The sequence below is a fragment of the Chiloscyllium plagiosum genome, chromosome 37, assembly GCF_004010195.1.
Source record: "Chiloscyllium plagiosum isolate BGI_BamShark_2017 chromosome 37, ASM401019v2, whole genome shotgun sequence".
NCBI lineage: Eukaryota > Metazoa > Chordata > Chondrichthyes > Orectolobiformes > Hemiscylliidae > Chiloscyllium > Chiloscyllium plagiosum.
Genome location: NC_057746.1, coordinates 5,244,195 through 5,310,406, shown reverse-complemented (window position 1 = coordinate 5,310,406; position 66,212 = coordinate 5,244,195). Strand labels below are relative to the sequence as shown.

At 44.0% G+C, this 66,212-nt stretch overlaps 1 protein-coding gene and 2 long non-coding RNA genes across 4 annotated transcripts; 2 read left to right on the top strand and 1 right to left on the bottom strand.

Annotated features, from left to right (window-relative positions):
* Positions 1-230: 230 nt before the first annotated feature.
* On the top strand, positions 231-2,497 carry LOC122541658. The gene is made up of 2 exons (XR_006309640.1): positions 231-1,367; positions 1,852-2,497. It is a non-coding gene; the product is annotated as an uncharacterized LOC122541658 (long non-coding RNA).
* Positions 2,498-7,718: 5,221 nt separating this feature from the next.
* LOC122541659 lies at positions 7,719-39,929 on the bottom strand. Its single transcript, XR_006309641.1, has 3 exons — positions 39,860-39,929; positions 38,356-38,477; positions 7,719-8,517 (listed from the first exon to the last, which is right to left on the bottom strand). It is a non-coding gene; the product is annotated as an uncharacterized LOC122541659 (long non-coding RNA).
* An 18,946-nt stretch (positions 39,930-58,875) lies between these two features.
* LOC122541614 (zinc finger protein 271-like) lies at positions 58,876-61,113 on the top strand. Of its 2 annotated transcripts, none has more exons than XM_043678507.1 (2): positions 58,876-59,198; positions 59,283-61,113. In XM_043678507.1, exons 1-2 carry the CDS (start codon positions 58,974-58,976, stop codon positions 60,087-60,089), a joined length of 1,032 nt encoding a protein of 343 aa, XP_043534442.1. In that variant the 5' UTR covers positions 58,876-58,973; the 3' UTR covers positions 60,090-61,113. The 2 variants fall into 2 exon arrangements, with proteins under 2 accessions (XP_043534442.1, XP_043534441.1); XM_043678506.1 differs by having other exon boundaries at positions 58,876-59,204; positions 59,289-61,113.
* Positions 61,114-66,212: the final 5,099 nt, after the last annotated feature.

Genomic DNA, 66,212 nt, shown 5'->3' with positions numbered 1-66,212 from the left:
TCCCAGGGCAGAAATTGTTAACATGAGGGGTCATAGTTTTAAGCTGTTTGGGGAAAGTATAGAGGGGATGTCAGAGGCGGGTTCTTCACGCAGAGAGTTGTGAGAGCATGGAATGCGTTGCCAGCAGCAGTTGTGGAAGCGAAGTCATTGGGGATATTTAAGAGACTGCTGGACATGCATATGGTCACAGAAATTTGAGGGTTCGTACATTAGATTTACCTTACCTGAGGATCAATGGTCGGCACAGGCTGAAGGGCCTGTTATGTGCTGTACTGTTCCATGTTCTAACTTAAGAACCAGATGCAGGAGTACGCCATCTGGCCCTTTGAGCCCACTCCACAATTCAATAAGATCATGGCTGATCTTCTCTATATATTTATAATCGATAATAAATCACAATTTTTCATCATCCGTCAGCGTGGTGTGTTCCTATTCATGAATGATTCAGGATCATACGTAACAGTTTTGTACATAATAAATTGGGCAATGTCATTCTGGGCTGGGATACTTTTGCTACTGAGCACTCCACTCGCTGATGTGATCCTTCATCTTATTTCTCAAACTTGGCCAGTAGATCACTTCTCTTACCTTCTTCAGACTAGACTCGATTCCTTGATAGTTTGTGGGGAATATTCTGAAGCATCTTGGTATCAGCAGAGATGTCACAGTTGTCGAAGACTCATCCTTAGGTGTTAAAAGGCTGGCAGATTGGATGGAATATTGAATCTCCACATTGGTGTCAGCTGTGGATGAGAGTACCTTCTCAGGTAGGAGAATTGTTCCACATTTTGGAAGATTTATCCATTGATCTTAATGGAAGAAAGGACCGGAACTTGACTTGTGACAGGTTGCTTAAGGATTTGAGAGTTTTTTGAGAGTAAGGCTAAGACCAATTCTTCTGTATACCTCTGCACAGTTGTTAAGCGAGGCTTGATGATTCTCTTCTGAGAGATTAGAGATGGCATTGTCATCCATATACTGAGATTTCAAAAGCGAGGTTCGAGTCATCTCTGAGTACAGTATATCCAAAAATGTAGTTTTTTTAAGAATGTTCACTGTTGGAAACAGGGCATATGATTTATGCAGAGCAAGCTCCCATTACAGCAATGTAATAATGACCAGACAGTCTGTTTTATGCTGGTGCTTATTGGGCAATTTTAAAAGGACCCTGTAACTTTTAAAAACACTAAATACACAGTTGAACACCCTGCGCCGCATTTGTTCTTTAATCTGCAGATTCTGAGTTTTTACAGGAATCAGTACAATAACAATGAGTCTGGGAAGTGTGTCCCACACTCAGCATCGCAGTGAAGCAGCCTGGAAGGGTGTTCCACAGTCAGCATCGCAGTGAAGCAGCCTGGAAGAGTGTTTGTGGTGAAAGGGTTAAAATTGTGTCCCAATACATGTGTGAATCTAACCGAAAATGAAAGGTGTCGCTTAGTCCCGTGTGAATCTTATTACACACCTTCCCGTGTGAATCTTCTTATCTGTATGTGACCAGAATGGAATGTGTTTTTCAGCCTTGCTCTGCTGTTCACATGAATGTTTAGATCTCGAAAAGAGTATATCAGCTGGAAAAGTCTCCAGTTCGGTAGAGTCTGCTCCGGGGTTGCGTTTAACCGCCGAGCGTGGGTTGTTGGCAACCGCTCTACGAGAACTGACGGCTCCCAGTTCCGGTAACACGTAGAGTGAGTATAAACCAGACCCGTTGTAAGTACGAGACCTGGTTGTGGCGACGCTGCGGGGAATAAAACACTTATATTCTAGCAGACTCGCCTCTTGGCTGTTTGTTCTGTGTCAGACTACTTTCCTGCGAGCCTGGTCCTTGACCTTGAGAATTTTTTAAAACAGTGTTCCACAGTCAGCATCGCAGTGAAGCAGCCTGGGAAAGGTGTCCCACAGTCAACATCGCAGTGAAACAGTTGCAGAGGGATTGAGACTGTCATACAAATGTTCCTTTACAAAGTAAGTCTGAGAAAGTTAGTGGTTTTTGTCAAGGTTCATCCCAAGCAGCTCCGTGGTGAAGGAGTCGACTGTACTGTGTTCCCTGGGCCACACATCAAGACAAACACTGAATGCCTCTGGAAGACCATCAGCTTAGTGAAAGATGCTCGCTGGTCTGCCCAAGCCGTGTTGGTCTTCTCAAATAAGGAATTGACCGCAATCCAGTGTTGCAGATTGGCACGTTCCAAGGTCCAGCATTACAAGCTGAGGGACACACTGAAGTTTGAGGCAGCTGCTGCCAAGGTGCAGTGGTGAAAGACCATTATCTGAAGTATTTCTGCTGAAGAGGGGGCCCTTTCAGTTATCGGGACCTTCTAGTGCCTCAATGCATGTAAATATAATCTTGTTTGTGTAAGAAATGTCCTTTGTTTGTTTGAATAGAGTAAACTACAGTGTTTGTTTCCTTGATATTCTGCTGTACAGAACCGAACTGCATTTGCGACTGTATACGTACACAAAGATATTTTTGTAATAAAGTAAAGTAGTCTGGGAAGAGTCTCTTGTCTGATGGTAAGAAGCACACACCCTGTGAGATCCTAGTGTTGCAGACTGGCACATTCCACTCACAAATAAAAACAGAATTTGCTGGAAAAGCTCAGCATGTCTGGCAGCATCAGTGAAGGGAAATCGGAGTTAACATTTTGGGTCTGGTGACCTTTCCTCAGAGCAGTTTGTTTTTGCCAGGTGTGAACCTAAGCGTACGGAGTACAGTGAGTACAGAGGAAGATTGGGTGAGGAGGAGGCAGAGAAGTTGAGGTGACCCGTGTCACAACAACAATTCTCAATGAACAGATAAGTGAAGGTAAAAGGGAGGGGTCCAGGTCGAGGGGGAAATGTTGGAGCTCAGTGAAAGGGTCTGTAGGATAGGGACAAGACTCTTGTCCAAAGAAATGGGCATGGAGGCAAAGATGACTGAAGAAGAGTTTGATGTCATGTCGTGCCCGAAATTCATTAATGCAGAGGGATAAAGCTGAGAACTTTGCTGAGTACAGAATGTTCAGTGGAAAGTTAGGAGGGATGGTGAATAGTCGACAGGAAATGGGATTGACTGTTCAAAGTCACCTCCATTTCCCAGGTCACTTTACCAAGTCTCAGAAAACTCACTTTGTTCCAGAAATATTTGGATTGGTAGGGTGAGAGGGGAAAGATATAAAAGAGACCTAAGGGGCAACTTGTTCACGCACAAAGTGGTACATGTTATGGAACGAGCTGCCAGAGGCAGTGGTGGAGGCTAGTATAATTGCAAGATTTAAAAGGCATTTGGATGGATATAAGAATAGGAAGGGTTTGGAGGGACATGGGCCGGGTACTGGCAGATGGGTCTAGATTGGGTTGGGAAATCTGGTCGACATGGACAAGTTGGACCAAAAGGTCTGTTTCCATGCTGTACATCTCTCTGATTCTATGATACTATGACTGTGAGATACATGAATCAGAGAGGCCACCCACTCTGCCCATTGTCTCCTATTCCTCTTCCAGAGCTGATTCACTGACTAAAGGGACTGAAAACCAAGTGAGGAGATGGTGAGTGAAGGAGTAGTTTTTATCCAAATTGTATCCCATAATGTCCACACCAATCTTCAGGCAGTCTGACTCTCCTGTGGGCAGTCAGGGGTGGAAATGCCCCTTATGCTGTGTGAGAAGATCCAAGCTTTGTGTTCGATATTGAGTGTAATCTACATGCTGAGTTTTATTGATGGCTTATTCCTGAATGTAAGAAGGTGAGGTGCAATTACCTGGGAAGTGCACTGTCTTACAAATTCAAATTAGAAATTCGATTGGATTTGATTTATTTATTGTCATGTGTTTTGTCACAAAAAAAACTGTATTATGGTCCCACTCTTCAGTGTCACCTTAAAACACAGAAAAATAAACCAAAAATTAGAACATAAAAGCAGAAAAATAAAGAAATACTGTTCAACTTTACAGTCGATCATGCAGAGCCAGAAGATGTGGGTGAGGATTTAAATGAGGATTTTGCTTCAGTGTTCATGTAGAGATGGCCAGTGTAGGTATAGAAATCATGGAAGGGGATCAATCTATTTGAATAAATCGATATCGAACGGGAGGATGTATTACAGTATTAGTTGGTTAAACAATGGATAAATATACAGGCTCAGATGAGACGTATTCTCAGCTGCTATGTAAGGCAAGGGTGAAGATTACAGAGGCTCTGACTTTAATTTTCAAATAAATTCTGGACACAGGAGTGGTGACTGAGGACTGCAGGATAGCTAATATTGTACAATTATTCAAGAGGGGCTGGAGGGATAAATCAGAGATCTCTTGGCCAGTAACATCAATGTTGTGGAAACTACTGGACAAAATGACTGATGGACAGAATTAATTTCCACCTGGAGAAACATGGATTAATCAAGGATGGTCAGTAGGGCTTTGTCAGTGGGGGATTATGACCAAAAACCTTGATTGAACTTGACAAGGAAGTGACTCGGTGTGTTGATGAAGCTAATGCCGTTGATAAATCTTTTTGCAAGGTTTTGCATGGGAGACTTGTTCAGAAGTAATTGCCTCAGTGGCAAGAAACAGAGGATTATGATTCAAAGTTGTTTTTGTGTCTAGAAGCCTGTGTTCACTGCTGGGTCCATTGCTGTTAAATGGAGGAGGTATATCAGTATAACTTCACAGATGACATGAAAATTGCTGACAGGGCAAACAGTGAGGAGGAAAGCTTTAGACCATAAGATGATATAGATGGGCTGAACAGTAGCAAATGGAATCTAATCTTGAAAACTGTTCAGGTGGTGCATTTTGGGAGGAATAAAAAGCCAAGTAGGTACAGGATGAATGATAGGACCCTTGGAAGTGCAGAGAATCAGAGCAACGTTGGTGTGCATCTCCAAAGATCCGTGAAGACAGCAGGACAGGTCAAGAAAGCATGTGCGATATTGGCTTTCATTAGTTGAGGCATTGAATACAAGAACAGGGAAGTTTTGATGGAGCTGTATAAATCATCTGTAAAGCCACAGTTGGAGTACTGGGTGCAGTTCTGGCTTCCCCACTATAGGAAGGGTGTGATTGCACTACAGAGAGTGCAGAAGAGGTTCACCAGGATGTGGGCTTGGTTTGGAGTGTTTCAACTACAAAGACACACTTGATAGGCTGTATTTGTTTTCCTTAGAGCAGAGAAGGTTAAGAGTGCACCTGACTGAGCTGTATGTCATTATGAGGACCATAGAGAGAGTTGATAGAAAGAAACTTAGCAAAGAACTCCATAACCAGGAGGCAGAGATTCAATGTAAGAAGTAGAAGGTTGAGAGAAGATTTGACAGGGAAAAATAAACCCAGAGAGTGGAGCATATGTGAAATTCACTGCCTGAGATGGGAATTTCTAAGTATTTAGATGAACACTTAAAATATTATGGGGTAAGTGCTGGAAAATGTGATTACAGCAGATAAGCCTTTGATGACGAGCACTGAAGGGCTATTTTCCACCTTGTAAATCTCTGACTCGAACAAGATCAGCAGATGAATACTAATACCATCCTGTGGACATTCCCAGAGAAGCCACAGAATATCTTGAGTTGGAACTACTCCATCATTCCTTCACTATCACTGGGGGGAAAGACTGGGACTCCCTTCCTAACAGCCAGTGGGTGTACCTACACCTGTGACTCAGTGAACTGTTGTGTTTCAAGAAGGCAGATCATTACCAAGGGCAATTCGCATTGGGCAATCAATGCTGAGTTAGCCACAGTGTCATAGCCTTCAAGGCTATAGCCAAGTACTGGAAAGTGGGACTAGTATAGATTGAGCATAGTCTTTGGTGGCACAGACTCAGGCCAACGGGTCTCTTCAATACTCCGTGATTCTATGCTTCTATGATTCTCTGAAAGTAAGAATATGAAAGAACTGAGGAGTCAGCCCCTTCATCAAAGAAGGAGAGGGAGTTGGAGGAAATCATCTTTCCTTTTCCTATTTTACAGAAGGATTGCACCACACTGCATCAGAGAATACAGAGAGGATAGATACCGCAGATAGATCCTGACCATCACCGAAGGAACAACTGCACAATTGTGGGAAGACATCCAGTTCCTTAACAACATTGTTCAACACAGAGAAGGTTGTGCTGTGAAACTACTGTCTAGAAGTCAGTTGGGTCACAGAAACTTTGATGTATCAAAAGCCACTGATTCATGTGGCATGGTGGCTCAGTAGTTAGCTTTGCTGCCTCACAATGCCAGGGACCCGGGTTCAATTCCAGCCTCGGGTGGCTGTCTGTGTGGAGTTTGCACATTCTCTGTGTCTTTGTGGGTTTCCTCCCGGTACTCTGGTTACCTCCCACAATCCAAAGATGTGCAGGTTAGGCAAATTGGCCATGCTAAATTGCCCATAATGTTCAGTGATGTGTAGACAAGTGTATTAGTTAGGGGAAATGTAAAATAATAGGGTAGGGGAATGGGTCTGGGTGGGATACTCTTTAGAAGGTCAGTGTGGACATGTTGGGCAAAATGGCCTGTTCCCACACAGTAGGGACTTTGTGAGTCAGTGACTTACAGCTATAGGTGTGAGGCTGTTCAAGTGAGGTCCCCATGTGTTTGCACTTCGCCTGATGAAGGAGCAGTACTCTGAAAGCTTATGACATGAAATAGACTTGTTGGACTATAACCTGGTGTCATGTGACTTCTGACTTCGTCCACTCCAGTCCAACACAGACATCTCCATATCAAATGAGAGGTGTGTGAGGAGGGCTACACAAACACGCAAGGTCTCTGCACAGACAAGGTACATCTGCAGTACAACTGTTAACAGAAAGGCAGATACATGAAAGAGAAACCATTCAAATGTGTGGTGTGTGAACAAGCTTTTGCAAGGTCACCGACACTCACAAATCACCAACATATACAAATTGGGGAGAAACCATTCAAATGGAAGTTATGTAACAAGGGTCTCACAGCTATCAGGCCTGCTGAATCACCAGCCCTTTCATAGAGAGGAAGCACCATTCAGACATGAGATCTGTGCAAAATCTGTTTCACAGTCATCCAGCTTCCTTGTGCACTTCTGCATTCATACAAGGAGAAAAGCCATTCATGTGTGAGGTGAGAGACAAATCATTCTGTCAGAGAATCTTCACATCCGATGCATTCACACAGGGGAGAGACCCTTCACGTATTAGGTGTGAGACAAATAATTCTGACAGTCAGAGCCTCTCCACACCCACTGACGCATTCACACAGGGGAGAAACTATTTAGATTCAAGGTGTATGAAAAATCATTCTTATGGACAGAGAACCTCCTAATAATCAACTCATTCACATGGGGGGAAACTATTCACATGCAAGATATGTAACCAGAGCTTTACACAGTTGTCAGGTCTGGTGCATCATTTTGCATGGGCAAAAATTCATTTATGTCTGATGAGTGTGACAAGTCATTTTTGCAGTCATCAACCCTCCATGAACACCAACATATTCACATTGGGGAAAAACTGTTTATTCACTAAGTCATCAATCCTCCTTGTTCACCAATGTGTTCACACAGGGAGGAAGGATTCATGTATGAGGTGTCTGACAAATCAATCTTGAGATCATGGAGTCTTCTGCTCCATCAGAAAATTCACATGTGGAAGTAACTATTTTAAGTGTGACGTTTATGACGTTTCACACTGACTTAAATGGTTAAAAAAAACACAATTCACACATTGGTGAAACTCTTCAGATGCATTATTTTCCATGGCCAGGGTATGTCTTGGTCCAGGGGAGGAAGCCTATTAGTGTGAGTTCTGTAATAAAATCTTTACACTTCCTAGAACATCAACCGACATTTTTGCCCATCTTGTCCTCAGAGTATGTACACAGTCTCACTGTGCAGATTGTTTAGTGGGACTGGGACACAGAACAAGAAGCAGATTTCACTCCCATCAAACAACCAGTGATGACACCACCAATCAAGAGTGTGGCGCTGGAAAAGCACAGCAGGTCAGGCAACATCCGAGGAGCAGGAATATCGATGTTTCGGGCAAAGGTTCTTCCAAACTGAACATGACCTCACCAGTGCTGAGAGATTACGATGTCAACAATGGAGTGACCCTGCAGTGTGATGTCAGTGAAACACGACTTGGAGTTACCCCCATGCAGTGAGGACAACGTTCCACACTCCTCACTTTGGAACAGCCTCTTACCTCTAGCAATAAGTCAGTGGTTTCTGAGGCTCGATGAATGATTGAAGCTCTCACCACACTTGGAACCCATTCACACTACTTCTCAGCCTCACCCTGACTGCTCACACGCATCCCAATCTTCAGAAAGGCTGGTTTTGATGAAAAGCTCCACACCACTGACTAGTTTCCGTTCTGGTGATATGTCAAAGCTTCCCGGAACTGACCGATTTCCAGATGATGGTTTCTCTGCCTGACATTCTCTGTGTTCAGCAATGATGTGAAGGGACTGAATGTCTTCCTACAGTTTTGCAGCTGTTCCTTGGGTGATGGTCAGGATCCTTCTGCTGTATCAATCCTCTCTGTATTCTCTGGTGCAGTACAATGCAATCCTTCTGTAACACAAGAAAAGGGAACATAATTTCCTCCAACTCTTTCTCCTCCCCTGTCAAAGGACTAATTCCTCAATCAGGGACTGTTCCACAGTGAGTGCCAGTCTGTTACTCCCCTGTTTGGGGGAATCTGATACAAGTCTTTTCTTTTTCCTCACTTGATTGTCACACGCCCTCTGTTTCCAGCAAGGACACTGGATAGTGACTAGGAGCAGACAATTTGGATACTTCCTTTGCTCTGTCTCGTCCCACATCTTTCCAGACACCATGAGGGCAATAGAAAATTGAGTCAGGCAGAGTGTAAAACATGCAATGAATTCAATGTGAGCTTGTATCACTGAATTGTGTCAATCCAGAAAAATCGCAGACTCCTCTGTCACTTCCCTGGGTATATCCTTTCCCAGAATATTAACTCCATGTGGTCTCACGGCTTCAGGTCAAATAAGTTCAATGAAAATATCCACTTAACTCCCGAATGAGGACTTGAGCATGCTAATCATCACCAGGAATTAGACATAGAAGTGAATGGGGCTACATGCAAGTTAAACAAAAGTAGAAGATAGGAAAGAAATTAACAAGCCCTCAACCAACATATCAACAAAACTGTCATCCTACCATACCTTCTTGATAATTCTGGACAACCAGTCCTGTAAAAGATGGCAACTGCATGAACTCATCCATTCACAACAATGTTGAGACCCAGCTCAGGAGAGTGAGGCACAAGGTCAAAGTATCTTCAGACAAAAAATATCAAGTGGATGATCAAACTCAGCCTCCTCCTGAGGAGCTGGAGAACTCCCCTCCCGATCACTTCAATCTCCCCCTCTCTTGGGAAGGCTCAAGTCAGGAGAGTGTTGTGATTGTGAAGTTAAGGACTTTTTAAAAAATGTGTTTATGATTTAAGGTAAAATAGAATGCCTTGGAAGGGAGAAATTTTATGAGGCCAAAATGGATGAGTTAGTCTGGTCAGATAGTGGGACTTGCTAAGCAAGATATAAAATGCAAACACATAACTGGAAGAGGATTTGGGGCTGACAAGACAGAACTTCCTTTTGGCAGAAAAAGAAAGAACGCTAGAAACAGGTCTGAGAGAGAGAGAGAGAGAGACCTAGGACTGTAGCCAGCATTGTCAGCAGAGAGAATAGGATGTACTTTCTATGGGCTACCAGGTAGAACATGGAAAGAAATACAGTCTCTGGTTGAAGAGACACATCTTGAGACAATTTAAAGATTCGAGGAGATTTGTCCTGGCAATTGCGTAAAAGGAATCTCTGGAGAGGGTCTCTGTGTTGGTAGTCATTTCAGAGTTGCTGTAGAAATTCAGAGAAATGGCTTTGATGGTCACTGAAAGTTACAGTTGAGCAAGACAAGGGAGCAGCAAATTAATTGGAAGGTCAGGGTGTCGTGAAACTGATTCCAAGAAAAACTGTGATTCTGCAATTAGCAGGACATAAAGCGTAACATCGATCTAGGGTATTCGATTCTGTTAAAAATTTTAAAATGAGATACATTTTCTCTGGTTTAATGTATTATTTGTCTCCTTGGCAATGTTTAATCAAAGTTGCTTCCAGCTGTTTGATCAGTAAATCTTAAAATGTACAATCTTGTGTGATTCCTTTAATTCTTTATCAAAATGGAGCGTGGGGTGGTTGATTCTGACACTCAGGTCATGAAGCTTAATAAAGGAAATGACAATGGTATGGATGGGGTCAGTTAGGTATGATGGATTGGGATATGTTACCACAAGGAATAACACTGGATAGGCAATGGCAAACATTCAAAGAGAGAATGAGTGAACTACAAAAATTGTTCATTCCTCCCTGAAGTAAGAATGCAAAAAGAAGTGGCCAAACCATGGAATACAAGGGAAGTTAAAGACAGTCTTCGATGCAAAAAACAGGCAAGATAAACAATATGTCTGAGGATTAGGTAAAGTTTAGATGTCAGCAAAGGAGAACAAAGGGATTGGTTAAGAAAGGGAAAGTACAGCATAAGATTAAATTTGCAGAGAACATAAGAACAGACTACAAAGGTTTATGTAGGCATGTAAAGAGAAAAAGACTGGTGGAAACTAATGTCCTTTGTCATCCCATTCCCTCTTCAGTGGAAGCAAAACGCTCAGTATGGCTTTACCTCCTTCATCTTTATTCAGGACCCTGGAGGAAGAGAGAACATAGAACATAGAACAATACAGCGCAGAATAGGCCCTTCGGCCCTCGATATTGCGCCAACCTGTGAACTGTTCTCAGCTCGTCCCCCTACACTAGACCAAGTGCAGACATGAAGGGATTTAAATACAAGGATAAGAATCTTAACATGAGATATTGTCAAGACTGGAGTGACAACAGGTCAGTGAACAGGTCTGAGTGAACACGACTTGGTTAATTTAGGATACATGCGGAAAGATTTGAACACAGTCTCAGCATTGTGTTGTCTAGTTCCTTCTTAGGAGAAAGTGAGGATTGCAGATGCCGGAGACCAGAGTTGAAAAATGTGGTGCTGGAAAAACACAGCAGGCCAGGCAGCATCGACCTCTCCGCCCCCACCCCCTCTCTGGCCTATCACCCTCACCCTCACATCCTTCCACCGATCGTATTCCCAGCGCCCCTCCCCCAAATTCCCTCACCCCCTACCTTTTATCTCAGCCCGCCTGGCACACCAGCCTCATTCCTGAGGAAGGGCTTATGCCCGAAACGTCGATTCTCCTGCTCCTCGGATGCTGCCTGGCCTGCTGTGTAGTTCCTTCTTAAACAAGTTAGACAACTCCAACCAGAATATTATGAATAGACTCAAAGAGTCACAGAGGTGGAAGGTACAGAATCAGACACTTTGGTCCAATGTGTCCATGCCAACCAGATATCCTAACCTAATCTAGTCCCATTTGCCAGTACTTGGCCCATATCCCTCAAAACCCTTTCTATTCAGATACCAATCCAGATGCCTTTTAAATGTAATTCTACTATCCTCCACTACTTCCTCTGGCAGTTCTTACACACACCACCCTCTGCCTGAAAAGGTTGCCCCTTAGGTCCCTTTTAAATTGTTCCCCTCTGACCTTAAACCTATGCCCTCTAATTCTGGACTCCCCAACGCCAGGAAAAAGACCTTGTCTATTTACACCATCCATGCCCCTCATGATTTTATAAACCTCTTTCAGGTCACCCCCTCAGCCTGTGATGCTCCAGGAAAAATGGCCCCAGCCTATTCAGCCTCTCCCAATTGCTCAAATCCTCCAACCCTGTCAACATTCTTGTAAATCTTTTCTGAACCCTTTCAAGTTTCACAACATCCTTTCTATAGGAGGGAGGCCAGAACTGCACACAATATTCCAAAAGTGGACTAACCAATGTCATGTACATCTGCAACATGACCTCCCAACTCCTATACTGAATGCTCTGACCAATAAAAGAAAGCATACCTTCTTCACGACCCTATCGACCTGCGACTCCATTCTCAAGGAGCTACGAATCTGCAGTCCAAGGTCTCTTTGTTCAGCAACTCTCCCCAGGAGCTTAACATTAAGTATATAAGTCCTGCCTTGACTTACCTTTCCAAAATGCAGCACCTCACATTTATCTAAATTAAACTCCATCTGCAACTCCTCAATCCATTGGCCCATCTGATCAAGACCTTGTTGGATTCTGAGATAACCTTCTTCACTGTCCACTACACCCTCAATTTTGGTGTCATCTGCAAACTTACTAACTATACCTCCTAAGTTCACATCCAAATCATTTATATAAATGACGAAAAGCACTGATCCTTGTGGCACACCACTGGTCACAGGCCTCTTGTCTAAAAGGCAACTCTCCAACATCACACTCTGTCTTCTACCTTCAAGCCAATGAATTTGTTCAGGTGTCCCATAATACCAAAGCAGTCAAATCAATGTGAACACAAGCAGGTATCAATGCAAAACAGTCCCAACTTTATTCGGAAAAAAATTAGAATAACCTTTGAGACTAAACATACTATCTCTAATCCTATTTGGCCCCTTAAGCTTACAATACTTCCTGAGAATATTGTAGATTTACACAGTCGCTTCCTCTCTGTCTCTGTCCCTGTCCATGTCTTTCTCTTTGTCTCTGTCTCTGTCCCTGTGGAGTCTTGCTCTCGCTCTCGTTCTTGCTCTCGCTTTCGCTTTCTGGATGGTCAGTGGTTTCCTCAGATGGCTTCCAAGATTCAAGAGAGTGTAGTCTGCAGGTGATTGGATGGTTTTCTGGAATTTTTCTTTCATTCTGGCCAAGCAGGGAGACACACCTAATAGTTTGAAACATTGCCAATCATTTGGATAGCTTGTTACTGATGGTGTCTTTGTGTAGCAGTACCTGGTGCCTTTCTGTCTGGGCCCTCTGTTTGGTGGATAAATTGTTTGGGGCATGTCTGTCCAGGAAAACTGTTGCCTTTTACATTATGCTAATATCATTAGCACCTGGTGGCTGTCTTTGCACTGTGCCTGGTGTTTATTTGGCCAATGTCCCCAGCATCCTTTTCTGTATGGTCAAGTTAACAATCTATCTGTGTTTTAGCAACCAGGAAGCTGCTATATTTTCACTCCTTTGAATGGAACGACAATTATGCAAATGAAGTTGGAGCCTAATTGTAAAAGTTGATGTTTGTTGTCAGGGGGGCCAATGTGTTCTTGTAAAAGATGTTGTGTACGTTGGTCAAGCCCATTGTATAATTATATATATAAAAAGGGGAAACTGATCATTGGGAGCTTTTTATAAAGCTTTCCATGAGCTCATTTTGTGCAGTCAACCTAAGTTATTTGTGTTGACTCTGTCCCTGAGCCCTGCAGTTCTTTAGCAATGCTATGTATTAACTACAAGGAGCATGGTTTCCAGAATTGATTGTACATGTGATTATGCTAAATTCTACGTCATTTGATAGAATTTTAAAAGTGTATATTAATTTATACTTGCAGTGCCTGATTCAAACATCATCTGCATACCTCAAAAACCAGTGTTTGGAAAGAATTGTGTCTAGACCTGGTGTATCTCTGTACTGCCTGGCCTTTGGGTAAAGCTAATATTAAGGTGATAAACTACGGAATAAAAATAAAATTATGGATTAGGAACAATACACTGAAAAAATAGTCGGATATGTCCTCGATCAAGCCAGTTGCTCAGGAGGATTTAAACTAGTAAGGTGGAATGTGGGACCCAGGGAGATAGTGAAGAATGAGATCAATCTGAGACTGGCACAATCGAGAACAGAAGCGAGTCAAACAGTCAGGGCAGGCAGGGACAAAGCAGATAACAAGGTAGGACTGATTAATTAAACTGCATTTACTTCAATGCAGAAGGCCTAACAGGGAAGGCAAATTAACTCAGGGCATGGTTAGGAACATGGGATTGGGAGATCATAGCAATTACAGTAACATGGCTCAGGAATGGACAGGACTGTCAGCTTAATGTCCCAGGATACAAATGCTACTGGAAGGACAGAACGGGAGACAAGAGAGGAGGGGGAGTGGTGCTTTTGATAAGGGATAGCATTACAGCTGGACTGAGGGAGGGTATTCCCGGAAATACATCCAGAGAAGTTATTTGGGTGGAACTGAGAAATAAGAAAGGGATAGTCACCTTATTGGGATTGTATTATAGACCCCCCTAATAGTTAGAGGGAAATTGAAAAACAGATTTGTAAGGAAATCTCAGTTGTCTGAAAGAATAATAGTGTGGTTATGGTAGGGGATTTTAACTTTCCAGACATAGACTGGGACTGCCATAGTGTTAAGGGTTGAGATGGAGAGGAATTTATTAAGTGTGTACAAGCACATTTTCTGATTCAATATGTGGATGTACCTAGTAGAGAAGGTGCACAACTTAACCTACTGTTGGGAAATAAGACAGGGCAAGTGACTACAGTGTAAGTAGGGGAGCACTTTGGGGCCATCGACCATAATTCTCTTAGTTTTAAAATAGTGATGGAAAAGGATAGACCAGATCGAAAAGTTGAAGTTCTAAATTGGAGGAAGGCTAATTTTGATGATATTAGGCAAGAACTTTCAAAAGCTGATTGGGGAAGAGATGTTCGCAGGTAAAGGGACAACTGGAAAATGGGAAGCCTTCAGAAATGAGATAATGAGAATCCAAAGAAAGTAGATTCCTGTTAGGATGAAAGGAAAGGCTGGTAGTTATACAGAATGCTGGATGACGAAAGAAATTGAGGGTTTGGTTAAGAAAAAGGAGGAAGCATATGTCAGTATAGACAGGATAGATCGAGTGAATCCTTAGAAGAGTATAAAGGCAGTAGGAGTATACTTAAGAGGGAAATCAGGAGGACAAAAAGGGGACATGAGATAGCTTTGGCAAATACAGTTAAGGAGAATCCAAAGGATTTTACAAATACGTTTAGGATGAAAGGGTAACTAGCGAGAGAATAGGGCCTCTAAAAGATCAGCAAGGCGGCTTTTGTGTGGAGTTGCAGGAGATGGGGGAGATACTAAATGAGTATTTTGCATCAGTGTTTATTGTGGAAAAGGACATGGAAGACATAGAATGTAGGGAAATAGTTGGTAACATCTTGAAAAACGCCCATATTACAGAGGAGGAAGGACTGGATGTCTTGAATCACATAAAAGTGGATAAAACCCCTGGACCTGATCAGGTGTACCCGAGGGAAGCTAGGGAAGTGATTGCTGGGCCCCTTGCTGAGATATTTGTATCATCGATAGCCACAGGTGAGGTGCCGGATGACTGGACATTTGCTAACGTGGTGCCACTGTTTAAAAAGGTGGTAATAACAAGCCAGGGAACTATAGACTAGTGAGCCTGACGTTGGTGGTGGGCAAGTTGTTGGAGGGAATCCTGAGGGACAGGATGTACATGTATTTGGAAAGGCAAGGACTGATTAGGGATAGTCAACATGGCTTTGTATGTGGAAACTCATGTCTCACAAATTTGATTGAGCTTTTTGAAGAAGCCACAAAGAGGATTGATGAGGGAAGAGCGGTCGATGTGATCTATGTGGACTTCAGTAAGGCCTTCGACAAGGTTCCCCATGGGAGACTGGTTAGCAAGGTTAGATCTCACGGAAAACAGGGAGAACTCGCCATTTGGATACAGAACTGGCTCAAAGGTAGAAGATAGAGAATGGTGGTGGAGGGTTGTTTTTCAGACTGGAGGCCTGTGACCAGTGGAGTGTCACAAGGATCGGTGCTGGGTCCACTATTTTTCATCATTTATATAAATGGTTTGGATGTGAGCATAAGAGATATAAATTAGTAAGTTTGCAGATGACACCAAAATTAGAGGTGTAGTGGACAGCAAAGAAGGTTACCTCAGATTACAATGGGATCTTGATCAGATGGCCAATGGACTGAGAATTGGCAGATGGAGTTTAATTCAGATAAATGTGAGGTGCTGCATTTTGGGAAAGCAAATCTTAGCAGGACTTATATACTTAATGGTAAAGTCCGAGGGAGTGCTGCTGGACAAAGAGACCTTGGAGTGCAGGTTCATAGCTCCTTGAAGGTGGAATCGCAGGTAGATAGGATAGTGAAGAAGGCATTTGGTATGCTTTCCTTTATTGGTTAGAGTATTGTGTACAGGGATTTGGAGGTCATGTTGTGACTGTACAGGTCATTGGTTAGGCCACTGGTGGAGTATTGTGTGAAATTCTGGTCTCTTTCCTATCAGAAAGATGTTGTGAAGCTTGAAAGGGTTCAAAAAAGATTTACAAGGATGTTGTCAGGGTGGAGGATTTGAGCTATAGGGAGAGGTTGAATAGGCTGGGGCTGTTTTCCCTGGATTGTCGGCAGCTGAGGGATGACCTTATAGAGGTTTATAAAATCTTGAGGGGCATGGACAGGATAAATAGACAAAGTCTCTTCCCTGGGGTGGGGATGTCAAGAACTAGAGGGCGTAGGTTTAGGGTAAGAGAAGAAAGATATAAAAGAGACCTAAGGAGCAACTGTTTCATGCAGAGGGTTGAACGTGTACGGAATGAACTGCCAGAGGAAGTGGTGGAAGCTAATACGATTGCAACATTTAGAAGGCTTCTGGATGGGGATATGAATAGGAAGAGTTTGGAGGGATATAGGCTGGGTGCTGGCAGGTGGGATTAGATTCGGTTGGGATATCTGGTCGGCATGGACAAGTTGGACCAAAGGGTCTGTTTCTGTGCTGTACATCTCCATGACTCTGTGACAACAATCCACACAGGATTGAGGTTTATCCACAACATTCAGTAATTAGAACAAATAGAAGTGACAACAGTGATAAGCCTGGGTGATCAATCTAACTTTTAGCCCCTATGTGTGTGTACAATATTATTTATAGTGAGTGTACCAACCTGTTGGGATACATGTCTTTCCCAGCCTGTAATCTCAACCATCAGTATCCTAAGGTATATCAAGGTGAGTGCAATTAGGACCACAGTTCGATGTGAGAGGAACTGAATTCATGGATGACAAGTTACGGGCATATGATGATATGGCCTGTTTGTTTGTTAAAGTGGCACCTATCATTTTACCCTGTCTCTCCTCAGCATACGGGAGAGCGTCATGATAACCTACCCAATACACGTTTTTATCATTCCAATCTTTTCAACTTCCAAGCTCCTCAACTTTGTTACTAGGAAAAATTGACTGCTGGTCTGGGTTTTCCCTCTTATTTTCCTGTCCCTCATTCCACACTCCTGTGGATCAGGGAGGAATACAATCGGTTTAATGGGGAAGGCCACCACTCTGATGACAGTATCACTGATACATCTGTTATGACTGGGATTCATTATATAGTCTATATTTTCGGTATCCCACCATCCTGCACCCGTTTTTGGAGAAATCCCACCAATTGTCTGTGGTCCCCAGACTCATATAACACAATATGGAATTTCCGTCAGGTTTCCTCTACACCATGAGCTGATGGCTATGCCAGAATATCACTGATTTCCCAGGATGGATGCAGAGGCTCCCATCTACACACTCCACAGTGTCCAGTGGGTCGCACCACAGGTATCCTGGGGACTTTGTTTTTCCTTTGTGACCATGCTACAGTTTTAAATACAGTCATTGTAATATTTAAACATAACACGCAATAAACATTCTGGATGGGTTGCATCACTGCCTTGGAGTAGCTGCTCTGGTGCACTTCCGAAAAAGAGAACAAGAATAATTTCTGAAAATGTCTTTGTCTAATATCTTACACCACGTTCCACATGGCATTCTTGGACTCCCATTTTATTTTGGTAATAAAAAAGCGGCAATAAAATAAATGTGTCCCTTATGCAGGATGTAATGTGGAGGAGTGGGTTATCATCCAATGTGCAAATGGATGTTTAGTGGTGGCAGGAGCTGTTCCTGGCTCGCTGCCAAGTGGCAGCTTGTGTACTCATTTGGCTGGGCAGCTCTATGAGGTTGCCCCTGTCATCCTCCATGTATAAGCCACAGTCTGTTTTCACTCCATTTATTGTTATCAGGATGATCCACTGGGTGTCAGCGCCTTTTTTCCAAACTTCCCAGTGCCAGGTCGGAAGCTTAGATACCTGGCAGCCCCAAATGAAATGACCAGTTTGGCCACAGTTATATCACTGATTCAGTTCTGAGTTTGTTTGTGGAGTTCCATTTTTCTGGGGGCAGGGGACTCGTATGGAAGGGGAGACTCTGCGATTCCTTGGTGCATTCCTTCTTCCATTCCTCCAAGTTGAAGGCGGACTATAAGTCTGGACCCCACTTACGTGAACTGATTTTGCAGATGACTGCTGTGCCCTCAACTCCCTTTCCCACATCGTGATTAATTTGCAAGGGACCCAAGCCTCATTACAGGAGGTGTCGAGGGGTCAAATCCCAGGCATGCGTCTCTCCCTCTACCTGAGGCATGGGAGATAAGGGTTTGCACCCAGTTTTTCAGTTGTTCGTTGGTAAAGTCACGTCCCTGAAAACCCGGACAAATTGGACCCAGAGTCTCTGGGCAGAGCTGTTAGGGTGTTCCCCTTGTTGACGACTGCACTTGTATGGCGCCTTCATTGGGTCTGCCTTATCCTATCCCACAGCAGTGAGGATCACCGCCTTCATCTCATCATAGATCTCCTCCTCCCTACTTGTTGGTCCTTGGGAAGGACAGAGTGGCCTGTTGGACTAATCACATGGTGATTAATCTGCTTTGCTTAGCAGCACCCAGTCTGTATATAACTGACTGTCGGTAGCACTCACCAAAAAACGTGTTTAGGGCAGAGATGGAATCAAACAGTGTCCCCTTTTTGGTGATGCGGCTGGAATGGGTGATGGATACTTGACGCGAGGTGACTACATGATTTGTGGACTCCAGTTTTGGCTAGGGGTCAGGGGTAGAGGTTGAAGCTGCCATTGCCCAGGAGAAACAGTGGGGATCCTCATTTGTAGGCTGAAGGTGGATTGCATGTGGATGTGTCAGTGCGGGGTCTCTCGTTATCTCCCTGGGGAGGTAGGACTCCAAAGGCCCACATTATCCAATTCTGGGCAGAGACCTGGTTCACTCGAGATTATATTTGTTCCTGGCACTTTGAATGTTCCACACTGGGGCCTGACATGCATTGCTCTGCGTTGCAGAGTTAGAGAATCTTACAGCTGCTTGAAGCTCCTTACACTGTTGTTCCAGCTTGTCTATGTACACTGAGGCTGTCTCCTGCTCCCCCATGGTCCTCCTCTTACTCAGATCGTCTCTTTCAAATTGCGACTGGAACTGTCCCATACGGATCAGGTTTTTTTCCTGTATTCTAGGGTCCTGTTGTTTAATTACAAGTTTTAACTTTTCCAATTCATACTAGTGATTTCTAATCACTCCCGCAGCGATCTAATCTCAGCTGGTCAGCTGCAGAAATCTCCTCAGCTGCATGCTGCTACTGGTGCTGTGGTTCCCTCAGTTGCCTTCTTTCCTAACTTATTATGTGTTTCTAGCCATATGTCTTGGGTCATGGAACCCAATGGTGCAGGGTCAGTCTGGGTGCGACAAAAATCTGTGTATTTGGGCCATTTTTCAAAAAAGATATTGTCTGAGAGTATCCTCCCACGTTGGACAAGGGGATACTTGTCCCATTTTGCTTACAAGCGTATTATTGCCGGTGTCTCTTCCATGTTATTACGTTCTGGGAAGTGGCTGTAGTTAAGGTAAAGCTTTAGCTAGATTCTTATTACAGTTTCTCAAAGTCTTAGACGTTTAGAACTAGAGCATGGTGATCCCTTCAAACACTTTGCAGAGATAAGTCTTTAACCCCTTCTCGTGGCCTGACTGTAGAGTTTCCCACACCTGTGTATTACAGCTATCCCTGGCTTTCTGACCTAGTCTCTGCCAGGTACTCTTTAACACACCTAGCAGTCATTTCAATTGGAGCAGTAGAGTATTCAGAGCTGTCAACAGCTGCCAATGTCTCTACTCCTTTTAAACAGAAATGTTTCCTCAACTCTTTGGAACTCAATTCAAAATAAAGTTCCTTCAACTCTGAAAATAAGGAATGACTTTCCCTTGACTCTGTCTCCACCAAACACTCCTGGGGTAGGGACAACAAGAGTCGAACTACAGAGTAAATGTTCCTCTACTCATTCAAACCCAAATTAAACTGAAAATCAATGTCCTTTGCTGCGTTCCCATCCCAGAACAGGGACAACAAGGTTTTAAAATTCAGTGGAATATTTATTTTATTCATTGGAACAGGAAATGAATAAAATAAAGCTCCCCACACACTGAACCCATCAAAGATTTCTGGGACAGGGACAAAATAAAAGCTCCCTTAATTCGTTCAAGGAGCCAAAAATGTTTCTAAGGGTTTCTATACCTGTACCCCTCTAGGCTGACTTCTTTGGAGACCCTCTATACTCCAGTTCCCTTTGCCAGCTTGTGCTTTGCTCGCTCTGGCTGTAGAACACCTAGGTTTAGGTTTTTATTATCATATGTACTCAAGTATGGGGTACAAGAGAACAATGAAAAGTGGACAATATTGCTACATATGACACTATCTTGGATAGAAAGTACCTTGGGACAAAATCTTAGTGACAGAAGTAGAAAAATAAAGAAAAAGTTAAAAGTTCAGCACTACAGTCTTTTTCATATAAAAGTGGAAAATAAAGAAATAAAGTTAAAAAGTCAAATATTACAGTCACTTCTTAAGCTGTGGGCCTGAGACACTCCAAACTGGGCTTTCCCCAAGAGGACTCACTCTCCCCATTGGGTCAATTTCTGGTCAGCTGCCCGCATCCTCAGTTACTCATTAGAATCCTGTCTTTCACGTGGGGTATTTACCTTCTTAATTACAGCTCAGCCTGAATTCTGAGGATACCAGGCTAGTGGGTTTGACCTCAGAGGCCCAGATGGTTGCTTCTTAATGAAGACCATCTGGGGAAGCCAAATGTTGTCTTCTTCCTCCTTAAACAATTTGACAACTCCAACCAGAATGTTACGAATGAATTTGCCAAGGTGTCCCACAATACATACGGTGGCTCAGTGGTTAGCACTACTAACTCACAGCACCAGGGTCCCAGGTTCAATTCCAGCCTTGGGTAACTGTCTGTGTGGAGTTTGCACATTCTCCCTGCATCTGCTTGGGTTTCCTTCCACAGTCCAAGGATGTGCACATCAGGTGAATTTGCCATGCTAAATTGCCTATAGTGTTAGGAGCATTAGTCAGAGAGAAATGGGTCTGGGTGGGTTACTCTTTGGAGAGTTGGTATGGACTTGTTGGGCCAAAGGACCTGTTTCCCCACTGTAGGGAATCTAATCTAAATACCAAAGCAGTCAAATCACTATGAACACAGGTGGGTCCCAAAGCAAAACAGTCCCAACTTTTATCAGGAAAAATCATTACAATAACCTTTAATATTCACATACTATCTCTTATTTGGCCTCTTAAGCTTACAATACTTCCCGAGTCTCTTGCAGATTTGCAGTCACACACTCTCTCTCACTCTCTCTGGTTGTCTCTCTGGTCTGCAAAGCTGCTTTCTCTCTTCCTCCACTTTACTCTCTCTCTCTCTCTCTCTCTTTCTCTCCCCACCTCTCTCTCTCAATGATCAGCTGGTCTGTCTCTTCTGCCATGCGGGTCTCCCTGGAAGATCTCGAGAAGATTAAAGAGAGCTTGGACTTACACCTTTTTGGATAGTTTTCAGGAACTTTCTATAATTCAGGCCAATCAGGGAAACACACTTAATGGTTTGAAACATTGTCAATCATTTGGAAGGCTCCTTACTGTTTGTTTCCTTGTGCCTTTCCGTCTGGGCCCTCCTTTGTTTGGTGGATAAGTGGTTGGGGATTTGTCTGCCCAGGATAACTGTTTGCTTTTGTTACCTTTTACAATATGCGAATGTGATTAGCACCTGACTGCTGTGTTTGCACTTGTCTGGTGTGTGGGCTTTTTACTTCAGAATTTTACTTGGCCATTGTACGCAGCATCCCTTGCTGTTTGGCCAAGTTATCAATCTATCTGTGTTTTCGCTGCCAGGAGGCTGCTACAATTGTTACTCTGAGGGGAAATATAATTGAAAATTGAGTCTAAGTGATCACCCAGAGTGGCAGATTGTGTGAAGGGAACAAGATCATTATCCCTAAGGAGATGAGAAAAGAGATACTGAAGTACATCCCACACAAACCATGAAGGGATCAAGTCTAATCTGAGGAAGGTAAGGGAAGTACTTACTGGTCAAACAGAAGCAGTGAATGACCACATCAGTTAGCTGCAATCAACGTCAAACTAAACAAAATAAACAGCTGCTTATGACTCCCGACATCCCAGACAGGCCATGGATGAAGTTTCAAGTAGACCTCTTCACTCTCACTGCAACTAATTATCTCATCACAGTTGACTACTATTCAGGCAGTGTGGAGTGAGAGCACTTGTGGTCAGTGACTATCAGTGAAATTGTAGAATGTCTGAAAGCACACTTCCATCTGTCATGACAATCCTAACATTGCGATCAGTGACAATGACCTTAAGTCACAAGGGAAGAATTCAGACATTGCATCAGTAATTGTGAAATTCAGCATCACACATCATCTCCACACAATCCACAGTCAAATGGAAAGGCTGAGGGAATGTTGAAAATTGCTTAAGGGATCATCGGAATCTACCTGGTCCAGTATAAATGTGTGCAATCTGATGTTTGACTGGTGATATACACCGACCGAAGACTGGAAAATATGTCCAATCCAGAGACTAATATCACACGGCACCCAATCTAATTTACTAATTAATAGAACATAATTGGGACCAGAAATAGAAACAGGACTGAGTGGCAAGATCAAAGTGAAAGACAGAAACCCAAATGTCACTTTGACCAAGCTGTGAAATCATTGCCAGAACTGAGAATTGAAGAGCCCCTCAGAGTGCAGACGTTCATTGCATTCAAGAAAAACCAGCCCATGTGGTAACTTGAGACCCATGCATAGAAGTTGTCACCGTGATCATTAACAGTGAAAGGGAACTGTCAGATCTGTTGTTGAAACAGCAGTCACCTACACGCAGTCAGACAAATTGTTTCTTAACTACAGAGATCTGATGAGGCACATCACCGACTGAATGAGGAAAGGAAAAACCATCGGCCCCAGAGGTTATTCATCTCCCAATGAATGCAATGAATCAGCAGCAACAGTTATCATGGTAACAATCCCTTTCTGACAACACTGACACCACCACAGAGTGCAGACAGTCAAGAAGGTAGCTCACCATCAACTTCTGAAGGGACATCAGTGATTCAGCAACACATTCAGGCACAGTGAGCATGTCCAAATCCAGGAATGAATTTTAAAAAGTACTGACATGGCCAGAACATTCCCCAGGGAGACAGTCACCTCAGTAACCAGCTGACACCAGTTGTGCTGCCAGCAATTCTCAGCCTTACGATAAGAACGCCTGGACAGTTTAAAGATTATGTTTATGCAATGTTTTCTATGGACAGAAGAAACTGGAGAAGAAGAAAAAGAACAGTTTTTTTCATGTTTCATCATTTTCTTCATGTACTTTGGTTATGGAGTAAATTTGAAATGTGAGGGCATGAAATTCCTGTTTTTATGTACAAGGAGAAGTTTGGATAAATCCCTCTGTGCACTGTAGCTGGACATATCATTGCGATCTCTGATGTCAATATAAACAGGGGTTTGATGGTTAGGTTTATGCCCAGGAATGCTTGGAGAGAGAGTACATGGGTATCTCAAATACCTTTAGAGAGAGGTGGCTACTGGAGGGGGTACAGTGCTTTCTCTCCCCTTCCAACTCCATTTTGATTTCAACCTTTTCCATTCTCCCTACCTTGCCTTCACCTTTTTCTGACTTGCATAGGCCTCAGGTTTTGCATGTGCAGTAAATATCCAACTGGCTACATAAATGATGGACTGGTGGCAGTCAATAGATGAAAAAAAAGATGTCCCAATGATTTGGCCTCAGCAAAAACCAGTCTGTTGTGTGTAAGAGCACTTCTGAGCACAAAATAAAAGTAAAGCAGACCCAGAAATGAGTCAACAGAACTGTCTGTCCCAGGGCTGGGACTAGCCTACGTAGGCCATTAGTAGTGTCTCTACTTTAGTGTTCAATAAAGGATGTTCCTTTTCAGTTGAGATTGCTTAGTTATTACAAATACAGTGTGAACGTTTATGCATTCTGTGTCCCTTTCTCCTGTGTATTTGCTGATCTTGTCACAACCTTGACTACCGTGGTACTTCCTCTTTTTTTAAAAATGGAATCCCTACCATGTGGAACCAGTCATTTCGGCCCAGCAAATCTACTCCAACCTTCCGAAGACCCATTCCCCTAACCTATTACCCTGTATTACCCCTGAGTACCACTTAACCTACACATCAATAGTCAGACGAGGGAAGGGACCATACTGGACCTGGTACTGGGGGACGAGCCAGGACAGGTGGTAGAAGTTGCTGTGGGGGATTTCTTTGGGAACAGTGACCACAATTCTGTAAGTTTTAGAATACTCGTAGATAAAGATGAGAGTGGTCCTAAAGGAAGAGTACTAAACTGGGCCAAGGCCAATTATATCAAAATTAGGCAGGAGGTGGGACATGTAGATTGGACACAGCCATTTGAAGGAAGTCCACATTTGAGATGTGGGAGGCTTTCAAAGATAGTGCAGGATAGGCATGTCCCGTTGAAGGCAAAGGATAGGAAGGGTAGGATTCATGAACCGTGGATGACAAGAGAAATTGTACGACTAGCCAAGAGGAAAAGGGAAGCCTACATAAGGTCTAGGCAGCTAAGAACAGGACGGGCCCTGGAGGAATATCGGGAGAGTAGGACAAGTCTTAAACGAGGAATCTAGCGGGCTAAAAGGGATCATGAAAAAGCTTTGGCAAGCAGAATTAAGGAGAATCCCAAAGCATTTTATTCTTATATAAGAAGCAAGTGGGTAACTAGAGAAAGGATTGGTCCACTAAAAGATAGTGAAGGAAGACTGTGTGTCGAACCTGAGAGAATAGGTGAGATCCTGAATTATGACTTTGCATCAGTGTTCACTGAGGAGAGGGACATGATGAATGTTGAGATTAGAGATAGAAGTTTGATTAGTCTGGATCACATTGACATAAGTAGGGAAGATGTGTTGGGTAGGCCAGAGGTTATTAAGGTAGAAAAATCCCGGGGATCGGATGGGATCTATCCCAGGTTGCTGAGGGAGGTGAGAGAGGAAATAGCTGGGGCCCTGAAGATATCTTTGTGGCATCCTTAAATACAGGTGAGGTGCCGGAGGACTGGAAGGTTGCTCATGTTATCACCCTGTACAAGAAGGGTAGTAGGGATATTCTGGGTAATTACAGACCAGTGAGCCTGACGTCAGTGGTGGGAAAGTTGCTGGAGAGGGTACTGAGGGATAGGATCTATTTATATTTAGAAAAGAATGGGCTTATCAGTGATCGGTAACATGGTTTTGTGCGGGGGAGATCGTGCCTTACAATTTAATAGAGTTCTTTGAGGAAGTGACCAAGTTGAGAGATGAAGGAAGGGCTGTTGATTTCATATACATGACTTTGGTAAGGTGTTTGATAAGGTTCCCCATGGTAGACTAATGGAGAAAGTGAAGTCACATAGTGTGCAGGATGTTCTAGCTAAGTGGATAAAGAACTGGTTGAGCAACAGGAGACAGAGAGTAGTAGTTGAAGGGAGTTTCTCAAAATGGAGAAAGGTGACCAGTGGTGTTCCACAGGGGTCATTACTGGGGCCACTGTTGTTTGTGATATACATAAATGATCCGGAAGAGGGCACTGTTAATATGATCAGCAAGTTTGCAGGTGACATGAAGATTGGTGGAGTAGCAGAAAGCATAAGGGACTGTCAAAGAATACAGGAGGATATTGATAGACTGGAGAGTTGGGCGGAAAAGTGGCAGATGGATTTCAATCCAGACAAATGTGAGGTGATGCATTTGGGCAAGACTAATTCTACAGCAAATTATACAATGAACAGAAGAGCCTTGGGAAAAGTTGATGGGCAGAGAGCGATCTGGGAGTGCAGGTTCATTGTACCCGGAAGGTTGCTGCACAGGTGGATAGAGTGGTCAATAAGGCATATAGTATGCTTGCCTTCATTGGACGGGTATAAGAGCTGGCAAGTCATGTTAAAATTGTACAAGACATTGGTTCGGCCACATTTAGAATACTGTGTACAATTCTGGTCGCCACATTAGCAAAAAGATGTGGACACTTTGGAGAAGGTGCAGAGAAGGTTTACGAGGATGTTGCCTGGTATGGAAGGTGCTAGCTATAAAGAGAAGTTGAGTAGGTTAGGTTTGTTTTCATGAGAAAAAAGGAGATTGAGGGGGGACCTGATTGAGGTTTACAAAATCATGAAGGGTATAGACAGGGTGGATAGAGACAAGCTTTTCCCAGGGTGATGAATTCAATAATGAAAGGTCACGCTTTCAAGGTGAGAGGTGAAATGTTTAAGGGGGATACACGCAGCAAGTACTTTGCATAGAGGGAAGTGGGCGCCTGGAACACATTGCCAGAAGAGATGGTAGAGGAAGGCATGGTAGAATCATTTAAGATGCATCTGGACAGATGCATGAGGAGGTGGATACAGATGCTTAGGAAGTGGGCAACAGGTTTAGACAGTAGATTTGGATCAGCTCAGGCTTAGAAGGCTGAAGGGCCTGTTCATTTTCTTTGTTCTATCCCTGAACACTATGGGCAATCTTCCATGGCTAATTCATTTAGCCTCCATATCTTTGGATTGCTCCGAAAGCTCCGATATCTCCGAAAGCTAGTGTGCTTCCAATTAAATTTGTTGGACTATAACCTGGTGTTGTGTGATTTTTAACTATCTTTGGATTGTGTGGGAGGAACAACCAAAGGAAAAGGTGGGGGAGGGAAGGGGATGTGCAAACCTTCACACAGACAGTCGCCCGAGGCTGAAATCGAACTCAGATACCCTGGTGCTGTAATAGAACATAGAACATAGAACATAGAAGAATACAGCGCAGTACAGGCCCTTGGGGGGGAGGGAAGTGGATGTGCAAACCTTCACACAGACAGTCGCCCGAGGCTGAAATCGAACTCAGGTACCCTGGTGCTGTAATCAACAGCGGTACCCACTTAACCACCTTTCCGCTCTTTTAATCTGCTGTCAAACACATCCGAGGATACACATCCCCCATTGCTGTTATCAGTTTGAAAACCTCCGAGGATGAAGAATGCTCTTCCCACATTATAAATCTCTGTAAAACATTTACCAGGGGAACTGAGACAGCAGCTGCAATAAGTGAGGTTTTATTCAGATGGGACTGTGACAAGTTTAAATCCCCACCTGATCTGCTGCTCAAAGTCACCTCCATTTCCCCGGTCAGTTTCCCAAGTTTCAGGAAACTCATGTTGCTCCAGAAATATTTGGGTTGACTGTGAGAGACATCAATCAGAGAGTCCACCCACTCTGCCCATTGTCTCCTCTTCCTCTTTCAGAGCTGGTTCACTTCCTATAGGGACTGAAAACCAAGTGAGGAGATGGTGAGTGAAGGAGCAGCTTTTATACAAATTGTATCCCATAATATCCACACCAATCTTCAGGCAGTCTAACTATCCTGTGGGCAGTCAGGGGTGGAAATGTCCCTTATGCTGTGTGAGAAGATCCAGCTGAGAGAGCTGTTTACTCGGTGCTTTGTGCTGAACTGTGTGACTGGAGCTGTGTGTTAGATATTGAGTGTGTTTATTGGAAGCATTTCCCTCTGATTTCCAGGCTGAGTTCTGTTAATGGCTCATTCCTGAATATGAGAAGGTGAGGTGTCATTATCTGGGAGGTGCAGAATGTCTGAGGATTCTTACTGATTTCCTTTTGTTGAGTTCTGTGTTTGCTTTGGGAGCTGGTTATTATCCTATGGATTGCGAATGATAGGTTCTGTTGCTGTGTTGGGATTGGATATTGCCTGTCTTTTCAAATCCCTCCAAGACCTCTCACCATCCCTTCTTGGGAATATTCTCAGAAGAAAAGGAACTGTTCTATTTATGTAGATCTGTTCACAGCCATCAGAAGTCCAAATAAAGTACAATAAAGTACTTTTCCAGTGAACTCTGACAATGTAGGAAACATGACAGCTGATGTGAGTAGAGCAAGATTCCACAAACAACAGCCTAATGGTGACCAGATATTCTGGGTTTTTTTAAGGGCTATTTTCTGAGGGATTATTATTATCTGTGTAAAGACTAGAATCTTTCAAAACTGATTGGAAATCCCAGTGGCCAACACAAATTAATCACACTAGGAGAAAGTGAGGACTGCAAATGCTGGAGATCAGAGCTGAAAAATGTGTTGCTGGAATCTTCCTGAAGAAGGGCTTATGCCCGAAACGTCGATTCTCCTGCTCCTTGGATGCTGCCTGACCTGCTGCGCTTTTCCAGCAACACATTTTTCAGCACAAATTAATCACTTGCAAGATTCCAAGACTTAGTCAAACTAATCCGCAGAACGGAATTTGGCTGAAGAGTACCAAGTTGGCAACTAATACGTTGGACGACAGAAACAAAAATCCCCCTTCAAATTTTTAACATGGCCAAACACTCCCCACCACGTTTGTACTTCGCATCTTGCTCATTGCAGAATCACAGTTTTTGCAGACACTCATCCAACATCAGCCACAGATTCAGGTGATTACTTCTCCTTGTTTCACTTTTTGTGACTGGCAAAAGCCGTTTCTATGAATTTCTTGAGAAGTTCTGAACTAACTGCCAACAGTAATTCCTTCTGTGGCTTCACATGGACAAATCTTCCAAAGTATTTAGATTGTCCCACGATATGTCGCTTCAACCAGAGACAGTATTACTTCCCATATTCTGCCTGGCAGCCCACAGAAAGGACACTTTCTCCTCTCTGCTAACCACACTGGCTGCAGTCCTTGGTCTCTCTCGCTCTCTCTTCCTTTGCCTCATTCTATTTGTTGATGCTGCCTGACCTGCTGCGCTTTTCCAGCAACACATTTCCATCTCATTCTATTTGTCACAAATCTCGGAGTCAGCAAGTCTGTCTAGTCCGCTCCTTTGTTTCAAAGTGTACTTTACATTCACTTAACGAGTCTGTACTTATTAATGTGCTTCAGAAATCACCTTGGCCTTTTGCTGGGCAGAACTTTCTTGGTTTCCAGATACTCTCTTTTCTTTAAGTCACAGAAAGTTTAAAATGTGAGCTTAAAACCTTAGCATTCACAACATCCTCCTGCTTTGACCCTGGAGATTTGGAGTGGTCTGGAGGTGGGTTCTCCCAGTGCCTCAGGAATAGACTGGGTTTGATCACCCACTTGATACATTTGTCTGAAGACACTTTAACACTACGTTTTGCTTTATGTGCTGGCCTCCATCATGGTGTGAGTGGCTGGTTGTACACAATTTTCAACAAGGTGTGGTAGGATGACAGAGCATTGCTCTGATCTGTTGTTTGTAGGGATGTTGTATTGTTTATTACCTGTTACTGTTGGTGTTTCATCTGCATGTAGTCTTCTGTATTGTATCCACTCGGCTCAAACCTGGACTCCAGAATGTCCTTTGTACTGCTCGTGCCATGTCTGTCTAATGGTTTGATGGTAATCCTGGAATGAAGGCTGTGCTGGGCTGTGAAATTGTGGTGGAATACAATCCTGCTGCTGCTGATGGCTCACTGCATCCCACAGACACCCAATTTTGGGAAATGTCCTGTGTCTACTTCCTTGGTGATGATCAACATCTCCATTTCAAGTGTGAGATAGATATATTTTTGTTAAGCAATAGTATTGAAGGATGTGGACCAAAGGCAGGTATATAGAGTTCGGCCACAGATCAAACATTTCTCATGATCTCACTGAGAAATGAAACTGGCATGAGGGGCTGAATGGCTTACTCCTATTCCAATGGTGAAGTACTCATCATCAGCTAGAATAGGAGGAGTGATTGTTCTCCTTGAACTTGTGTGACCTGAGTCAATTTCATGGAGTCAGTTTTGATGACTTCCCAATCTTCCATTGCAATGAAAGAGGGCTGGTGACAGAGGAGTCTGGGATGTTTCCAAATTGGTAGTTCAATAATGTGAGTTCAGAGGAAAGTTGAATGGGGTCCAGGGTGTTCTAGCTCGATGGATAGAGAACTGGTTGAGCAACACGAAACAGAGAGTAGTAGTGAAAGGGAGCATCTCAAAATGGAGACCTGTGACCTGTGGTGTCCAGTGGGATCAGTGCTGGGACCATTGTTGTTTGTGATATACTAAATTTGGAGGAAGGTGTAGATTGCCTCATTAGCAAGTTTGCAGATGACACTAAGATCAGTGGAATAGCAGATAGTGAAGGGGACGGTCAGAGAATACAGCAGAATATAGATAGATTGGAGAGTTGGGCAGAGAATTGGCAGATGGAGTTCAATCCGGGCAAATACGAGGTGATGTATTTTCGAAGATGCAATTCCAGAGCGAATAATATAGTAATTGGAAAAGTCCTGGGGAAAATTGATGTACAGAGGTCCATTGTTCCTTGAAGGTGGCAATGCAGGTCAGTAAAGTGGTCAAGAAGGCATACAGAATGCTTTCCTTCATCGGACGGGGTATTGAGTATAAGAGTTGGCAGGTCATGTCACAATTGTATAGGACTTTGGTTCGGCCACATTTGGAAAACTGCGTACAGTTCTGGTCGCCACGTTACCAAAAGGATGTGGATATTTTGGCAATGGTGTAGAGGAGGTTCACTCGGATGTTGCCCAGGAGGGAGGGTGTTAGCTATGAGGAGAGGTTGAGTAGATTAGGATTAGTTTCATTGGAAAGAAGAAGACTGAGGGGGGACCTGATTGAGGCCTACAAAATCATGGGAGGTGTAGACAGGATGGATAGCAAGAAACTTTTTTCCAGAGTGGAGGACTCAATTACTAGAGGTTAAGAGTTCAAAGTAAGAGGGGAAAAGTTTAGGGGAGATACATGTGGAAAGCTCTGAGTGCCTGGAATGCGTTGCCAGCGGAGGTGGTAGGGGCAGGAACAGAATGTTGCCAGGGTTGGAGGATTTGAGCTATAGGGAGAACTGGAATAGACTGGGGCTGTTTTCCCTGGAGCGTCGGAGGCTGAGGGGTGACCTTATCGAGGTTTATAAAATCATGAGGGGCACAGATAAGATAAATAGGCAAAGTCTTTTCCCTGGGGTTGGGGAGTCCAGAACTAGAGGACTTAGGTTTAGGTTGAGAGGAGAAAGATATAAAAGAGACCTAAGGGGCAACTTTTTCACTCAGAGGGTGGTATGTGTATGGAATAAGCTGCCAGAGGAAGTGGTGCAGGCTGGTACAATTACAACATTAAAAAGGCATCTGGATGGATATATGAAAAGGAAGGGTTTGGAGGGATATGGGCCGGGTGCTGGCAAGTGGGACTAGATTGGGTTGGGATATCTGGTCGGCATGGATGGGTTGGACCGAAGGGTCTGTTTCCATGTTGTACATTTCTATGACTCTGTGTATCTCGACAGATACATGAATGGACAGGGAGCAAAGGAATACAGGTCCTGAGAAAATAGACGGCAGGTTTAGAGGGGATCTGGATCGGCGCAGGCTTGGATGGCCGAAAGGCCTGTTTCTGCACTGTAATGTTCTTTGTTCATTGTTCTTGTTCATTTTACGCTGTCTTTCCATCGGAGATGGCAACCGGGTGGAGGAAAGAACGTAGCTACATTGTCTGCTCCGAGCCACGTTTTAGTTCAGAGAATGGGTAAAGGTCCAGTGAGGAGAAAGAAAGGGCTTTTATCTGAACCTACCTGGACATACATACATACATACACACACGCACTGCAGATAGGTCATGACCATCACCCAGAGAACACCTGCACAACTGTCAGAAGGCATCCATTCCCTTCACAGCATTGTTCAACATAGAGAAGGTCTGAAACTGAAACCATCATTTCAAAATAATCGGGTCAGGGAAACATTGACATCTCATCCGTTCTGACACTGGTCAGTGTGTGGAACCTTCCATCAGAACCAGCCTTTCTGAAGGTTGAACTGTGGGTGATCAGTCAGGGCAAGGCTGGGAAGAAGTGTGAGTGGTTCTAAGTGTGGTGAGAACTTCAATCATTCATCAAGTCTCATGAACCACTGACTCATGCCTACGGGGTAGAGGCTGTTCAAATATGAGGTATGTGAGGAGGGCCCCACAGACATATCAGATCTCCAAATACACAAAGTACATCTGATGTTCCACCTGCAACACAGAGAAGCATGGAACTGAAATGCTTTGCATGTGAGGTCTGCGACCGAGCCTTCAGGCGATCGTCAGTGCTCATGAAACACCGACAGATTAACACTTGTCAGAAACCATTCATGTGTCAGAGCTGCAGCAAGAGCTTTCCAGAACCCTCAGCTTTGCTGAAACACTGGGATGCCCAAAGTGGGGAAAAGCCATCCAGATACAAGGTTTGTGTCAAGTCATTCTCTGAATCGTCATCATACCAACGCGTTCACACCTGGGAGAATCCATTCAAGTGTGAGGTGTGTGATAAATCATTCTATTGGTTATTGAATCTCCACAAACACCAATGGGTTCACACGGGGGAGAAACCATTCAAATGCAAGGTGTGTGAGAAATCCTTCTCACAGTCATCGACTCTCTGCAAACACCAAAGCATTCACACTGGAGGGAAACCATTCATGTGCGAAGTTTGTGCCAAGTCATTCTCACAGTTAACAAACCTCCGTGTCCACCAACACATTCACCCAGAAAGCGTTCACCTAATCCACAGTTTACACATGACCTCAGTGTCATTTTCCATGCAGCAGTGGGTTTGCAAATTACTCTCAATCTGTTGAATTCACCTGTCCTTGAACGCTGCCAAAACAAAACTCATATATGTTACCCTATCTATTCAAGTAGAGAGTTTCCCAGACCTCAAAATCCAATTCTCTCAAAAGATCGCCATTGACGAAGAGATCCAGCACTCGATCAGCTGTGTCAGTTCAGCCTCCTACAAACAACACCAGTGAGGGTTTCACTGCAGCAGTTTGAACTGCAGAGAGTCAAGAGGGTGATTCCCCACCAGCTGAAGTGTGGGTGGATGGAGAAGGCCAAGAAATGCACAGGAAAAACGAGAATAAAAGTAATCTTGGAAGCAATAGTCTGGAGCTGAAAAATGTGTTGCTGGAAAAGCTCAGCAGGTCAAGCTCAAGCCCTTCTTCCTGAAGAAGGGTTTATGCCCGAAACGTCGATTCTCCTGCTCCTTGGATGCTGCCTGACCTGCTGCGCTTTTCCAGCAACACATTTTTCAGCTCTGATCTCTAGCATCTGCAGTCCTCACTCTCTCCGAGCAATAGTCTGGAAGTTGGATATGACAAATTGGTTAAACCAGATTGACAACTCCAGATTCGTTTGGTAAATGGAGGGCCAAAGGGCAGAGGTTGAGAATTGGATCGCACTGTTCAACTCAACTGGGGGAAGAGGGCCTTTTTTGGAAAGGAATCTGATTGGTCTCTGGGCCCATGTGATCGCTGGATCTCTGTAACCAGAGGTGGGTTGGTTTGATGGAAACAAGCTCCATCCTGTGTCACTGAAGTTCAACGTCATCTCTGACTATCAGAATTGGGAGCCAGACTAAAGCACAGAGATTTTAAAGAAGCTTCTGTCTGTAATGTTCTAAGAGAGAGTTTCCCCAATGATAGATAAAAATATATGTATATATGTGCATGTGTCTATGTGTGTTAGTGAAGTGAGCCAGCTCTCAGGAGTTAGGTAAGGGGGAGAATTGGATCCTGCTTTAGTTGATGATGTGAATTACAGATAGAACCTGTTCAGTTGCTCGGTGTTTGACTAAAAACATGGAGAATGTTTGTACTTTCCTGTCTGGATGTAATTTTTGAATGCTTTGTTATTTTAGTCAAAGCTGGATATTGTGTTGTTGTCTCCTGTTCTTTCAGTCTTCTCTATGGATTCTTTACCCATAATAAATCAAATTTTTGTCACCATTCAAACCAATTTGAGCACCTGGTGTCTTCCTAGTCAGTGTTCCTACAACATGAATCTATTGGTCAATGTCACTTTGCTAGGTACTTTCCAACTCACAGGGAGAAAAATGTTTCTCTAAGATAGAAAGAAAGATTTCTATTTTCATATCTCCCTTCAGAGAATCATGTCATGCTAGGAACTGAGCATCTTTTCCATGCAAAACAGCATAAGCAGCAAGTGATAGACAAAGTTAAGCAATCCTCAAACCAACAGGTCAGACCTAAGTTCAGCAGTCCTGCCACATTCCCGTGTTTGGGAATGGATTAAACAAATAAACAACTCACTGGAGGAGGAGAAGGCTCCATGCATTTCCTCAGCCTCCATGATGGTCGAGCCCATCACATCAGTTGTAAACATCTGCAACCAGAAATGTCACTCTTGACATCCTCAGCATAATAGATTCCAGTGTTCAGCCAATTTGATGGACACATGCGAGGTATTGCATTTTGATTAAAAAGACAAGGACAGGAATTATACAGTTAAAGGTAGAATCCTGCAAGGGGGCATAGCTTTAAATTAAGGGGGGGTAGGTATAGGACAGATGTTAGGGGTAGGTTCTTTACTCAGCGAGTCGTGAGTTCATGGACTGCCCTGTCAGTAGCAGTGGTGGACTCTCCCTCATTATGGGCATTTAAGCGGGCATTGGATAGGCATATGGAGGATAGTGGGCTAGTGTAGGTTAGGTGGGCTTGGATCGGCGCAACATCGAGGGCCGAAGGGCCTGTACTGCGCTGTATTCTTCTATGTTCTATGTTGTATGTTCTATAATGTTATTGAACAAGGAGACCTTGGGCTTCAGGTACATAATTCTTTTGAAAGTTGCATCACAGGGTGGTTACGAAGGCATTTAATACACTTACCTTCATTGTTTGGACTATTGCGTATAGGAGTTGGGATGTCATGTTGAGTTTGTACAGGGCATTGCTGAGGCTACTTTTGGAGTACTGTGTACAGTTCTGGTTGTCTTGTTATAGGAAGGACATTATTATATTGGAGAGGGTTCAGAAAAGATCCACCAGGGTGTTGCTGGGGCTGGAGGGATTGAGTTATGAGGATAGGCTGGATAACTTGGCATCTTTTTCACAAAAGCATAAGAGGTTAATGGTTTCTGAAGACATGATGGGGGGCTTAGATAAGGTGATGAGCTAAGGTATTCACACTAGCATGGGGGAGTTCAAAACTAAGGGGCATATTTTTAAGGTGAGAGGAGAAATATTTAAAAGGGACCTGAGCGGCAACTTTTTCACACAGAGGGTGATTTGTATTTGGAATGAACTGCCAGAGAAAGTAGTTATTTGCAGGTACAGTTACAACATTTAAAAGACAGGTAAACAAACAGGAAAGGTTTAACAAGATATGAGCCAAGCACAGGTGAGTCAAGTTTACTTTGGGAAAAATAGTAGGCATGGACAAGTTGAACCAAAGGGCTGCTTCCGTGCTGTATGACTGAAAAGGCCATGGGCCCTGTTAATATTAAGGCAGTAGCACTGAAGATCTGTGCTCCACAAGAAGCCAAAACCCTAGTCAAGATTTTTCAGTACTTCCATGTATGCAGCTAAGTGATCAAATATGCATGTATATCCTCTCCTCAGAAAGGGAGGAATCCAACCTGGCCATTTACCATCCATCAGTCTACTTGGAAGAAGTTATTGACATTATTATCATTCGGCACTATCACAGCTCCAACCTGTTTACTGACAGTCAGTTTCAGTTTTGCCAGCTTTTACTCAGCTCCTGACCTCATTAAAACCTGATGGACAAAAGAGCTGAACTCCAGATGGGAGGATAGAGGGAGCATTGAACAGGAGGGAGGATAGAGGCAGCATTGAATGGGAGGATAGAGGCAGCATTCCGTATCAAGACAGCATTGGACAGAATGCAGGGTTGGAAGATCATAAACAAAACGGAAGTCAGTGGGAATCAGGGAAAGCTCTCCAGTGATCACAGTCACATCTAGCACGAGGGAAAATGGTTGTTGGGAGGTCAGTCGTCTCCCTGAAAGTGGCCACACGAGTAGACAGGGTGATAAAGAAGGCATATGGCATGCTGCCTTCATTGGTCGGGTAATTAAATACAGGAGTCAGATTGTCATGTTGCAGTTGTATAAGACTTTGGTAAAGTTACAGTATTGCATTCAATTCTAGTTACCACATTACAGGAAGGATGTGGAGGCTTTGGAGAGGGAGCAGAAGAGGTTCATCAGGATGCTGCCTGGATTAGAAGGTATGATCGAGAAGGAGAGGTTGAAAACACTTGGGTTGTTTTCTCTTGAGTGGCAGAGGCTATGGGGAGACTTGATCGAAGTCTATAAAATTATGAGATGTAAAGATAGGGTTGACAGTCAGAATCTTTTTCCCAGAGTTGAAATGTCTTAACAGTAGGGAGCATGCATTTGAGGTGAGAGGAGGAAAATTCAAAGGAGACCTGAGGGTTAAGTTTATATACAGGAGTCTGCACAGACTCCAAGGGGTGTTGGTGGAGGCAGATAAAATAGGGGCATTTAAGGAACTTTCAGTTAAGCACATGAATATGCAAGGAGTGAAGGGAAATGGACTAAGGGCAGACAGAGTGGATTAGTTTCATTGGCGTCATGTCCAGCACAATAAAATGGACTAAAGGGCCCATTCCTACGCTGTACAGTTCTATGTTCTATCTCAGCTCTCTGACATCCCTGCAGGAGGTTCAGAGCGAAGTGTCCTTGGTCCAACCACTCCAACTGCTTTATCAATAACTTTCCTCCATCATAAGGTCAGAAGTGGGGGATTTACACCAATGTTTCCACAATATTCAGCACGTGGGAAATCATGTCTCACAAACTTGATTTAGTTTTTTGAAGAAGTCACAAAGAGGATTGATGAGGGAAGAACGGTGGATGTGATCTATATGGACTTCAGTAAGGCGTTCGACAAGATTCCCCATGGAAGACTGGTTAGCAAGCATGGAATACAGGGAGAACTAGCCATTTGGATACAGAACTGTCTCAAAGGTAGAGGGTGGTGGTAGAGAGTTTTTCAGACAGGAGGCCAGTGACTAGTGGAGTGCCACAAGGTTCGGTGCAGGATCCATTACCTTTCATTAGTTATATAAACGATTTGGATGTGAGCATAAGAGATATAGTTAATAAGTTTGCAGATGATACCAAAATTGGAAGTGTAGTGGACAGCGAAGAAGGTTACCTCAGATTACAACGGGATCTTGATCAGATATGCCAATGGGCTGAGAAGTGGCAGATGGAGTTTATTTTAGATAAAATGCTGCATTTTGGGAAAGCAAGTCTTAGCAGAACTTATACACTTAATGATAAGGTCCTGGGGAGTGTTGCTGAACAAAGAGACCTTGGAGTGCAGGTTCATAGCTCCTCACATACAAATGATCCTTTGCAGTACTAATTACTGACACACAAAAAGCATAACCCAAGCCTGTCAGCCTAATTCCTGGAATTGATCCAATCGGATTGTATTTGAGAAAAAAGGGCCGGCCCTCAAAAAAGCATCAAATTTGGCACTGGTTACATTGACACAAAGGGTTAAGTTACACTCACCAAGCACCCCCCCTTCCCCAAAATCCCCAAAATGATTTAATGGATAAGGCACTGGCCTCCTAAAACAGAGACTGTGAGATCAAGTTGAGAATGTGGTGCTGGAAAAGCGCAGCAGGTCAGGCAGCATCCGAGGAGCAGGAGAGTCGATATTTCGGGCAAAAGCCCTTCATCAAGAATGAGGCTGTGAGCTGAGGGTGTGGTGAGATAAATGGGAGGGGGGGCTGGGGGGAGGGTAGCTGAGAGAGCAATAGGTAAGTGGAGATCGGGGTAATGACGATATGTCAGAGAGGAGGGTGGATCGGATAAATGGGAAGGAAGATGGACAGGTAGGACAGGTCATGAGGCTGATGCCCAATTGGAAGGTTGGATCCGAGATATGGATCTCCTTCCATTGTGAGGTCAAGTCCCAGCTGGGACGGAGTAAAGTTTGGCCAAGAAACAAATGTCTGAACTCTCTTGACCTTGTCACATTCTGTGATTATGAGGGAACTTACTGATGAACTGATCAAACAATCTGGGCAGTTGCCATTCAGCTTCTTCTCACTCTGCTACTTGCTTTCCAGTGGCACTGGCCAATGTTAGGGAATAGGCAACTTACCTGAATTCCTGCTGTTGTATCCCATTCTCTCACTGTGGGTAAGCTTTCCTGATTTGATGTGACATGCTATTGTCCTTCAAGCTAGAGCTACACAGGAATGTATTAAAATATGATTATTTTGAAATTCTGGGACTCAGGATCAAATCTGCCATTCAATATGATCACTGATTGATTATTCAACTCAGTTTCCCTTTCTTGCGCTCTCCCAATATCCTTTGATCTCTCTAGACCGAAGAACAAAATTAATTCTTTTTTGAAAACATTCGCTAGTTTTAGCTTCAACCTCACCCTGTCACAGAGAATTCCAGACGCTCACCATTCTTTGAGTGAAGAACCGTCTCCTCCTGTCAGTCCGAAAGAGCCTGCTGTGTATCCTAAGACTGTGACCTGTGGCACTGGACTCCTGGGACATCCTTTCTAATTATGGTCTGTCTAGTCCTGTCAGAATGGTACAGTTTTATAGAATTATAGAGCTTTGAGATCCTCCCTTATTCTTCTAAACCTGATGAATATAGTCCTAAATGATCCAGTCTGTCTTCATTGTTTTTAAAAGGATTTTAAAAGACGGGCAATATCCACATCCCCACACACAGAGAGATTTGATCATTTCAGTTCACACGATAAGACCCAGCTCCAAACACGCACACAGAACTCAACAATTGCAAATGTGTAAGAATCCTTAGACAGTCTGCACCTCCCAGATAATGACACCTCACCTTCTCATGTTCAGGAATAAGCCAGCAACAAAACTCAGAAGGGAAATGCTTCCAGTCAACACACTCAATCACCAACACATTGCTGCAGTCACACAGTTCAGCACAAAGTATCAAGTAAAGAGCTCTCTCAGCTGGATCTTCTCACATAGCATAAGCTGTGGAGGCCAGTAAAATTGCCACATTTTAAAAGGCATCTGGATGGGTACATGAATAGGAAGGATTATGGGGAATATGTGCCAAATGCTGGCAAATGGGACTAGATTAATTTAGGATATCTAGTCGACATGGGCGAGTTTGGATGAAGGGTCTGTTTCTGTGCTTTGTGACTCTATGACTCGAGACAGGGCCCTGAGAAGTCTTGAAGGGATTTGAAAAGGCACGAAACATCTAGATCCCAACACAGAGAATGACCATTCCCAGTCTACAGTATAATAACAGCTCTCTCAGCTGGATCTTCTCACACAGCATAAGGGACATTTCCACCCCTGATTGCCCACAGGATAGTCAGGAAAATCGACGTTTCGGGCAAAAGCCCTTCCTCAGGAATAGAGGCTCTATTCCTGATGAAGGGCTTTTGCCCTAAAAGTCGATTTTACTGCTCCTCGGATGCTGCCTGACCTGCTGTGCTTTTCCAGCACCACTCTAATCTAGACTCTGGTTTCCAGCATGTGCAGTCCTTGTTTTTACCACAAGATAGTCAGACTGCCTGAAGATTGGTGTGGATAAAATGGGATATAATTTGTATAAAAGCTGTTCATTCACTCACCATCTCCTCACTTGATTTTCAGTCCCTATAGGAAGTGAATCAGTTCCCCGAGTAAATGTTTGACAAAGATTTCTAATGTGGGGATAGCATTTTTCAGAGACTTTCAAGCTGACAACATCAGTGTGGGATGTGTACTCTCAAAGGTCTTTGATAATAGATCAGAAGTGGAAGACCGACAGCGTCCATGGTAGCGGTAACATGCTGGTGAAACCCTCTAAAAATGAAAAATACTATTCCCACACTAGCAAGCTGAGAAACATTTACCACGGGGACTGAGACAGCAGCTGCAATAAGTGAGGTTTTATTCAGATGGGACAGTGACAAGTTTAAATCCCCACCTGATCTGCTGCTCAAAGTCACCTCCATTTCCCAGTCAGTTTCCCAAGTTTCAGGAAACTCATGTTGCCCCAGAAATATTTGTATTGACTGTGAGAGACGTCAATCAGAGAGCCCACCCACTCTGCACATTGTCTCCTCGTCCTCTTCCAGAGCTGGTTCACTTCCTATAGGGACTGAAAACCAAGTGAGGAGATGGTGAGTGAAGGAGCAGCTTTAAAGTTTTCCTTTCTTTTTATTTAAATTCCAGTTTTTTCCCCTCTTTCCCATGGCTAATTGTGCTTTTTGTTTTCTCCTTTATCCCCCACGGTTATCTGTTGTTTATTAGATTAGATTACTTACAGTGTGGAAGCAGGCCCTTCGGCCCAGCAAGTCCATACCGTCCCGCCAAAGCGCAACCCACACGTTCTCCCAAAACCTAACACAATGGGCAATTCACCTGCACAGTCAGGTGAGGCGGGAATTGAACCCAGGGCTAACCACCGTGCCACCCACCGTTTATGTATTGTATTGTGAGAGAAAAAAATACGGTGGCACATTGGTTAGCACTGCTGCCTCACAGCACCAGAGAGACCCGGGTTCAATTCCCGCCTCAGGCGACTGACTGTGTGGAGTTTGCACGTTCTCCCCGTGTCTGCGTGGGTTTCCTCCGGGTGCTCCGGTTTCCTCCCACAGTCCAAAGATGTGCAGGTCAGGTGAATTGGCCATGCTAAATTGCCCGTAGTGTTAGGTTAGGGGTATGGGTGGGTTTCGCTTCGGCGGGGCAGTGTGGACTTGTTGGACCAAAGGGCCTGTTTCCACACTGTAATCTAATCTAAAACCTTTGTGCGTAGTCTGATTTTTTTTTTCCCAGCACCAGAACAACACTCGTGTTGCCAGTGTGTAACTTAACAAGTAAAGCTCACATAGGGTAATGTTAACGGCAAGGGACAGCTTTTACACAAATTGTATCCCATAATATTCACACCAATCTTCAGGCAGTCTGACTATCTTGTGGGGGCAATCGGGTGGAAATGTCTCTTTGCTGTGTGAGAAGATCCAGCTGAGAGAGCTGTTATTATACTGTAGACTGGAAATGGTCATTCTCTGTGTTGGGATCTAGATGTTTCCTGTCTTTTCAAACCTCTTCAACACTTCTCAGGGCGCTGTCTCAAGTCATAGAGTCATACAGCACGGAAACAGACCCTTTGGTCCAACTCATCCATGTCGACTAGATATCCTAAATTAATCTAGTCCCACTTGCAAGCATTTGGCACATATTCCCATAAACCCTTCCCATTCATGTACCCATCCAGATGCCTTTTGAAATGTTGTTATTTGACTCGCCTTCACAGCTTATTCTGTAAGCTCCACAGGGAAGCAACCAAAAATCTGCATCTATATAGAAATTTTCAGGACCATCAGGTATTCCAAAATTTTTATTACAGCTATTGGAAATAGTTTTTCAAGTGTGGACATTTTTGTCATGTAGAAAATGTTGCGGTAAAAGTTCCCGGAACAGCAATGCCATGTTTCAGATGATCTTATTTGCTGTTGGTTATGTTTGAGGTATGTTTCAGATCCTATAGAAATCATAGCTTTTTGAAGAGATTAGAATTCTCAATAACAAATGAAAAGTCATTGCAGGATATCATTTCACCCAAACAAACTAAAAGCAACTTTGACTAAACAATACATTTGAACAATTAAAGCAGGAAACTTCAGAAAAGATAAACTCCTGCAATTATTAACACCAATTAATACACCCAAACTAGAGTTAGGCTTTATGCACCCTCAGTTTCAAATGTGAACAAATCCCAAGTGGAGAAATCGCCCATTTGGGATTGAAGCTTGCCTTTCCATTGATAAGATCATCAATGATGCCTTTCCACTAGTTGGGATGATGATCCTGGATTGACAGCTGTATGATTGTGGTGCAACACAGTCCTGATGATGGCTGACGGTACCTGGCTGACGTTCCGCCGAGACCATTCCTTTTGTACTTTCTCGTTAGGCCCACACCAACCCACTTTCCACACCAAACATCTTCCCTTGCTGCCACAAGACGTGTAAAACCTGTCCCCACATATCTCCTCCTCACCTTCATCCAAGGCCCCAAAGGATCTTTTCACATCCAACAGAGATTTTCCTGCACATCCAAATACCTCATGTCTATGTCCATTGCTCTCGATGTGGTCTCCTCGACATTGGGGATACAGCACACCAACTTATAGAAGGTTTCAGGGAACATATCTGGGACACCCACAGCAAACAACTCCATCACCCTGTGGCTGACCACTTCAACTCCCCCTCCCACTTCCCCAAGGGCATACAAGTCCTGGGCTACCTCCGACTCCAAATCCAAGCCACCCAACAACTGGAGGAAGAACGCCTCATCTTCCACTTGGGACCCTTCAATCACACTGCATCAACATTGACCACTGATTTCCAAATCTCCCCTCCCACCACCTCATCCTAGATCCAACCCTTCACCTCCCACTCCAACTGTCCTACCTGTCCATCTTCCTTCCCACCTATCCGGTCCACCCAGCCCTCTGACTTAGCACTATCACCCTCCACCTGTATCTACCTATTGCCTTCCCAACTACCTTCCCCCCAATCCCAACTCTCCTATTTATCTCTCAGCCCCCTTTCCTCCCCACCACATTCCTGATGAAGGGCTTATGCTCTCGTGCTACTCAGATGCGGCCTGATTTGCTTTGTTTTTCCGGTGCCACATTTGTTGCCTCCTGGACACCCAGTTTGGGATCTACCAATAGTCAATGTCCCACATGATGACGAACATGGTGAAGCAGTGATTCATGAGTTGCAAGGGAATGGTAGTTTTCCTTGAACCTGTTTGCCCTGAAGCAAATAGAGTCAATATTGTTGTGGCATTGCCATCGCAATTTGACTGCCATACTTGTAGATACATTTGTGAAAACGCATCTTCATGCATTTTCCGAAGACTTCACTTTACAGCTTTGTGTCAACCAACGCCACCTCACCACCACCACCACCACCACTGCCTGGCTTTGTGAGTGACCCTCTCTTTTTCCTATGCCTAGAATGGGGAGGTTCACTGACATTTGCATAGCGTTCAGCACCATTCACAACTCCCCACAACGATCATTTCATATCCAAATGTAGCAAAACCTGTACAATATCCAGTCTTGCGCTGACACGTGGGATGGAACATTTATGTTATTCAAGTGCCAGATAATACCATCTGCAACAAGACAAAGACTAACCATCACCAACAGACCGTAAGATATCGGAGCAGAATGAGGCCATTCAGCCCATTGAGTCTTCTCTGCCCTTTAATTATGGCTTATATGTTTCTCAACCCCATTCACTTGTCTTGACTATATAACCCTTGGTCACCTTACTATTCAAGAATCTTTCGATCTCTTTTCTAAATACCCTCGCTAAATCGCTATTAGGACTCCCAAGAGCTTTTGTACTCAGATTTTTGAAAGCTTTCTCTGTTTAAAAAGTAGTCTATGCCTGTATTCTTCCCACCAAAGTGCATAACCAAGAAATAAGAAAGGGAAGATCACTTTATTGGGATTGTACTATAGACTCTCTAATAGTCAGTGAGAAATTGACAAACAAGTTTGGGAGAGGATCTCAGTTATCTGTAAGAATAATAGGGTGATAATGGTAGGGGATGATTAGGAGATGCCGGTGTTGGACTGGGGTGTACAAAGTTAAAAATCACGTAACACCAAGTTATAGTCCAACAGGTTTAATTGGAAGCACACTAGCTTTCGGAGTGTCGTTCCTTTATCAGGTGATAGTGATGAAGGAGCAACACTCTGAAAACTAGTGTGCTTCCAATGATAGGGGAGTTCAACTTTCCAAACATAGACTGGCTCTGCCATAGTCTTAAGAACTTGGAATTTGTTAAGTGTGTACAAGAAAATGTTCTGATTCAGTATGTACCGAATAGAGAAGGTAAAACTTGAAGAAAGTGAGGACTGCAGATGCTGGAGACCAGAGTTGAAAAATGTGGTGCTGGAAAAACACAGCAGGCCAGGCAGCATCCTAGGAGCAGGAGAATCGACGTTTCGGGCATAAGCCCTTCTTCAAGAATAAGGCAAAGTAAAACTTGACACAATCTTGGGAAATAGGCAGGACCGAGATGTCAGCAGGGTGTCAGTTTTGAGGCAAGTGACCGTTGTTCTATTAGTTATAAAATAGTGATGGAAAAAGATAGACTGGATCTAAAAGTTGCATTCTAAACTGGAGGAAGACAACTTTGACAGAGGCAAGAATTTTCAAAAGTTGATTAGGAGTGGATGGTTGCTAGTAAAGGAATGGCTTTTTTTTTGCAGCAGAGAACGGTGGGTGCTGGGCGGAAGTGAAGTCGGAGCGCAAAGCCGGTCGGGAAGGTAAGTGATTGTTATTTAAGAACTTACCTCGATGCCAATGGTCTTTTTGCAGCAGAGAACGGCGTGTGCTGGGCGGAAGTGAAGTCGGAGTGCAAAGCTGGTCGGGAAGATAAGTGATTGTTATTTGAGTGGGTGTGTTCTAGACCCCAGGTCCTACAAAGTAGGGCCTCCTCTAACCTAAATTAAAAGTCCACAGACTTGCCCCAAAAAGAGGGTCCAAGGAAGTTCCTGTGGAGTGAAGAGTGAGGCTTTAGCTCAGGAGTCTTTGACAAGGAAGTTGAGTGAAGTAATTATGCCACAGTTGAAGAGGGTGAAGACATGACTGCCAAGCTGGTTCATCAAGTGCTACGTGCTTGATGTGGGAGGTCAATGACTCTGGTGTGTTTGGCTCGTATAAGTGTAGAAAGTGTGTGCACGTTCAGCTACTGACAGAGCATATTGCAGCACTGATGAAAGAACTCGAGGACCTTAGGCTCATCCGAGAGAACAAGATCTTTCTGGACAAGACCTTCAGCGAGGTTATTACACTGACCATACCAGAAGAGAGCAGATGATGAGGAAGGCAGAGAGGAGACAGGTGCAAGAGACCCTGGGGGAAGTACCTGTCAGGAACAAGTTGAATCTTTTGGAAACTGTAGAGACAGGTGACACTGCCAGTCCGTGAGGTGGCCAGTTCTGTCAACCAAAGGTTGGCGTGGAGGCAGACCGGAAGAGTCGGACATCGCACAGAACCGTGTTAATAGGGGACTCCATAGTGAGAGGAACTGACTGGGGTTTTTGTGGCAGCAGGCAGGACTTAAGGATGGTGTGTTGCCTTCCTGGTGCCAGGGTTAAAGACATCACAGACAGAGTGCAGGAAATCCTCAAGGACGAAGATGAAGAGCCAGAGGTGGTGGTACATGTCGGCACAAATGATGTCGGGAAGAAGAGGAGGAACATACTCCAGCGGGACTTCGGAGAACTAGGAAGAAGGCTGAAAAGCAGGACGTCCAGGGTGGTTATCTCCAGTTTGCTTCCAGTTCCTCGGGCTGGTGAGGCCAGAAACGTGTGGCTGGGGAACTGGTGCAGGAAGCAAGGATTTAAATTCTTGGATCACTGGGGTATGTTTTGTGGTTAGCATAAATTATACAAGAGAGACGGTTTGCACCTTAATAGGTTGGGTCCAGCATTCTGGCAGGCAGGTTTGCTACTGCAACACAGCTACGTTTAAATTAAGTAATGGGGGGAGGGGACAAACTGGATGTTTAAGAAGGAAATTGAAGGGAAAATTAGAACAAGGGAAGTCAAGAAAGACAACTGTATCAATGAAGCAGAAAACTCAAAAAAGGATCATGCTGTAAGCTTGAGCAGAAATAGGAGTTAATGGGAAGGGTGAGGACAGTAACAAATGAAAAATACTATATGTGAATGCATGAATCATTAGAAATAAGATGGATGAGCTTGAGGCTCTTTTGGAAATTGGTAGATACGATATTGTGGGGAAAACTGAGATGTGGCTTCAAGTGGACAGGGCCTGGGAAATGAATATTCAAGGCTACATGTGCTATCGTAAGGACAGACTGATGGGCAGAGGGGGGTGGGATGGACATGTTGGTAAGGGATGATATTCAGTCCCTTGCATGGTGGGACCTAGAATCAGGGGATGTAGAGTCAGTATGGATAGAGCTGAGAAATTCTAAGGGTAAAAAGACCCTCTTAGGAGTTATCTACAGGCCCCCAAACAGTAGTCTGGATGTCGGATGTAAGATGAATCAGGAGCTGAAATTGGCCTATCGCAAAGATGTTACGACAGTTGTTATGGGGGATTTCAACATGCAGGTAGACTGGGAGAATCAGGGTGGTATTGGACCTCAAGAAAGAGACTTTGTGGAGTGCCTCAGACATGGATTCTTAGAACAGCTGGTGCTGGAGCCTACCAGGGATAACGCAATTCTGGATCTGGTATTGTGCAACGAACCAGAATTGATCAGGGACCTCAAAGTGAAGGAGCCATTAGGAGGTAGTGACCATAATACAATAAGATTCAATCTGCAATTTGAAAGGGAGAGGATACAATCGGTAGTGACAATATTTCAGTTGAATAAAGGGAACTATGGAGCTATGAGGGAGGAGCTGGCCAAAGTTCATTGGTGCACTACCTTAGCAGGGATGACAGTGGAGGAACAATGGCAGATATTTCTGTGTATAATGCAGAAGATGCAGGATCAGTTCATTCCAAAAAGGAAGAAAGATCCTAGAAGGAGGCATGGGTGGCCATGGCTGACGAGGGAAGCTAAGAAACATATAAAGTCAAAAGAGAAAAAGTATAACATAGCAAAGATAAGTGGGAAAACGGAGGACTGGGAAGCTTTTAAAGAACAACAGAGGACTACTAAGAAGGAAATACGCAGAGAAAAAATGAGGTAAGAAGGTAAACTGGCCAAAAATATAAAGGAGGATAGTGGACCTCAACTTAAGGGAATTTATATTTGCCAGGAATTGGTGTTGGAGAGACTGTTAGGTCTGAAGGTTGATAAGTCCCCGGGGCCTGATGGTCTACATCCCAGGGTACTGAAGGAGGTGGCTCTAGAAATCGTGGATGTGTTGGTGATTATTTTCCAGAGTTCGATAGGTTCGGGATCAGTTCCTGCAGATTGGAGGGTGGCTAATATTGTACCACTTTTTAAGAAAGGTGGGAGAGAGAAAGCACAAAATAATAGACCAGTTAGTCTGACCTCAGTGGTGGGAAAGATGCAGGAGGTTCTTCTGCAGCTGTACAGGGCCCTGGTGAGACCACACCTTGGAGTATTGTGTGCAGTTTTGGTCTCCAAATTTGAGGAAAGACATTCTGGCTATTGAGGGAGTGCAGCGTAGGTTCACGAGGTCAATTCCTGGAATGGCGGGACTATCTTATGCTGAAAGACTGGAGTGACTGGGCTTGTATACCCTTGAGTTTCGAAGACTGAGAAGGGATCTGATTGAGACATATAAGATTATTAAAAGATTGGATACACTGGAGGCAGGAAACATGTTTCCGCTGATGGGTGAATGCCGAACCAGAGGACACAGCTTAAAAATACGGGGTAGACCATTTAGGACAGAGATGAGGAGAAACTTCTTCACCCAGAGAGTGGTGGCTGTATGGAATGCTCTGCTCCAGAGGGCTGTGGAGGCCCAGTCTCTGGATTCATTTAAGAAAGAGTTGGATAGAGCTCTCAAGGATAGTGGAATCAAAGGTTATGGAGATAAGGCAGGAACAGGATACTGATTAAGGATGATCAGCCATGATCATATTGAATGGTGGTGCAGCCTGGAAGGGCGGAATGGCCTACTCCTGCACCTATTGTCTATTGGCTGAAAAATAGGAAGCCTTCAAAAATGAGACCATGAGAGTCTAGAGATGGCATGACGAAAGAAATTGAGGTTTTGGTCAAGAAAAAGAAGGAAGCATATGACAGGTATAGATAGCAGTGATCGAGCGAATCTTGAGAAAAGTATAAAGGCAGTAGGGGTATAATTAAGAGCGGAAATCTAGAGTGCAAAAGGGGGACATGAAATTGCTTTGACAAATAGGGTTAAGGAAAGTCCAAAGGGATCCTACAAATACATTAAGGACAAAAGGGTAACTAGGGAGAGAATAAGGTCCCTCAAAGATCGCCAAGGCACCAGGAGATAGGGGGGAGATACTAAACAGGTAATTGAAATCAGCTTTTACTGTGGAAAATGATATGGAAGATGTAGAACATGGGGAAATAAGTAGCGATAACTTTAAAATGTTCATATTACAGAGGAGATGGTTCTGGATGGCTTAAAACGCATAAAAGTGGGTAAATCCCTGGAACGTGATCAGGTGTACATGAGAACTCTGTGGGAAGCTCGGGAAGTGATTGCTGAGATATTTGTGCTGAGCAAGTTGTTGGAGGGAATCTTGACAGACAGGACTTACATGTGTTTGGAAAGGCAGGGACTGATTAGGGGTAGTCAACATGGCTTTGTCCATGGGAAATCATGTCACACAAACTTGATTGAGTTTTTTGAAGAAATATTAAAGCGGTTTGATGAGGGCAGAATAGTGGACGTGATCTACATTGACTTCAATGAGGCATACATCAAGATTCTTCATGGAAGATTGGTTAGCAAAGTTAGATCACATGGAATATAGTGACAACTAGCCGCTTGGATACAGAACTTGCTCAAAGGTAGAAGACAGAGGGTCGTGGGTGATGCGTAGTTATTTTTCAGACTGGAGGCCTGTGACCAGTGGCATGTCACAAAAATCAGTGCTGGGTCTGCTGCTTTTCATTACTTACATCAGTGCTTTGAACGTAAGCATAGCCAGTACAGTTAGTAAGTTTGCAAATGACACCAAAATTAGAGGTGTAGTGGACAGCAAAGAAGGTTACCTCAGAGTACAACAGGATCTTGATGAGCCAATGGGCGAAGGAGTGGCAGATGAAGCTTAATTTAGATAAACGTGAGGTGCTGCATTCTGGAAAGTCAAATCAAGGCAGGACTTATACACTTAATAGTAAGGTCCTGGAGAGTATTGCTGAACAAAGAGACCTTGAAGTACAGGTTCATCGTTCCTTGAAGGTGGAGTCACAGGTAGATATGATGGTAAAGAAGGCATTTGGTAGGCTTGACTTTATTGATCAGAGTATTGAGTATAGGAGCGGGGAGGTCATGTTGCAGCTGTAAAAGGCATTGGTGGGCCACTTTTGGAATACTGCGTGCATGTTGTGAAACTTGAAAGGATTCAGAAAAGATTTACAAGGATTTGCCAGGTTTGGAGGGTTTGAGCTGTAGGGAGAGGCTGATTAGACTGGGGCTATTTTTCTTGGAGCATCGGAGGCTGAGGGATGACCTTACAAAGATTTATAAAATCATAATGGGCATGGATAGGGTAAATAGACAAGGTATTTTCCCTGGTGTGGGGAATCCAAACCTAGAATGCATAAGTTTAATGTGAGAGGGGAAAGTTTTAAAAGGGATCTAAGGGAAACTGTTTCATGCAGAGGGTGGTGCGTAAAAAGAGTGAGCTGCCAGAGGAAGTGGTCCAACTAAAAGATACCTGGATGGGTATTTGGATAAAGAAGGTTTTGTAGGCATATGGACCAAATGCTGGCAAATGGGACCAGATTTATTTAGAATATCTGATCAGAATGGATAACTTGGACCAATGGATCTGTTTCCATGCCGTACATCTCTCTCACTCTACGGGACTCACACTTTCCCACATTGTAACCCATCTGCCACTTCTTTGTCCACTCTCCTAGCCTGTTGAAGTCCTTATTCAGCCTCCCTGCCTCCTCAACATGACCTGTCCATCCACCTATCTTTCTGTCATCCACAAGTGAGGAATAATGCCTTCAGTTCCTTTGCCCAGAGCATTAATGCATAACCTAAATATTTGTGGTCCCAACAAGGATCCCTATGGAACTCCACAAGTAACTGGCTGCCATCCTGAAAAAGACCCCTTTGTCCCTATTCCCTGCCTGCTGCCAATCAACCAGTCCTCTGTCAATGCCAGTACCTTGCCTCGAACACCATGGGCTGTTATCTTGCAGCCTCAGGTTCAACACCTTGTCAGAGCCCTCATGAAAATTCAAATAGCTCACCTCCGCTGAATCTTCTTTGTCTAACTTACTCGTTTCATCCTCAAAGAATTGTAATAGATTGAGTAGACATGACCTTGCTGACTTAATACTATTTTGCCATGGACTGTTCGGCATAGACAGAGTGGACCGAAGGGTCTGTTTCCGTGCTGTACATCTCTATGACTATAACAGCAAAAAAGCGACTAGGGCAAGAATACGGTCCCTTGGAGATCAGTGGGTCATTTATGTGTTGAACTACAGGAGATGGAAAAGATACTAAATGAATAGTTCACGTCAGTTTTTACTGTGGAGCAAGAAATAGAGGCCAGAGAACTAGGCGAAATTAATATTAATGTACTGAAAAGAGTCCACATTACAGAAGAGGAAGTGCTGGAGGTCTTCTAAACATAAAGGTGGATAAATCTCCAGGACCTGGTCAAGTGTATCCTAGGATGTAGTGGAAAGTTAGGGAAGAAAATTGCACGACCGCTTGCAGTGATACTTGTATCATCTCCAGTCACTGGTGAGGTGCTGGATGGTGGCCATTGTTGTGCTTTTATTTAAGAAAGGCTGTAAGGAAAAGCCTGGGAACCATCGACCTGTGAGTCTGACATCAGTGGTGGGTAGTATTTACATGCATTAGGAGAGGCAAGGGCAGATGTGTCTCACAAACCTGATTCTTTTTTAAGGGCATAATGAAAATATTGATGTGGGCAGAGCGGTCGACATATACATGAACTTTCGTAAAGATTTCGACAAGATTTCACATGATAAACTAATTTGTAAAGTTAGATCAGATGGGATTCAGGGAGAATTTGCCAATTGGATACAAACTTAGCTTGACATACAAGATGGTGGAGGGTTGTTGATCAGACTGGAGGCCTGCAACCAGTGGTGTTCCACAGGGATTAGTCTTGGGTCCACTTTGGTTTGTCATATATACGAATGGTTTGAATGAGAATTTCGAAGGCATGGTTAGTAAGGATGACACCAGAATTTGTGGTATAGTCAGCAGTGAAGAAGGTTAACGAAGATTACAACGAGATCATCAATAATTGGGCCCATGAGCTGGGGAGTGGCAGATGGAGTTCAATTTGGATAATTGTGAGGTATTGCATTTTGATAAAACAAACAAGGACAGAACTTATACAATTAATGGGAGGGCCCTGGGTAGTGTTGTCAAAGAGAAACCCAGGGGTTCAGGTACATAGTTGTTTGAAATTTGCATCACAGGTAGACAGGGTGGTTAAGAAACCTCATTGTTCAGATCTTTGAGTATAGGAGTTAGTACATCATGTTGAGTTTGTACAGGAATTTGTGAAGCTACATTTGAAGGACTGTATAAAGTTCTGGCGGCCCTGCTGTAGGAAGGGTATAACCAGAGAGGGTTCAGAAAAGATTTAGCAGGATGTTGCCAGCACTATGGGTTTTCATTTATAAGGATAGATTAGACAAGCAAAGAAGTTTTACAATGAAGCTTAGGAAGTTGACGGGTGACCTTACAGGAGTTTATAAAATCATGAAGGGTGTAGATGAGGTAAAGAGCAAAGGTCCTTTCTTCAGGGGGAGTGGCATGGGAGAGTTCATAGTCGGGGAAGTACATTTAAGGTGAGAGGATAAAGATTTAAATGGGAATTGGCCAACACAGGCAAGTGGAAATCGTTTGGTTTGGGAAACTTGGTCGGCATGGACTAGTTGGACTGAAGGGCATGTTTCTATGATGTATGATTCTATAATTCAGGAATCTTGATACAAATATTCTCCATTGCCTGGGTGAAAGCAGCCACACATCATCCTGACTTGTAAAGATATCGCTGCTCCTTCAGTGTCTCTGGGTCAAAATCCTGGAAGTCGTTCCATAATAGCATCAGGGGTATCCCTTCACAACATAGAACATTACAGTGCAGGACAGGCCCTTCAGCCCTCAATGTTGCACTGACCTACAAGAACAATCTGAAGCCCATCTAACCTACACTATTCCATTTTCATCACTATGTCAATCCACTCACCATTTAAATACCCTTAAAGTTGGCAAGTCTACTACTGTTGCAGGCAGGCCATTCCACACCCCAACTACTCTGAGTAAAGAAACTACCTCAGACATCTGTCGTATATGTATCAGACCTCAATTTAAAGTTATGTCCCCTCATGCTCTCCATCACCATCCGAGGAAACAGGCTCTCACTGTACAACCGATCTAACCCTCTGATTATCTTATATGCCTCTAATCAGTCACCTCTCAACCTTCTCTCAAATGAAAACGGCCTCAAGTCTCTCAACCTTTCCTCATAAGACCATCTCTCCACACCAGGCAACATCCTTGTAAATCTCCTCTAAATCCTTTCCAAAGCTTCCACATCCTTCCTGTAATGCGGTGACCAGACTGTACGCAATACTCCAAATGCGGTCACACCAGAGTTTTGTACAGCTGCAGTGTGACCTCATGGCTTTGCAACTCAATCCCTCTACTAATAAAAGTTAACACATCGGATGCTTCATAACAACCTGGGTGACATCTTTCGGGTATCTACGTACAGGGACACCAAGGTCTCTCTGTTTATCTACACGACCGAGAATCTTACCATTGGGACAATATTCTTTATTTCTGCTGCCCCTTCCAAAGCGTGTCATCTCACACTTTTCTGTATTAAACTTCATTTGCCACCTCACAGCCCAGCTCTGAAGCTTATCTATGTCCCTCCGTAACCTACAACATCCTTTGGTACTATCTACAACTCCATCAATCTTAATGTCATCCGCAAATTTACTAACTCATTCTTCTATGCCCTCGTCCAGGTCACTTGTAAAAATGACAAACAGCAGTGTCCCCAAACCAGATCCTTGCAGTACACCACTAGTAACTGAACTCCAGGATGAACATTTCCCATCAATCATCACCCTTTGTCTTCTTTCAGCTAGCCAATTTCTGTTCCAAACTACTAAATCAACCTCAATCCCATGTCTCCGTATTTTGTGTAATCACCTACCGTGGGGAACCTTATCAAACACCTTACTGAAATCCATATACACCACATCAACCGCATTACCCTCATCCACCTGTTTGGTCACCTTCTCAAAGAGCTCAATAAGGTTTGTGAGGCACGACCTACCCTTCACAAAATGGTGTTGACTATCTCTAATCAACTTATTTCTTTCTAGATGATTATAAATTCTATCTCTTATAACCTTTTCGAATACTTTACCCACAACTGAAGTAAGGCTCACAGGTCTGTTATTTCCAGAGTGTCTCTATTCTTGAACAAGGGAACAGCATTTGCTATCCTCCAGTTTTCTGGCACGATTCCTGTAGATAATGACATCACAAAGAACAAAGCCAAAGGCTCTGCAATCTCCTCCCTGGCTTCCCAGAGAATCCTAGGATAAATCCCATCTGGCCCAGGGGACCTATCTGTTTTCACACTTTCCAGAATTCTTAACACCCCCTCCTTGTGAACTTCAATCCCGTCTATTGTAGTAGCCTGTATCTCAGTATTCTCCTTGACAACATTGTCTTTTACCAGTGTGAATACAAACGAAGAATATTCATTTTAGCACTTCCCCTACCTCCCCTTGCTCCATACATAACTTCCCATTATGCTTGATTGGCCCTAATCTTACTCTAGTCACTTTTTTATTCCTGATATAGCTATAGAAAACCTTCGGACTTTCCTTGATCCTATCTGCCAATGACCTCTCACATCCTGTCCTGGCTGTTAATCATAGAGTCATAGAGATGTCCAACTCATCCATGCTGACCAGATATCCCAAACCGATCTAGTCCCACCTGCCAGCACCCAGTCCGTTCCTTCCAAACCCTTCCTATTCATATAACCATCCAGATGCCTATTAAATGTTGCAATCGTACCAGCCTCCACCACTTCCTCTGGCAGCTCATTCCATACACGTAACACCCTCTGCGTGAAAAAGCTGCCTCTTAGGTCTCTTTTATATCTTTCCTCTCTCACCCTAAACCGATACCCTTAGTTCTGGACTCCCCCACCCCAGGGAAGAGATTTTGTCTATTGGTCCTATCCATGCCCATGATTTCATAAACCTCTATAAGGTCATTCCTCAGCCTCTGACACTCCAGGGAAATCAGCGCTAGCCTGTTCAACCTCTCCCTATAGCTCAAATCTTACAACCCTGGCAACATCCTTGTAAATCTTTTCTGAACCCTTTTAAGTTTCGCAGTGTCCTTCCGATAGGAAGGAGACGAGAATTGCACGCAATATTCCAAAAGTGGCCTAACCAATGTCCTGTACAGCCGCAACATGACCTCCCAACTCCTGTACTGAATACTCTGACCAATAAAGGAAAACATACCAAACGCCTTCTTCACGATCCTATCTACCTGCGATTCCACTTTCAAGGAGCTATGAACCTGCACTCCAAGGTCTCTTTGTTCAGAAATACTCCCAGGACCTTACATTAAGTGTGTAAGTCCTGCTAAGATTTGCTTTCCCAAAATGCAGCATCTCACATTTATCTAAATTAAACTTCATCTTCCACTTCTGATCAAGATCCCATTGTAATCTGAGGTAACCTTCTTCACTGTCCATTACACCTCCAATTTTGGTGTCATCTGCAAACTTACTAACTATACCTCTTATGCTCACATTCAAATAATTTATATAATTGACGAAAAGTCGTGGACCCTGCTCCGATCCTTGTGGCACTCCACTGGTCACAGGCCTCCAATCTGAAAAACAACACTCCACCACCACCCTCTGTCTTCTACCTTTGAGCCAGTTCTATATCCAAATGGCTAGTTCTCCCTGTATTCCATGAGATCTAATCTTGCTAACCAGTCTCCCATGGGGAACCTTGTCGATTGCCTTACTGAAGTCCACATAGATCACATCCACCACTCTGCCCTCATCAATCCTCATCACTACTTCTTCAAAAAACTCAATCAAGGTTGTGAGACATGATTTCCCACGCACAAAGCCATGTTGACTATCCCTAACCAGTCCTTGCCTTTCCAAATGCATATACATCCTATCCCTCAGGATTCCCTCCAACAGCTTGCCCACTACCATGTCAGGCTCACTGGTATATAGTTCCCTGGCTGGTCTTTACCACCCTTCTTAAACAATGGCACCACTTTAGCCAACCTCCAGTCTTCCAACACCTCACCTGTGACTATTGATGATACAAATATCTCAGCAAGGACCTAGCAATCACTTCTCAAACTTCCCACAGAGTTCTAAGGTACACCTGATCAGGTGCTGGGGATTTATCCACTTTTATACATTTGCTCGCTGAGCTGTAGGTTTGATATCTAGACCTTTCATTACCTGGCTAGGTAACATCATCAGTGGCGACCTCCAAGTGAAGCGAAGCTATTGTCTCCTGCTTTCTATTTATATCTTTCTCCTGGATGGGGTTTCTGGGGTTTGTGGTGATGTCATTTCCTGTTTGTTTTCTGAGGGGTTGATAGATGGCATCTAGATCTGTGTGTTTGTTTATGGCGTTGTGGTTGGAGTGCCAGGCCTCTAAGAATTCTCTGGCATGTCTCTGGCAGCCCCTCAGAAAACGAACAGGAAATGACATCACCACAAACCCCAGGAACCCCATCCAGGAGAAAGATATAAATAGAAAGCAGGAGACAACAGCTTCATTTCACTTGGAGGTCGCCACTGATGATGTTACCTCGCCAGGAAATGAAACGTCTGGATATCAAACCTACAGCTCAGCAAGAAAACCTACACCCTAAACCTCAACCTGAGCTACAAACCTTCACAAACCTTGCACTTTTATACATTTCAAGACCTCCAGCACTTTCTTCTCTGTAATATGGACAGTTTTCACAATGTCACCATCTATTTTCCAACATTCTATACCTTCCATGTCCTTTTCCACAGTAAAAACTGATGCAAAATATTCGTTTAGTATCTCCCCATCAGCTGCGGTTCCATACAAAGGCCATCTTGCTGATCTTTGAGGGGCCTTATTCTCTCCCTCATTCCCCTTTTGTCCCTAACGTAGTTGTAAAAACCCTTTGGATTCTCCTTAATTCTTATTGCCAAAGCTACCTCGTTTCCCCTTTTTGCCCTCCTGATTTCCCGCTTAAGTATACTCTTACTGCCTTTATACTTTTTTAAGGATTCATTTGATCTATCTTGTCTATACCTGACATATGCTTCCTTCTTTTTCTTAACCAAACCCTCGATATCTTTAGCCATCCAGCATTCCCTACAGCTACCAGCCTTTCCTTTCACCCTAACAGGAATATACTTTCTCTGGACTCTCTTAATCTCATTTCTGAAGGCTTTACCCACGAGTATCATCCTCCAATCAGCTTCTGAACGTTCTTGCCTGATATGATCAAAATTAGAATTTAGAACTTCAACTTTTAGATCTGGTCTATTCTTTTCCATCACTATTTTAAAACTAATTGAATTATGGTCACTGGCTCCAAAGTGCTCCCCCACTGACACCTCAGTCACCTGCCCTGCCTTATTTCCCAAGAGTAGGTCAAGTTTTACACCTTCTCTCTTCGCTCTTCCTGGCTAACTTGTAACTCTCAAGTGCCCTAACTGAGCCTTCATGTCTTATCCTAATAAAAGCTGTCTTCTTCCTCTTGATAAGAGATTCACCTTATTTAGTGAACCATGGCTCTGTTGCTTGACAAGTTCCTCCCTGCCTGACTGGTAGGACACACAGTAGCTGTTCCTTCAATAAGCTCCACATTTCAATTGTGCCCATCCCCTGCAGTTTCCTCCCCATCCTGTGCATCCAAAATCTTGCCTAACTGCATCATAATTGCCTTTCCACCAGCTATAACTCTTGCCCTGCAGTGTTTCTACCTATCCCTTTTCATCACCAAAGTAAACATAATTGAATTGTAGTCACTATCACCAAAGTTGACCTACCTTCAAATCTAACACCTGGCTGGGTTTATAACCCAGTACCAAATCCAATGTGGCTTCGCCTCTTGTTGGCCTGTCTACATACTATGTCAGGAAACCTTCCTGCACATGTTGGACAAAAACTGACACATCTAAAGTACTTTAAGTACAGTATTGCCAGTCAATATTTGGAAATTTAAAGTCCCCTATAACAACTACCCTGTCACTCTCCCTCTGATCAAGAATCATCTTTGCTATCCTTTCCTCCTGATCTCTGGAACTATTCAGAAGCCTCTCGAAAACTGCCAAACAGGCTGACCTCTCCTTTCCTGTTTCTCACCTCAGCCCATACTACCTTAGTAGATGAGTCACCAAATGTCTTTTCTGCTCCCGTAATACTGTCCTTGATTAGCAATGCTACACCTTCCCCTCTTTTACCATTTTCTCTGTTCTTACTGAAACATCTAAATCCTGGAACCTGCAACAACCATTCCTGTCCCTGCTATCCATGTCTCTGAAATGGCCACAACATCAAAGTCCCAGGTACTAACCCATGCTGCAAGTTCACCCACCATATTCCAGATGATCCTGGCGTTGAAGTAGACACACTTCAAACCAACTTCTTGCTTGCCGGTGCCCTCTTGTGACCATGAAACCTTATTTCTGAACTCACTACTCTCAACTTCCTGTATACTGGAACTACAATTTAGATTCCCATCCCCCTGCTGAATTAGATTAAACCTTCCCGAAGAGCATTAGCAAATTTTTCCCCCAGGATGTTGGTACCCTTCTGGTTCAGGTGAAGACCATTCTATTTGTAGAGGTCCTATCTACCCCAGAAAAAGCTCCAATTATCCAGGAATCCAAAACCCTCCCTCCTACACCATCCCTGTAGCTACGTGTCCAACTCCTCTCTCTCTCCCCATTCTTCACCTCGCTAGCATGTGGCATTGGCAACAAACCAGAGACAACAACTCTGTTTGTTCTAGCTCCAAGGTTCTATCCTAGCTCCCTGACTTTTTGCTTTAAATCCCCATCTGTTTTCCTACCTACGTTGTTGGTGCTTATGTGGACCACGATTTGCGGCTGCTCACCCTCCCCTCAAGGATCCTGAAAACACGATCAGAGACTTCACGAACCCTGGCACTTGGGAGGCAACGTACTAATCATGAGTCTCTCTCATCCCACAGAACCCCCTATCTGTCCCCCTAACTATGGAGTCCTCAATGACCAATGGTCTGCTCCACTTCCCCTTTCCCTTCTGAGCAACAGGGACAGACTCTGTGCCAGAGAGCTGTGCCCTATTGCTTATCCTGGTAAGTGCCCCTCCCCCAATAGTATCTAAAACTGTATGCCTGGACTCTAGCAGTTCAAAAAGGCAGCTTATTGTCACCACCTTCTGCAGTAATAGATGGGCAAGAAATGCTGGCCTAAGCAATGACACTCAGACCTCACTGAAGTATAAATAAGAAAGAACTGAGGAGTCCACACCTTCAACAGGTGGGGAGAGGGTACTGGAAAAAAAAAACTAATGTTTCTATTTGCTGTTTTACAGAAGGATTGCATTGTACTACACCAGACAACGTAGAGAGGATAGATAGCACCAAAAGATCCTGAAGATCACCCAAAGATCAATTGCATGAAAGTAGCAAGACATCGAGTTCCTTCACAATTTTGTTCAACACAGAGAAGATTGGGCAGTGAAACCATCAAGTCGAAATCGGTCAGGTCAGAAGAGCTTTGATGTATTTTCAGATCTGAAACTGGTCAGTGGTGTAGAGACTTCTATCAGTCTTTCTGAAGATTAGGTGGTGAGGCTTTGGATGAGACTGGCAAGAAGTGTGAGTTGCTTCAAGTGTGGTGAGAGCTTCAATCATTTATTGATCCTCATGAACCAGTGACTCAATCCTACAGGTGAAAAGCTGTTCGTATTATATTTGGTAGGAAGTTCATGTAAACTCCTAATACACAAGGTGTAATTTTGTAAAATTGTTCACAGAAGGAAAGACACCTGGAAAAAAACCCATTCAAGTGTGAAGTGGTTGCGTTGTCCTCTATGCTAGTGACTCTCTGACACAGTGACGCTGGAGAGAAAATGTCACCCGTCAGGCACAATTCACAGGCTCCATAAAACATCGAGCAGTTCATACAAGGGCAAAAGCATTCAAATGCAAGGTTTGTGAAAAATCGTTCTCATGGTCAGCAGATTTCTGTCAACACCAAAGCATTCACACAAGGGGAAGAACACTTGTGCATGAGTTATGTAACAAATCATTTTCTGACTCATCAAGACTCTTGCTCTACCAGAGGATTCACATGGGGGAGAAACCATTCACGTGCGAGGTGTGCAACAAAACATTCTCGGAGCCATCAACCCTCCGCCGACACCAACGAATTCACATAGGGGAGAAACCTCACAAGTGCAAGGAATGCAACAAATCATTCTCAGAGCCGTCAAAACTTCAAACACACCAACGAGTTCACACAGGGGAGAAACCATTCACATGTGAGATGTGTGACACATCATTCTCAGACTGTTCAAGCTTCTGCAGACACCAACGTATTCACACAGGGGAGAAACCATTCACATGTGAGGTTTGTGACAAAGCCTTCTCACATTCGTGGAGCTTCCGCAGACACCAACAGATTCACACAGGGGAGAAACCATTTACATGTGAGGTGTGTGACAAATCATTCTTGCAACGTTCAGACCTCCGGATACACCAACGCATCCACACAAAGGAGAAACCATTCACGTGTGAGTGCTGCAACAAATCATTCTGTAACTCATCGAGACTCTTGATCCATCAAAGGATTCATACGGGTGAGAAACCGTTCATGTGCAAAGTGTGTGATAAAACATTCTTAGAGTCGTCAAAGCTTCAAAGACACCAGCGAATTCACACAGGGGAGAAACCTCACAAGTGTAAGGAATGCAACAAGTCCTTCTCAGAGCCGTCAAAACTTCAAATACATCATCGGGTTCACACAGGGGAGAAACCATTCACATGTGAGATGTGTAATACATCATTCTCAGACTGTTCAAACCTCCGCAGACACCAACGTATTCACACAGGGGAGAAACCATTCACATGTAAGGTTTGTGGCAAAGCCTTCTCACGTTCATGGAGTTTCCGCATACACCAACAAGTTCACACAGGGGAGAAACCATTCACGTGTGAGTGGTGTAACAAATCATTCTGTAACTCATCAAGACTCTTGATCCATCAACGGATTCACACGAGGGAGAAACCGTTTAAGTGCAAGGTGTGTGAAAAAGCGTTTTCAGAGTCATCAAAGCTGCAAAGACATCAACTCACTCACACAGGGGAGAAACCTCACAAGTGTAAGGAATGCAACAAGTCATTTTTAGAGTCATCAAAACTTCAAAGACACCAGCAAATTCACACAGGGGAGAAATCATTCAGGTGATATGTTAACGTATCATTCTCAAATACATAATCCCTACATGTACACCAACAAATTCACACAGAGAATAGAACATTCACGTGTGAGGTGTGTGATAAATCATTCCCAAAATTGTTGCAACGCTACAACCAACTATGCATTCACACAGGAGAGAAACCATTTATGTATGAAGTGTGTGATAAACTTTTCATCAAATCTCCTGATTCATCAGGTTTCACAAAGGGAGGAACTCTTCAAATAGGAGGTTTGCAATAAAAGTATTGTGACTTCTTTAAACTTCCTGACACATGAGAGGATTCAGAAAGTAACAAACTCATCAGATATGATTATATGACAGAGCTTTCATCCACAGCTCCAGCCTAAGCTGCAGAGGACTCACACTGGTGAGAAACCATTCAGATCAGTGTATCTCCTGAGCCATCAAAACACTCAAGATAATCTGTATTGATCTGAATTCTGTAACAAAGCCTTCATAAAACCTGTCCTGGAAAATGAGTGTCAACCCTTCCAGTCACCTTTCCAAGTGCAGATTTCAGATCGGTCTTCCTGCGAGTCAACTCAAGGAAAGTGATGGGTTCAGACAGAGAGTTCCCGGCCGAGCACTGAGATCCTGTGTAGACGAGCTGGCGGATGTATTCACTGACATCTTCAATCTCTCCCTCCTTCAAGCTGAAGACCTCTACTCCTTCAAGAAGCACACCTCATCCCAGTACTTAAGGAAGCACATGGTGCTATAATGTCTACCGGCCAGTGGCTCTGACCTCCTTAAACATGAGGTGCTTTAAGAGGCCAATGTCAACGCTAATGTCCCAACCTGCCTCAAACCCCTTCATTTTCTCAACCAAGATAATGAGTCCACAGGGGACACCATTTCCTGGAACATGTGAACAACAAGGATATCCACATCACACTTGTGCTCATTGACCACAACTCCACCTTCAACACCATTATCCCTTCCACACTGATGTCAAAACTCTGAGACCTAGGTCTCCACTCTGCCCTCTGTAGCTGGATCCTCAGCTTTCTCATCCACAGACCGCAATCAGTGAAGATTGACAACTGCACCTCCTCCACGATAACACTGGTGCCCCCCCCCCCCCAAGGATGTTTTCAGCCCTCTGCTGTACTCCCTGTACACTCACGACTGTTGCCAAATTCTGAACGAACGCCATCTACGTGTTTACTGACGACACCACAGCGGTAGGACAGATATCAAACAATGATGAGACAGAATACACGAAGGAGATAGGGGACTTGGTGACATGGTGCAAATGACAACAACGTCTCTCTCAATGCTGGCAAAACTAAGGAACTGATCATTGAATTGGGGAAGAAAGGAGGAGATCATGCCCCCATCGACATCAGTGGAGTGGAGGTGGAGAGCATCAAGTTCCTCGGAGTGATGTTAACCCAACAACCTGTCCTGGACCTCCCACACAGATCCAATGGTCAAGAGGCTCAACTTCCTCCTCTTCCTCAGGTACCCCAGAAAATTTTATATGTCCGGAAGGATCCTCACCAGCTTTTACAGATGCACCGTAGAAAGCATGCTGTCAGGATGCATAGTGGCCAAGTATGGCAACTGGTCAGCTTAGGACTGTAAGAAACGCAGAATGCTATGTGCAAGCCCAGACCATCACAAAGGCAACCTTTCATGCGTGGACTCCATTTACATGACTCATTAGTGCAGAAAGGCTGCCAATATCATAACCGACCCATCATTCAGTGTCAAGGAGTGAAGGACTCTGCTCTTTAAAGAGAGGAGAGGAGACTGATTTTTGTTGGTGTCTTTGCATTAAGGAGGAGGTTATTTTGTTTACTGAAGTTGTTTGCTTGTTAAAAAAAAATCCATCATCCCGCCCACCCCATAATGCTCTCCTACAACCTCTTCTGTTGAGCAGAAGATACAGAAGCTTGAAAACACACAGCTGGAGGTTAGAGAACGGCTTCTTCCTGGATGTTATTAGACTAAATGTTTAACAAGTTCAGCATTGTTTGAAGTTAATGTTGATCTTGCCTAGCACACAAACTGTGCAGTGCAACCTGTATGATTCTGTCCAGGTTTTTTTTTCACCCAATGATTGCTATGTTCCTTGCAGACTATGTTCTGCCCGTACTGCTTGTAAACAACACTTTTTACTGGAGTTAGATACATATGATAATAAATTAATCAATCAATCAGTGTGACATGTGCCAGGATTGTTTCACTACCTCCTCCTCTCAGGATGTCTTCACATGGTTTTGGAGTCAGGTCACCCACTTGCATTGCACTGAGAGTTGACAATGTTACAATGTTGTTCATTGTAAATTACTGTCTCAGCAGTGTTTCCCTCAAACCTCTCCCATCATCAATCAAATTAGGTCAAGGATGTCAGTATAACCTTTGACCAGATAGCCAACATCATTAAATGAAGATATCAATATAAGACCGTAGGAGCAGAAATGAGGCCATTCGGCTCATCAACTCTGCTTCGCAATGCAATCATGGCTGATGGGGTTTTCAACCCATTTTCCCCCCTTTCACCCCATAACCTTTGATTCCCTTAGCAATCAAGAACTTATCTACTTCTGTTTTAAATATACTCAATAACCTCAGGGCAGCAGTAGACGTCCAGTTCATGGCCAATGCCATTCGACAGTGGTGCTCAGACCCGACATCATGCACCAGTTGGAGGGCGCTCAGGTGTGCGGTGGAATCCCGTCCGCGCTCACCCCTGCCCAGATGGAATTCCACATTGGCCCCAAGGTCCCTTACTTCCTGCGGGAGCCAGTGCCCCACAACCTGAGCTGCCTCCAGAATTTTAGTTTTGTCCCCCAGGGATGTATCACGGCGGGCCCTATACAGACTGCTGCTGCACACCATACACCTCTTTTCCCTCGTCCACCACCTGGACATGCCTTGGCGTGCCCATTTGCCAGCGGGTGGTGGAGATCTCCAATGGAGGGCTGCCTACGTGGGAGTCCTCCCCCTTTCTCTCGGGGATCTGAGATGGAGGGCGCTACACGCAGCGGATCCCTGCGACCGCAGATTGCGGTGGTTCATGAACTCCCAGCCCAGCTGCTTGTTCTGTGGTGCTGTGGAGTCCGTGGACCATGTATATATTGGGTGTGGGCGCTTGCACCCCCATTTTCATTTTTGTAAAGACCTTCTCCTCTGTTTTTGTTTGCACTTCAGTCCCTTGCTCCTGATCTTCGGGCACCCAGTGCAGAGGAGGGAGGGTAGGTCAGAGGACATAAATTGGTCCAGCCAGCGGGCCGTGGAGGGGGGTGCATTATGGCCAATTGCCTGCCCCTCTTCCGTGGTAATGTCAGAGCCTAGGTGTCTCTGGAGAAGGAGCACGTGGTGTCCACCAACACCCTTGAGCTGTTCAGGGAAATGTGGACACCGCAAGGAGTGGAGTGTGTTATTTTCCCATCCAACTCTATTTTGATTTAATCTCTGCCACGTCTTCACTGTTTGATCTCTGAGAAGGGCATTGCTTGTCACTGGCTGCCCTGGTGTTTCCTTTCTTCCTGGTGGTGGAAATTGAATAAACATTTGTACACCTGTTGTCTTTCATTGTGCCTCACACCTGCAGACACACAACATGGGTGCTGGGGAAAATATAAGCATTACTGCAATTAAGCAGTAATGTGGGGGTAAAGTATGAAACAAAAAGCAGAAATGAGGCCATTCGGCCCATCAAGTCTGCTCCACCATGTAATCATGGCTGATAGGGTTTTCAACCTATTTTACCCCATAACGTTTGATTCCCTTAGCAATCAAGAACTCATCTACCTCTGTTTTAAATATACTGAATAACCTCAGGGCAGCAATAGATGTCCAGTTCATGGCCACTGCCATTCAACGCCTTGAAATAGTGGGTGTTCGGACTCGACATCATGCACCAGTTGGAGGGCGCTCAGGTGTTCAGTGGAATCCCGTCTGCGCGCATCCCTGCCCGGACAGAATTCCACATTGGCTCCAGGTCCCGTAATTCCTGCGGGAGCCTATGCCCCACAACCTGGGTCGCCTCCGGAATTTTAGTTTTGTCCTCTTCGGAATGTAACAAGGCGGGCCTTGTCCAGACAGCTGCTGCATATCATCCACCTCTTTTCCCTCATCCACTGCCCGGACACATCTTGGCGTGCCCATTTGCCACCGGGTGGTGGGGATCCCCAATGGCGGGCTCTCTATGCGACAATAACCCACCTGTCCTGGACTTCCCATGTAGATATGATTTTCAAGAAAGCACAACAATGCCTTTTCTTCATCAGGTAGCTCAGAAAATTTGGTATGTCCATAAGGACTCTCACTAACTTTTAGAGATGCACCATGAAAGCATACTATCTGGTGCGTAATGGCCTGGTATGGTAACTGCTGTGCCCAAGGGTTTAAGAAACTACAGAAGGTTGTGTGCACAGCCCAGACCATCATGGAAACCAACCTTCCATCCATGGACTCCATTTACACTGCTCATTGTCTTGGAATTATCAAGGACCTATTCCACATTGGTAATGCTCTCCTGCTACCTCTTCCATCAGGCAGAAGATCCAGAAGCTTAAAGGCATGCATCAACAGGTTCAAGAACAGCTTCCTCCCTGCCATTTTAGAATGATGAATGTACTCTCTAACTTAAAGTAATGTTGATCTTGTTACTGTTGATCTTACTTCTATGCAGTGTAATCTGCATGCCTCACTCTGTCTAAGCCCACTATGCTGTGTACATCTTTGCTTAGTGTGATCTGCCTGTACTGCTCGCAAACAAAGATTTTCACTATGCTTAGGTACACGGGATCACAATAAATCAAATCAAATTTGGATGTGAACATAGGAGATATAGTTATTAAGTTTGTAGATGACATCATTGGAGGTGTAGTGAACAGCGAAGAAGGTTACCTCAGTTTACAACGGGATCTTGATCAGAGGGATCAATGGGCTGAGGAATGGCAGATGGAGTTTAATTTTAGATAAATGTGAGGTGCTGCATTTTGGAAAGATTAGAGCAGGACCTATACACTTAATGGTAAGGTCCTAGCGAGTGTTGCTGAACAAAGAGACCTTTGAGTACAGGTTCGCAGCTCCTTGAAGATGGAGATGCAGGTAGATAGGATAGTGAAGACGGCGTTTGGTATGCTTTCCTTTATTGGTCAGAGTATTGAGTATAGGAGTTTCAGCTGTACAGAACATTGGTTAGGCCACTATTGGAATATTGCGTGCAATTCTGGTCTCCCTACTATCAGAAGGATGTTGCAAAACTTGAAAGGGTTCAGAAAAGATTTACAAGGATGTTGCCAGGGTTGGAGGATTTGAGTTATAGGGAGAGGCTGAATCGGCTGTCACTGTTTTCTCTGAAGCATGGGAGGCTGACCTTTCTGAGGTTTACAAAATCATGAGGGACATTGATAGGGTAAATAGACAAAGTCTTTTCCTGGGGTAGGGGAGTCCACAACTGGAGGGCATATGTTTAAGGCGAGAGGGGAAAGATATAAAAGGGACCTAAGGGACAACTAAGGGTGGTGCGTGTATGGAATGAACTGCCAGAGGAAGTGGTGGAGACTGGTACAATCGCATCATTTAAAAGGCATCTGGATGAGGATATGAATAGGAAGGGATTGGAGGGAAATGGGACAAGTGCTGGCAAATGGGACTAGATTAGGCTGGGATATCTGGTCAGCATGAGTTTGACTTAAGGATCTGTTTCCGTCCTGTACATTTCTATGATTCTAAATCAAATGATCTTCCAGATTGATTACGAGCTACTCCTGGGATTCTTCTCTTTGGTTGGCTGTTTTCAGGCTAAGACATTGGTGTTCTTCCTCTTTGACTTTGAACCTTGCCTTGTGCTGAGGAGATGTTCATCACTGATCAAACAAGTTGATAATCTGTTCAGCAGCATCACTTACCCATACGGCTTAAATGGTACAGCCAATCAGTGAAGTACAGACAGCAGTTTGAACTTTGACTTGACTGGCCACCCGGGTGTTTTCCTATCTTCCTGGTGGTGGAAATTGAATAAAGATTCGTGCACTTTGTGTCTTTCACTGTGTCTCACACCTGCACACACACACCATGGGTGCTGGGGATAAAATAAGCACTACCGCACTTAGGTGGTAGTGTGGGGGTTAAAAAAGAAAAAAAAATAT

Coding starts and splice junctions, on each gene's coding strand:
- LOC122541614 (XM_043678507.1), top strand. CDS start 58,974: ATGGGGGAGAAACCATTCACGTGCGAGGTGTGCAACAAAACATTCTCG. Junction 59,199..59,282: donor CATCATTCTCAGACTGTTCA/AGCTTCTGCAGA, acceptor TCACATTCGTGG/AGCTTCCGCAGACACCAACA.